This window comes from Tachyglossus aculeatus, chromosome 21 (assembly GCF_015852505.1).
Source record: "Tachyglossus aculeatus isolate mTacAcu1 chromosome 21, mTacAcu1.pri, whole genome shotgun sequence".
Classification (NCBI taxonomy): Eukaryota; Metazoa; Chordata; class Mammalia; order Monotremata; family Tachyglossidae; genus Tachyglossus; species Tachyglossus aculeatus.
In genome coordinates, this window is record NC_052086.1 from 16,739,980 (window position 1) to 16,811,059 (window position 71,080).

Below are 71,080 nucleotides of genomic sequence, written 5' to 3' on the forward strand. Positions count from 1 at the left end.
TGGGCCGGGGGATCTTTGCTTTGGCCTCAGGGTGGGGGGTGTGTGGGGGGGGTTGAGAAGCAGCGTGGCTCAGTGGAAAGAGCACAGGCTTTGGAGTCAGAGGTAATGGGTTCAAATCTCCGCTCTGCCAACTGTCAGCTGTGTGACTTTGGGCAAGTCACTTAACCTCTCTGGGCCTGTTACCTCATCTGTAAAATGGGGATTAAGACTGTGAGCCCCCCGTGGGACAACCTGATCACTTTGTAACCTCCCCAGTGCTTAGAACAGTGCTTGGCACATAGCGCTTAATAAATGCCATTATTAATTGGGCCAGCTGGAAAGGCCTGGGACCACTGCTCCCCCTGAACCCCCTGGTTCAGCTAAAGAGGGATGAGAAATGGGGGACGAACTGGATTTGGAGGCTTCTGCCTTCAGTGGCCTGTGTGGTGGTCACTCAGCCTTGCCACCTTGGCTCCTGCTCCTACTGCCGCTGTCCGGGCCTGAGGGACTCCCCTCCGCAGCTCTGCCCCCACCCTCAGCCTCACCCCTCAGCCATTCCAGGTTTCCGTTCAGCCAGGAAAAAAAGGGAGCCTGCTGCCGTTCCGGGCACAGCACCGCCCAACGTGGACACGGGGACCCTCCAGGTTACTGTATGGCTATTTCTGTCTCCCTTCTCAGCGAGTGATTAACAGAGCCAGGGGAGGGGGCGGGGGGGGGGGGGGAGCAGCTCTCCCCGGGGCAGGGGGAGGAGCCTTGTCGCTGCAAGCATGGTCGGGGGAAAGGAAGGTCTGATTCTCTCCATGGCACTGCCAGGGGGACGTCTGTCTCGCTCTCCCTCTCTGCCCAGGAAGGCGGGTTGGAGGAAGAGGGGTCCGGGCGGTCCCCGCCCCCAAGAGTCCCGAGAGCCCGTGGCCCCAGCCACTTCCCGTCACTCCTCTGTCCCGGGACTGGTGCCGGGCTCTGGGAGGGAGCAGGGGGCACCGCTCTCGGGGCTCTGGACCACGTGGCGGCCACCCAGTTAAAGCAGCGGGTTGGGGGATAGGGTCGGGGGGTGACAGCAGCAGGTCTGAGGCTCGGGAGAGGGAGCTGGCTAAAACCAGCTGCCCTCCATGCCCTCTGCCTGACAACCCCCCCACCCCGCCCCAGGGGTTTCCAGGACAGGGAGGCTTCCACACTGTCCGTGCCAGGCTTCTGAGAGAAGCGGGACCGATGGGCAGCATGACCAGCTGTTGCCTCCTCTGGGTTGGTTGGCACTAGGAGGCGGTGGGGCAGGCCTGGGTGCCAGTCTTTACTGCTGGGTGAGCGTTGGTTCAGCCAGGGTCAGGAAAGGAGACCACCCTGTGGAGGGGAGGTGGGCGGAAGCCCGCTGGCACTGAGGGCCCTGGGAGAGGCATGGAGGCGAGGGAGGAGGAGGCTGGCCTCGCTGGAGTTGGCAGGGCCCGCCCGGCAGCCGCGGGGCCGAGGCCGGAGGCCCCCAGCCGGGCCCAAACAGGCTTCGGCCCCATCCCGGTGCCGGGCCGGGCCCCGGATCGGCCGCTGGCCATTCAGCCCAACCCCTCTGCCCAGCCATGCCGCTCAGCCACTCTGCCCAGCCTACCCCGGCCGAGAGGCTCGAGAGGCTCCAGTTGGTTTCCAGGAGGCCCAGGGTTGCCTGGCCCCTCTGCTCAGGGGGCAAGGTGGGAGCCGTTTCTGCAGACACCGGGGCCCCGGCCGGGTGGGCAGCGCCCCGCTTGGGGCCCAGAAAACTCCAGCTCTAAGGGGACTTAGGGGGTGGAAGCAGGGCCCAGGGGGATATTATTGCTATTTCTCAGAGAGTTTCCGTTCGTCAGGTTGCGGGGGACGAGGTGGGGGCCGTGAGAAACGGCCGTCGGGGGTGTCCGGGGGCCCGGGGGAGGCCAGGGCCCGGGGCCTCAGCTCACCACGGCGGGTTTGAGCAGCACGGAGCCCGGCGGGATGACCACCCAGCCCGGGGGCAGCGCCTCGGGGCTGGACCCGGAACCCATCCCCGTGGAGAGGTCCAGGACGGTCCCGGGGAGCAGGGACAGCCCGTCGGGGCCGGGCCGGGGCCGACCTCCCCGCTCAGTCCTCTCGGCCGAGTCCCCGCGGCCCTCCGGCCCCGAAGTCTTGCCGCCCCCACGGCCCCTCTCGGCCTCGGGCCGGCCGGCGACGAGGGACACCATGGGCAGGCCCAGCCCGCCGGCCCCGAAGGGAGAGGGCAGCAGGGGGTTCTTGGCGAGGTTCAGGGGCCCCCGGTTCAGGGAGAGCACCGGGCTGGGCAGGCCGCTCAGCGCCGCGGCCGCTGCTGCCGCAGCCCCGGAGCCCACCCCGCCACAGGCCAGAGCGCTGAGGTCGAGGGGGGCGGGGGCCAGGGGTAAGGGCAGGGGAGCGCCCAGCCCGGGGAGCCCGGGCCCCCCGAAGAGGGCGGCCGGATTGGGGATGATGAGCTGGGCCCCGCTGACGTAGGGCGCGTCGCCGGGGGGCAGGGGGGGCTTGGGCGGAGGGCGCAGTTTAAGCAGCTCCTGCTGCTCGTGGGACACGAAGTGGCCGTGGGCCTTGATGTGCTTGCGCAGGGAGCTGGGGTCCGTGTAGCGCTTGTGGCAGCCGGGCATCTTGCAGTAGTAGGGCTTGTCCACGTAGTGGGTGCGGGTGTGCTTGAAGCGATCGCTCGAGTTGGAGTAGCGTTTGTTGCAGCCCTCGTAGGGGCAGATGTACGGCTTCTCACCTGTGGGCACCGGGGAGGGCGGGCGGGCTCGGGTTAGGGGCACCGGCTAGCTGCCAAAAGCCGGGGGGATGCTCCCGGGATCCGGGGGACGGGATTAGCGGCACCCCCTGGATCCCCTCTCCCCACCCATCGTACGCACGCACACAACACACACACATACACCTCCTCCCCCCTGGTCGGGGGGAGACTGGGAGGCTCTAAGGCCCAGGCTTGTCTGGAAATACCCTCCCCAACCCCCGCCCCCGGCCACCTCCCCGCCCCGGGGGGATGCCGACCTGTGTGAGAGCGGTTGTGGATTTTGAGGTTCTCGAGCCGAGAGAAGCTTTTGTTGCACGTGGGGCAGCGGTGCGGCTTCTCGTTGGTGTGCGTGCGGATGTGGATCAGCATCTTGTACCTGGGCCCCGGGCGAGAGCAGAGGGCCACGTCGCGGTTTCCGGCCGGCCTCGCCTGCCCTCCCCCCGCACCGCCGCCCTCCCCACCTCCTCCTGGGCCACCGGGGTCGGAGGGACGAGGGCGTGCCACCGGGCATCTCCTCGGCTCCCTGACCCGCCCGGACCCGGGGAGGCCCCGAGGCCCGCCCCACCTGGCGTTGAAGCCTCGTCCGTGGCGGGCACAGCCCTCCCAGTGGCAGCAGTAGCCGGCGTCCTTCTCGGGCTTGACGTGGAAGTCGTTCACGTGATCCACCAGGTCTTGCAGCAGGTCAAAGAGCTGGTTACACTGCGGAACAGCGGAGCCCACTCAGCCCAGCGGGTCCCCCGCCGGCCCAGCCCGGCCCGGCCCGGCCCGGCCCGCCGCCCGCCCGCCTCACCTTGGCCCAGCGGCAGACCAGCTGCTTCTGCAGAGACAGCTCCGGGGAGAGGCGCTTCTCCTTGGGCGGGGTGAGGAAGGAAGAGGAGGGCAGATGCAGGGCACCCCCGGGGTTGAGAGGCAAGAAGAACTGGAAGGAGCTGGGAACTCCGTCGATGTAGCGCAGAGCCTGGAAATCCTGGTGGCAGAGGCAGGGCGGGGTCGGCACCTCCGGACACCGGGCGAAGCCACCCGCTCCACCTGCTCTCCCTGCTCTTGACTGGGCCCAGCCCAAGCTCCCATGCCCCACCAAGTCCCTGGGGGCTGGCCCCTTTACCCCCAGAGACCCTCCTGCCTCTCCCCCCCCGCCACCCTGCCGGTTCCTCCACCGCCTGCCCGCCCGCACCCCTCCCCAGCCCGGGGCCCGGGCTCACGTGGGCAGCGGACAGCGGCAGGTCCCCGTTGCCCTGGCGCTCGGGGGACAGGGAGGTGCTACCCCCAGGCGAGTCCAGCCCTGATGGGGGTGACAGGCTCAGATCCACCAGCGGGGCGGCCGAGAAGCGCCCATCCCCCTTGTCGGGAAACTTTGGGTTCAGCAGGAAGCCTGGGGAGAGGGAAGGAAGGGAGGGAAGGGCGTGAGCAGGGGATGATAGTAATAACCATGGTATCTGTTAAGCGCCCGCTATGTGTCAAACACTGCTTCAAGCGCTGGGGTAGGTACGAACTAATCAGGTTGGACAAAATCCCCGTCCCACGTGGGGCTCAAAAGTCTTAATCCCATTTTACAGATAACTGAGGCCCAGAGAAGTTAAGTGACTCACCCGTGGTCACACAGCAGACAAGTGGCAGAGCCGGGATTAGGACCCAGGTCCTTCCGACTCTCAGGCCCGTGCTCTAACCACTAGACCATACAGCCCACCACCTTCTCTTTCCATGCTAAGGGCCACCCAGCCGCCTGGCCTCCGCCTGGCCTCCCCACAGCTCCGGCAGCCCCTCCCGTCCGCACCCACCCAACGGCCCCCGGCCCCTCGGCCACCTGGCGGGCCAGACACACCTGCCGGCGGGGGACTGGGCGAGGCCGGAGACGGGCCGTTGTCGACTAGGCTGAGGTCGCGGTGCAGGGCCCGATGCCGGGCGACCCCCAGGACCCGCTCACGCTTCTCCCGAGCTGCCCGCAGCTTGGTGATGCTCAGCTTCAGGTCCAGAGGCTCGTCCAGGGAGTGCATGGTGCCAGTGGTCGCGGGGCTGATGCGGGGCAGGCAGGGGAGCTCCCGGGCAGGACCTGCGGGCAGGAGAGGGGAAGCGTTGGGGCTTGACTCCCACCGGCAGTCCTAGGTCAAGAATTCCCGTGCTGTTGGCGCGGGCTGCTTTTTCCATTGCCGGTCTGAGTGTATCTGTGGTGACGTGCTGCCCATCAGGATGGGCCAAAGTGTCTTTTCTGGTCCTCTCCCTGGTCCAGGCACCCGTCCGCTCGTGCTTGACCTCAACCTCTCCACCCCTGAGTGTCCAGAACCCCCAGTTCCTCCAAGTGTCCCGGGGGGACCAAGGCCCGGGGCCAACCTGTCCAGAACCCAGCCCCGAAGCCCCCGGCCTCACAGAGGGAGGGCAAGGATGGACGACTCTGAGCCCCCTCGGCGGCCCACTGGTAAGCTGGGCCCTTGGCCCTCTTCTTTTTCTTTTAAAATGGTATTTGTTAAGCACTTACTATGTGCTGGGCACTGTAATAAGTACTGGGATAGATACAACGTAAACAGGTTGGATGCAGTCCCTATCCCACAAGGGGCTCACAGTCTTAACCCCCACTTTACAGGTGAGGGAACTGAGGCCCAGAGAAGTGAAGTGATTTGCCCAAGATCACACAGCAGGCAAATGGTGAAGCCAAGATTAGAACCCAGGACCTTCTGGCTCTTAGGCCCGGGGTCTAACCACTAGGCCTGGGTGGCCAGAAGAGGAGTCGCTGAGCGAGAGAATCGCTTTTTGGAGGCCACACCACACAGTCCAGCTCCTCCCCCCAGCTCCACCAAACCCCTCCACGCCCCTCCCTCACTTCTGCCAAGGTGGGCAAGTCAGGGCAGGGGATGCAGCTCTCTTTCGCTCTCTCGTCCTTTAACCCCAAGGCTGGCACTGCCCTGGGCATATGTATATATGTTTGTACATATTTATTACTCTAATTATTTATTTATTTATTTATTTATTTTACTTGTACATACCTATTCTGTTTATTTTATTTTGTTAATATGTTTGGTTTTGTTCTCTGTCTCCCCCTTCTAGACTGTGAGCCCACTGTTGGGTAGGGACTGTCTCTATATGTTGCCAACTTGGACTTCCCAAGCGCTTAGTACAGTGCTCTGCACACAGTAAGCGCTCAATAAATACAATTGATTGATTGATTGACTGATTGGGCAGCTCTGGTCAACCCAGCCTGGGGGGAGGCCCTGCAAGACCCCAAGAGTGTGGAGCCAAAGCAGATTCCCAATCCTGCCCTGGTAGAGTTGAACTCTCCATCCTTGGGACCTGGCACTAGCCGAGCAAAGGCCACCCCCCAGTCCCGCCAGTGGTTGAGTCTCGAGGGCCTCACTGCTGCTACTTATTTATTTATTTATTTTACTTGTACATATCTATTCTATTTATTTTATTTTGTTAGTATGTTTGGTTTTGTTCTCTGTCTCCCCCTTTTAGACTGTGAGCCCACTGTTGGGTAGGGACTGTCTCTATATGTTGCCAACTTGGACTTCCCAAGCGCTTAGTACAGTGCTCTGCACACAGTAAGCGCTCAATAAATACGATTGATGATGATGATGATGATGATGCTACCGCCCAGACGGCGGCCAGCTTGGCCCCGAGCCCCGGCATCCGGCAGGAGCTGCGGAAGATTCCCGCCCGGTGAGTGTCGGGATGGAAAGGAGCCCTGCCTCCTTGGCTCCCAGGCCTTTGGGCCTAAGTCCCTGGGGCGCCAGTCAGAACTGACCCTTCAGGAGTTCTCTGAAGCAGCATGGCTCAGTGGCAAGAGCACGGGCTTGGGAGTCAGAGGTCATGGGTTCAAATGCCGGCTCCACCAACTGTCAGCTGTGTGACCTTGGGCAAGTCACTTTTCTGTGTCTCAGTTACCTCATCTGTAAAGTGGGGATTAAGACTGTGAGTCCCATGCGGGACAACCTGATTACCTTGTATCCCCCGGCGCTTAGAACAGTGCTTTGCACATAGTAAGCACTTAACAAGTACCATTATTATTATTATTATCATTACAGGCTCCCTCCCGGCTCCCAGCCCCAGCCCTCACCCCGGAAAAGGTGCTTTGGTTCCATCCAGTCCCTCCCTGAAAGTTTGGGTCGTGGGCCCGCTGGGCTGGGCACAGCCTCTCTGTGCCACCCTAGCTCTGCCCAGGACCAATCAATCAATCAATCAATCGTATTTATTGAGCGCTTACTATGTGCAGAGCACTGTACTAAGCGCTTGGGAAGTACAAATTGGCAACATATCGAGACAGTCCCTACCCAACAGTGGGCTCACAGGCTAAAAGGGGGAGACAGAGAACAAAACCAAACATACTAACAAAATAAAATAAATAGAATAGATATGTACAAGTAAAATAAATAAATAAATAGAGTAATAAATATGTACAAACATATATACATATATACAGGACCACCCAGCCCCACCACCCCAAGGAGTCAGGACCAGGGTGGGATAGGCCAGACCAGGGAGGAGCGGGCATAGCCAGCCAGGACTGGGCAGAACCAGGCACGACCATCATCATCATCATCATCATCAATCGTATTTATTGAGCGCTTACTATGTGCAGAGCACTGTACTAAGCGCTTGGGAAGTACAAATTGGCAACATATCGAGACAGTCCCTACCCAACAGTGGGCTCACAGGCTAAAAGGGGGAGACAGAGAACAAAACCAAACATACTAACAAAATAAAATAAATAGGAATAGAATAGATATGTACAAGTAAAATAAATAAATAAATAGAGTAATAAATATGTACAAACATATATACATATATACAGGACCACCCAGCCCCACCACCCCAAGGAGTCAGGACCAGGGTGGGACAGGCCAGACCAGGGAGGAGCGGGCATAGCCAGCCAGGACTGGGCAGAACCAGGCACGACCAGACAGAACCAGCTAAAACCAGGCGCAGTTAGTTGTATTTTTGGAGCACGTACTGGGTGCACAGCACTGTACTAAGCGCTGGAGGGAGTACAATGTAACCATATAACAGACACATTCTCTGCCCATAACAAGCTTAGAGTCTAGAGGGGGACCCAGTCAGGGCACAGGCTGGACCAGGCAGAGCCCAGGATGGTCCACAGCGGAGCCCGGGGCCCGGCCACTGCTCTCTCAAAGTCAGGCTTTTCGGGCAGATCCAGTCGCCCCTCGGGGCTCCAAGCAGCCACACGGCCACTGAGGGCGAATTCATTCATTCATTCAATCGTATTTATTGAGCGCTTACTGTGTGCAGAGCACTGGACTAAGCGCTTGGGAAGGACAAGTCGGCAACAGATAGAGACGGTCCCTACCCGACAGCGGGCTCACAGTCTAGAAGGGGGAGACAGACAACAAAACAAAACATCTTCACAAAATAAAATAAATAGAAGAAATATGTCCAAATAAAATAGAGTAATAAATACGTACCAACATATATACAGGTGCTGTGGGGAGGGGAAGGAGGTAAGGCGGGGCGGGGGGGGTGGAGGGGGGAGGAGGGGGAGAGGAAGGAGGGGGCTCAGTTGCTGCCAGCTCACCGACCCAGCGCCAAGCGGGCTCATCACAGCTGCCCAGAGCTGCCCCAATGCCAGGCCAATCAATCAATCAATCAATTGTGTTTATTGAGCGCTTACTGTGTGCAGAGCACTGTACTAAGCACTTGGGAAGTACAAGTTGGCAACATATAGAGACAGTCCCTACCCAGCAGTGGGCTCACAGTCTAGAAGGGGGAGACAGAGAACAAAACCAAATATACTAAGAAAATAAAATAAATAGAATAGATATGTACAAGTAAGATTAAATAGAGTAATAAATATGTACAAACATATATACAGGTGCAGTGGGGAAGGGAAGGAGGTAAGATGGGGGGATGGAGAGGGGGATGAGGGGGAGATGAAGGAATGGGCTCAGTGTGGGAAGGCCTCCTGGAGGAGGTGAGCTCTCAGTAGAGCCTTGAAGGGAGGAAGAGAGCTAGCCAGGGGCACCGAGACAAGACTCCCTGGGCCTGTCTGAGTGTCCTGCCACTGCTCTACTAAGCACTGTACTAAGCGCTTCAGAGAGGACAGTATAACAGAGTTGGTAGGCACTCTGTTATAATTGCTAGATAGGTAGATAATTGGTTGACTATAGGTAGATAATTGCTTTCCCCCACTTCAAAGCCTTATTCATTCATTCATTCAGTTGTACCTATTCAGCACTACTGTGTGCAGAGCACTGTACTAAGTGCTTAGGAAAGTACAATATAGCAATAGTGACAATCCCTGTCCAGAAGGCACTTCTCCTCCAAGAAGCCTCCCCTGACTAAGCCTCCTCTCCTCTTCTCCCATTTCCTTTTGCGTCGCCCTGACTTGCTCCCTTTATTCATCCTTCCTCCCAGCCCCACAGCACGTCTGTATCTGCATATATCTGTAATTTATTTATTTATGTATATTATTGTCTGTCTCTCCCTCTTGATTGTGAGCTCATTGTGGGCGGCGAATGTTCTGTTTTTTGTTGTATTGTACTCTCCCAAGCGTTTAGTACAGTGGTTTGTTCTCTGTCTCCCCCTTCTAGACTGTGAGCCCGCTGTTGGGTAGGGACTGTCTCTATGTGTTGCCGACTTGTACTTCCCAAGCGCTTAGTACAGTGCTCTGCACACAGTAAGCGCTCAATAAATACGATTGATTGAGTGATTGGTTTGCACACCGTAAGTGCTCAATAAGACTGAATGAATGAAAAATGAACATGTTCCCTGCGCACGATTCATTCATTCAATCGTATTTATTGAGCGCTTACTGCGTGCAGAGCACTGTACTGAACGCTTGGGAAGTACAAGTTGGCAATATAGAGGACTCTTGTGGCTCCCGGCCCAGCCCCTGTATACCCCAGAGCCCGTCCCCGCCGCACCTTGGGCCCTGCCTGGCTATTCTCCCAGTGTGGTCAGAGGCCAGGGGAGAGGGAAGGGCCACCTAACTGAGTAGCGGGCAACAAGGTGAGGCCTAGCTCCCTGCCTGCCCTGCCCACTCACCTCTAGATTGTACGCTCATACGGGCAGGGAATGTGTCCGCTAATTCTGTTGGATTGTATTCTCCCAAGCGCTTAGTACAGTGTTCTGCACATAGTAAGCGCTCAATAAATACCATTAATTGATTGATTGATTGACTCGGGCACGTGGGACAACTTGATCACATTGTATCCCTCCCAGCGCTTAGAACAGTGCTTTGTACATAGTAAGCGCTTCATTATTATTATTATTTATCACTGGTCCCTCTGAGCTGTTAGGATTTGTATTTCCCGTTCGAACGGGAGGGGAGTGTAATAGATGGCCACCCCTTGGGCTGGGCCCGAGTGGCCTTGTTCCCGTTAGGATGTCCCTTCCCGGGTGGGATTTGGGTCGGGGAAACCTTCCTCCGCCCGGCGCTTCCACGGGCCCCCTTCGCCTCCCTCGGCCCGGGCCCGCCATTCATTCATTCATTCAATCGTACTTCCCTTCCCGGGCCCTTCCCCACAGCACCTGTATATATGTTTGTACATATTTATTACTCTATTTATCTTACTCGTACATATCTATTCTATTTATTTTATTTTGTTAATACGTTTGGTTTTGTTCTCTGTCTCCCCCTTCTAGACTGTGAGCCCACTGCTGGGTAGGGACCGTCTCTAGATGTTGCCACCTTGGACTTCCCAAGCGCTTAGGACAGTGCTCTGCACACAGTAAGCGCTCAATAAATACGATTGATTGATTGATTGAGTGTGCCAGACCCGGGGACGCTGCCAGGGGCCCTGCCTGGCTCAGCTGAGGGCTGGTGTCCACAATGCCCGCGGAGGCCTGGGTGGGGTTGCCCAGCACATGGCCCCGGCCCCCGTCGCCGCGGATGCCACTGCTGCAGGGGAGGAGCCACCTCTGCTGGGAAAGCGGTGACGTCTCTCTGCCCGGAGAAGCAATCCGCTCCCGCAGCCGTGGCCTGGGCACAGTTGCTTAGCAACAGGCCCAAGGGGCCGAACGGAGCCGCAGCCGATGCCAGGTGAGTGACGGGAGTCGGAAAAGCCATCTTAGCTCTCTGTGCGCCGGCCCCAGGACACCTGCCTCCCGCCTCACCCAGCAGCCATCTGCACAGACCCTCCAGGATGTGTGTTCAGACATTGTGTTTACATCAATCAATCAATCAATCGTATTTATTGAGCGCTTACTGTGTGCAGAGCACTGTACTAAGTGCTTGGGAAGTACAAGTTGGCAACATAGACAGTCCCTACCCAACAGTGGGCTCACAGTCTAGTGCTAAGCGCTTAATAATGGCATTTATTAAGCACTTACTGTGTGCAAAGCACTGTTCTAAGCGCTGGGGAGGTTACAAGGTGGTCAGGTTGTCCCAAGGAGGGCACACAGTCTTCATCCCCATTTTACAGATGAGGGAACTGAGGCCCAGAGAAGTTAAGTGACTTCCCCAAAGTCACACAGCTGACAGTTGGTGGAGCTGGGATTTGAACCCATGACCTCCGACTCCAAAGCCCGGGCTCTTCCCACTGAGCCACGCTGCTTCCCAGTGCTCTGCGCGCAGTAAGCACTCAATAAATACGATTGAATGAACTGAATGAATGAACAGAGCTTGGCACATAGTAAGTGCTTAACAGGGGCCAAAATTATTACATTATTATTTTATTCATCTCTTCCCATTGTCACTGCCTCAGGGCCCATGGTATCAAGATTCATTCAATCGTATTTATTGAGCACATACTGTGCGCAAAGCGCTGTACTAAGCGGTTGGGAGAGTACAACAGAACAACAAACAGGCACATTCAGCCCACAACGAGCTGACAGTCTAGAGGAAAGCTTTGTGAGAGGCTGCCCAGGCAAAGGGACACCCAACCCTTCCCCTTTCCCCCGTTTCCCGGGGGCGTCCATACTATGCAGAGAGGCAGCATGGCCTAACGGAAAGAGCACAGAGCTGGGAGGCGCGAGACCTGGGTTCGAATCCCTGCTCCACCGCTTGCCTGCTGTGTTACCTTGGGCAAGCCACTTGTCCGGGTTTCAGTTTCCCATCTGTAAAAATGAGGAGGGACATCGGGTCTTCCTCCCCCTTGGGCTGTGAGACCCTTGTGAGACAGGGCTTATGTCCTACCTGGTTATCTTGTATAATAATGATCAATCAATCGTATTTATTGAGCGCTTACTGTGTGCAGAGCACTGTACTAAGCGCTTGGGAAGTACAAGTTGGTGACATCTATATGATGGCATTTATTAAGCGCTTACTATGTGCAAAGCACTGTTCTAAGCGCGGGTATCTTCCCCAACAGTCAGTTCAGTGCTTGGCACAAAATATCATCATCAATCGTATTTATTGAGCGCTTACTGTGTGCAGAGCACTGTACTAAGCGCTTGGGAAGTACACGTTGGCAACATATAGAGACAGTCCCTACCCAACAGTGGGCTCACAGTCTAAAAGACTAAATATTCACTTAACACATACCACAATTATTACTGGGTGGACACCCATCTAAACACCCGTTGGAAACCACCTGCTCCATGCCCTGGAATTTACGGGCTCCTGTCTGGGGTCATCATCATTATTATCATCATCATCATTATCATGTGTATATGTTTGTACATATTTATTTATTTTACTTGTACATATCTATTTATTTTATTTTGTTAGTATGGTTTTGTTCTCTGTCTCCCCCTTTTAGACTGTGAGCCCACTGTTGGGTAGGGACTGTCTCTACATGTTGTCAATTTGTACTTCCCAAGCGCTTAGTACAGTGCTCTGCACACAGTAAGCGCTCAATAAATACGATTGATGTTGATGATGATGATCATTATCTTTCATTTGGCATTTGTAAAGTGCTTACTGTGTGTCAAGCACCATTGCAAATGCTGGGATAGATACAAGTTAATCTGGTTGGACAGAGTTCCTGCCCACTTGGGGCTCACAGTCTAAGTAGGAGGGGGAAACAGGTATTTCACCCCCATTTTACAGATGAGGAAACCAAGGCACAGAGAAGTTCAGTGCAGACCCTGTGAAGTAGAAGCAGCGTGGCTCAGTGGAAAGAGCACGGGCTTTGGAGTCAGAAGTCACGGGTTCAAATCCCGGCTCCGCCAGTTGTCAGATGTGTGACTTTGGGCAAGTCATCTCTGTGCCTCAGTTCCCTCATCTGTAAAATGGGGATTAAGACTGTGAGCCCCCCCGTGGGGCAACCTGATCACCTTGTAACCTTCCCATAGTGCTTTGCACATAGTAAGTGCTTAATAAATGCCATTATTAGTAGTAGTAGTAGTAGAAGAGGGATCTCCCTGAAGTGAGTGGCCAAAGTGTAGTTTATAGAGACTGTATCTTTTCTTTCCACTGCACATTTCCAAAGCTCTTTGGACCTTACTTGTACATATCTATTCTATTTATTTTATTCTGTTAGTATGTTTGGTTTTGTTCTCTGTCTCCCCCTTTTAGACTGTGAGCCCGTTGTTGGGTAGGGACCGTATCTATATGTTGCCAGCTTGTACTTCCCAAGCGCTTAGTACAGTGCTCTGCACACAGTAAGCACTCAATAAATACGATTGATTGATTGCCCTCCTGTCTCTATATGTTGCCAACTTGTACTTCCCAAGCGCTTAGTACAGTGCTCTGCACACAGTAAGCGCTCAATAAATACGATTGATTGATTGATTGATTGCCCTCCTGTCAATCAGACAACGACGAGGGGCAGTCACAGAGGTCGGAACAGGGATATTAGCCTAGGAGAAATTGGCTCTCCACAAGGGGGGTGCCAGCCTGAGCCATGGGAGCCATGACAAATTCCTTTCCCCATCAGCGTGGTGCAGCCACTTCATTCATTCAGTCGTATTTGTTGAGCGCTTACTGTGTGCAGAGCACTGTACTAAGCGCTTGGGAAGTACAAGTTGGCAACATATACATACAAGTGGGCCAGAGCTCAGCTCCGGGAGCAAACCTCCAGCCACGCTCCCGGCAAGGTATCCAGAGTCCTGCCAGGGCTTCTGCGCATTGAGGAGCGTTAGCAACCGGATCGGTCCCGGATCGGTTCAGCGCTTAGAACAGTGCTCTGCACATAGTAAGCGCTTAATAAATGCCATTTTATATATATATATGAAGAGGGAGAGGGCAGGGCCAATGCTGGTGTGGGGAAAGGACAGGGCAAAGTGGCCTAGTGGAGAGAGCACAAGTCTGGGAGTCAGAAGGACCTGGGTTCCAAGCCCGACTCTGCCGATTGCTTGCTGTGTGACCTTGGGCAAGTCACTTTACTGTCAAGTCAAGCTACTTCGAGTCAAGTCACTGAGCAGTGTGGCTCAATGGAAAGAGAGGGGGATAAAGGATGTTTCCTTCTCTTCTCGGTAAGTTGCCAGGAGGGGAGGAAGGGGACACCCTGGGATGTCCGTCTTGGCAGCCCATAAAAACTGCCTGGGTATCGTCATCGTTGTTATTGCTAACGGGTATTAAGGGCTTACCGTGTGCAGGGTTCTGCACTGAGGGCTTGGGTAATTTCCCTAAAATGAGTTAAGACGCAGTCCTTGCCCCACAAGAGTTGAGAGTTTAATGCGGGGTGGGTAGCTTGAGCCATAGCACTAGAAGAATGTAATCCAATCAACAAGATTAAGACTGCGAGCCCTGTTGAGAAGCAGTGTGGCTCAGTGGAAAGAGCCCGGGCTTGAAAGTCAGAGGTCGTGGGTTCTAATCCCAGCTCCGCCACTTGTCGGCTGTGTGACTTTGGGCAAGTCACTTCACTTCTCTGGGCCTCAGTTCCCTCATCTGTAAAATGGAGATTAAGACTGTGAGCCTCACGTGGGACAACCTTGATTACCTTGTTTCCCCCCCAGTGCTTAGAACAGTGCTTGGCACATAGTAAGCGCTTAACAAATACCAACATTTATTTATGTATTCTCTTTGCCTTGGTTTCCTCAACTGTAAAATGGGGATAACTGTTCTCCCTCCTACTTGGACTGTGAGCCCCATGCTGGACATGGACTGTGTCCGACCTAATTAGCTTAGAACAGTGTTTGACATATTGTAAGCGCTTAACAAATGCCATTCTAAAATCTACACTTTTCTCTCCATCCAAACTGCCACTATGCTGATCTTAGCACTTATATCCTGCCTTGATTACTGTATCCATCTCTTTACTTCTCTCTTCCCCCTTCAAAACCCTACTGAGAGCTCACCTCCTCCAGGAGGCCTTCCTAGACGGAGCCCCCACTTTCCTTTGCTCCTCCTCTCCTCCACATCGCCCCACCCCCTCCCTCTGCCCTACCCCCTTCCCCACCCCAAAGCACTTGTGTACATTTGTACATATTTATTATCCTATTTATTTTATTAATACTATCTATAGATCTATAATTCTCTTTATCTATTTTGATGCTGTTGATGCCTGTCTACTTGTTTTGTTTTGTTGTCTATCTCCCCCTTCTAAACTGTGAGCCCGTTGTTGGGTAGGGATTGTCTCTGTTGCCAAAGTGTACTTTCCAAGCGCTTAGTACAGTAGTGCTCTGCACACAGTAAGCGCTCAATAAATACGATTGAATGAATGAATGAATGAATTTTAAAAAAGAAAAAAGTGGAATCACACTCTCGGCGGGAATCGGCCACATTCATTCATTCAGTCGTATTTATTGAGCGCTTACTGTGTGCAGTGCGCTGTACTAAGCGCTTGGGAAGTACAAGTTGGAAACATATCATTCAATCGTATTTATTGAGCGCTTACTGTGTGCAGAGCGCTGTACGAAGCGCTTGGGAAGTACAAGTTGGCAACATATAGAGATGGTCCCTACCCAACAGCGGGCTCGCAGTCTAGAAGAGGGCAACAGAAAACCAAACACATATTAACAAAATAAAATAAACAGAATAGTAAATACGTACAAGTAAAAGAAATAGAGTAATCAATCTGTACAAACATATATGCAGGTGCTGTGGGGAGGGGAAGGAGGTAAGGCAGGGGGGATGGGGAAGGGGAGGAGGGGGAGAGGAAGGAGGGGGCTCAGTCTGGGAAGGCCTCCTGGAGGAGGTGAGCTCTCAGTAGGGCTTTGAAGGGAGGAAGAGAGCTAGCTTGGTGGGTGTGCGGAGGGAGGGCATTCCAGGCCAGGGGGAGGACGTGGGCCGGGGGTCAACGGATGACAGGTCACTGACAGGAAGGGGCAGCAAGGCACCCCACCCCCCCACCCCTTGGCCCTGCCCCACGCTGACCACTAGCAGAAACAATATCGCTCCTACTGTTGGGTAGCGACCGTCTCTATCTGTTGCCAACTTGTACTTCCCAAGCGCTTAGTCCAGTGCTCTGCACACAGTAAGCGCTCAATAAATACGATTGATTGATTGATTGATTGATTTCTCTCTGTCCTTTCTTTTCCCTGGAAGAGCAAGGCAGGGAGGTGGGAGGGCACGGGTTCCTTGCCCATTACCACCAGGGGGCGCCCGATGCTCGCTGCACTGCTCCATCCGCTGAGAACCATTCATTCATACATACATACATTCATTCATTCATTCAATCGTATTTATTGAGCGCTTACTGTGTGCAGAGCACTGGACTAAGCGCTTGGGAAGTACAAGCTGGCAACGTATAGAGACGGTCCCTACCCAACAGCGGGCTCACAGTCTAGAAGACTGAACCAGCCTGGCTCAGTGGCAACAGCCCGGGCTTGGGACTCAGAGGCCCTGGGTTCGAATCCCACCTGTCAGCTGGGTGACCTTGGGCAAGCCGCTTAACTTCTCTGTGCCTCGGCTACCTCATCTGTAAAATGGGGATGAAGACTGTGAGCCCCACGTGGGACAACCTGATTACCATGTATCGACCAGCGTGGCTCAGTGGAAAAGAGCCCGGGCTTTGAAGTCAGAGGGCGTGGGTTCAAACCCCGGCTCCACCAATTGTCAGCTGTGTGACTTTGGGCAAGCCGCTTAACTTCTCTGTGCCTCGGTTACCTCATCTGTAAAATGGGGATGAAGATTTTGAGCCCCACGTGGGACAACCTGATTACCATGTATCTACCAGCGTGGCTCAGTAGAAAAGAGCCCGGGCTTTGGAGTCAGAGGTCGTGGGTTCGAACCCCGGCTCTGCCAATTGTCAGCTGTGTGACTTTAGACAAGTCACTTCACTTCTCAGCTACCTCATCTGTAAAATGGGGATTAAGACTGTGAGCCCCCCGTGGGACAACCTGATCACCTTGTAACCTCCCCAGCACTTAGAACAGTGCTTTGCACATAGTAATAATAATAATAATGATAGCATTTGTTAAGCGCTTACTATGTGCATTCATTCATTCAATCATATTTATTCATTCATTCAATCGTATTTATTGAGCGCTTACTGTGTGCAGAGCACTGTACTAAGTGCTTGGGAAGTACAAGTTGGGAACATATGGAGACGGTCCCTACCCAACAGCAGGCTTACAGTCTAGAAGGGGGAGACAGAGAACAAAACATATTAACAAAATAAAATAAATAGAATAGTAAATATGTACAAGTAAAATAGAGTAATAAATAATAATAATAATAATAATAATGGTATTTGTTAAGCGCTTACTATGTGCAAAGCACTGTTCTAAGTGCTGGGGAGGTTACAAGGTGATCAGGTTGTCCCACAGGGGGCTCACAGTTTTAATCCCCATTTTACAGATGAGGTAACTAAGGCACAGAGAAGTTGTGACTTAATAATAATAATAATAATAATAATAATGATGGCATTTGTTAAGCCCTCACTATGTGCAACGCACTGTTCTAAGCGCTGGGGGGGCTATAAGGTGATCAGTTTGTCCCACGTGGGGCTCACAGTCTTAATCCCCATTTTACAGATGAGGTAACCGAGGCTCAGAGATCTGTTCAGAAAGCTTCGTCCCTCAGACCCCGCCGCAGTAATAATAATAATAATGGTATTTGTTAAGCGCTTACTATGTGCCAAGCACTGTTCTAAGCGCTGTAAGTGCTTAATAAATGCTATTATTATCATTATTATTATTACCCCAGTGCTTAGAACAGTGCTTGGTACAGAGTAAGTGCTTATTATTATTATTGTTATTATTCATTCAGCCGTATTTATTGAGCACTTACTGTGTGCAGAGCACTGGACTAAGCGCTTGAGAAGTACAAGTTGGTAACATATAGAGACAGTCCCTACCCAACAGCGGGCTCATGGTCTATCCGCTCACTGCCCAGGGGGTGAAGGTCCTGGAGGAGGAAGGGGAGAAGAAAGGGGAGGGGGCTGTCCCCTGAGGGCTCGGCAATGGTGTCCAGGCTTGTGCCCAGGCCTACCTAGACTGTAAGCTCAGTGTGGGCAGGGGCTGTGCCTGTTAGACGGCTACACTGAATCTCCCGGGCCTGGAATGCCCTCCCTCTGCCCATCCGCCAAGCTAGCTCTCTTCCTCCCTTCAAGGCCCTACTGAGAGCTCACCTCCTCCAGGAGGCCTTCCCACACTGAGCCCCTTCCTTCCTCTCCCCCTCGTCCCCCTCTCCATCCCCCCCATCTTACCTCCTTCCCTTCCCCACAGCACCTGTATAGATGCATATACGTTTGTACATATTTAGTACTCTTATTTATTTACTTGTACATATCTATTCTAAGGCCCTACTGAGAGCTCACCTCCTCCAGGAGGCCTTCCCACACTGAGCCCCTTCCTTCCTCTCCCCCTTGTCCCCCTCTCCATCCCCGTCATCTTTCCTCCTTCCCTTCCCCACAGCACCTGTATATATGTATATATGTTTGTACATATTTATTCTTCTATTTATTTTACTTGTACATATCTGTTCTATTTATTTTATTTTGTTAGTATGTTTGGTTTTGTTCTCTGTCTCCCCCTTTTAGACTGTGAGCCCACTGTTGGGTAGGGACTGTCTCTATATGTTGCCAACTTGTACTTCCCAAGTGCTTAGTACAGTGCTCTGCACACAGTAAGCACTCAATAAATCCGATCGATTGATTATTACAGTGCTCTGCACAAAGTAGGCGCTCAATAAATGATCGATTCATTGACTGACTGCAAAACCCTCGACACCCCTCCCCTTCCTTGCCATGGCCCCGCTCCCACAATAGCAGCGTGGGAGTTTAGGGTTGTACCTCAAGAGAGACCATCAGCACAGCCCTGCTGTTGGCAGCAGTGGCTCAGTGGAAAGAGCACAGGCTTTGGAGTCAGAGGTCATGGGTTCAAATCCCGGCTCCGCCAACTGTCAGCTGTGTGACTTTGGGCAAGTCGCTTCACTTCTCTGGGCCTCAGGTACCTCATCTGTAAAATGGGGATTAAGACTGTGAGCCCCCCGTGGGACAACCTGATCACCTTGTAACCTCCCCAGTGCTTAGAATAGTGCTTTGCACATACCATGGGTTCAAATCCCAGCTCCGCCAACTGTCAGCTGTGTGACTTTGGGCAAGTCACTTAACTTCTCTGTGCCTTAGTTACCTCATCTGTAAAATGGGGATGAAAACTGTGAGCCCCCCGTGGGACAACCTGATCACCTTGTAACCTCCCCAGTGCTTAGAATGGTGCTTTGCACATAGTAAGCGCTTAATACATGCCACTATTATTCTTCTAGACTGTGAGCCCACTGTTGGGTAGGAACCGTCTCTACATGTTGCCAACTTGTACTTCCCAAGCGCTTAGTACAGTGCTCTGCACACAGGAAGCGCTCAATAAATACGATTGATTAATTGATTCCCTTCTCCCTCCTCCTCCTGGCCTGAGGGGTCCCCCCATACTCCAGGGGCCCCTTTTAGACTATGAGCCCACTGTTGGGTAGGGACTGTCTCTATATGCTGTCAACTTGTACTTCCCAAGCGCTTAGTACAGTGCTCTGCACACAGTAAGTGCTCAATAAATACGATTGATTGATTGATTGATTGATTGATTTTATCTGAAGGCACAGCAGCGGTTCTTCCGCTCCCGGCCAGGCCAGCCTCTCCCCCAAGGCTGTCCATCCCCTCGCCCCCTCCTACCTCACCTCCCTTCTGTCCTTCTCCAGCCCAGCCCGCACCCTCCGCTCCTCCGCTGCTAACCTCCTCACCGTACCTCGTTCTCGCCTGTCCCGCCGTCGACCCCCGGTCCACGTCCTCCCCTGGGCCTGGAATGCCCTCCCTCTGCCCATCCGCCAAGCTAGCTCTCTTCCTCCCTTCAAGGCCCTACTGAGAGCTCACCTCCTCCAGGAGGCCTTCCCACACTGAGCCCCTTCCTTCCTCTCCCCCTCGTCCCCCTCTCCATCCCCCCATCTTACCTCCTTCCCTTCCCCACACCACCTGTATATATGTCTGTACATATTTATTACTCTATTTATTTATTTTACTTGTACATATCTATTCTATTTATTTTATTTTGTTAGTATGTTTGGTTTTGTTCTCTGTCTCCCCCTTTAAGACTGTGAGTCCACTGTTGGGTAGGGACTGTCTCTATATGTTGCCAACTTGTACTTCCCAAGCGCTTAGTACAGTGCTCTGCACACAGTAAGGGCTCAATAAATACGATTGATTGATTGATTGTGAGCACTGCAAATTCCTCCTTCCTTCAGCAGCCACTTCCTGTGGTCCCACACGCCTTCTGCCTGGCGGTTCAGGAAACTGAGGCACAGGGTGACAACACGGCTCGCCTCTCCCACTAGACCCCTGGATCGAGTGCCTAGGTCCAGCCCCTGCCAACAGCACTTCCCCCAGGCAGATGAAGAGTCCATCTGGCCGGAGCATCTGTTGGATCGACAGGAGTCCGTCCCCTTTTCCCCCCATACTCGGGTCGGTCTGGGGCAGATGGGTCGGGGCTCCCCAGAGGGCAGGAGAGGAGGAGGGGGGACCCAAAGCCGGGCAGCCCTGCCCTCCCCGCCCCCAGCCTCCTCTCTGTGCCACCTGCTTATTTTTAGCCAGTGGCTCTGACTGGGCGACGGCTCCCTGCAGCAGTGGAGCCGCCGACGACAGGGAGACGGGAAGGAGGAGGAAGGAAGTAAATATTTATGCTTATTAAGAATTCAGGAGCCACCAGGCCTGGGAAGGTCTGGTCCCCGCCCCTCGGGGGCCCAGAGTCGGAGATCCTCTCCCAGGCTTTGCAGATGGAGGCGGTGGGGAAACAGAGGCAGGGGAGGAGTGAGCAATCCTCGGCCCTTGCCCCATCCTGGTCTTCGGCCAGGGAGATGCTGCTGCTCAGGGCCCTCGGCGTGGGTGTGTGTGTATGGTGTGCGTGTGTGCTGGGGTGAGGGACGGTCCGAAATCACACAGCCAACCGGGGGGTTTCCCAGGAGCCTCTAGGACCGCCCCACCTGGAGGCACGAGGTGGGTGGACACTGGTCCCCTGCCCCCCGGCTGCCCCAGTGCCCACCTTCCCACGCAAGGCCAAGGCCTCCCTCGGTTTCCAGGCCCGGGGCTTCCTGTGCCAGGGTCCCCCTGGGGCTGGCAGGCCGGGATGGAGGGGGGCCAGGAGGGTGGGGGGTGCTTGGCTAGTTGGAGAGCGTTCTGACCGGCGGGACCCCCCGCTCCTGGGCCTCGGAAGATACTGCGACTGGGCCAAACTGGGGCTGCAGGGGTTGGGGGAGGAGGCGGCTGACCCTTCCAACTGGCACGGTGACCCCAGCCAGACCCCTGAGCCCTAGGAACCCACCCCCCTCTGCCTGCAGACGGTGCTTCCTGGCGCTCGGGAAAGCCGGGGGCTGGGGCCTGGGCCCGGACCCCCTTCCCCTCCCTCCCAATACTGCGGCCCGGCCCGCCGCCGTGACCTCAGGCTGCCCACTCTGGGGACCACGACCCTGCCCCAACTCCTGCCCCTTGCTCCGCCGGGCGGGGACACGGACACACACACTCCACCACCACCACCGCCCACTCCCTGCACTCCAAGACACAAAGTCACACACAGCAACCCTGTGCATGCCGACAGTCCTGCCCACGCCAATGCTGCACTCTGAGACACACACAATCACACACGGCAACATCAAGCTGTTAGTACGGTGCTCTGCACACAGTAAGCGCTCAATCAATACAATTGAAAGAATGAATTGAATGAACCACACACACACACACACACACACACACACACACACACACACACACAATGCTGAGCATGCCAAGACAGTTACACCCACACCAGTAATAATAAGAATGGTATTTGCTAAGCTCTTACTATGTGCCAAGCACTTTTCTAAGCGCTGGGGGAGATACAAGGTCATCAGGTTCCTTCCTCTCCCCTTCGTCCCCCTCTCCATCCCCCCCATCTTACCTCCTTCCCTTCCCCACAGCACCTGTATATATGTATATATGTTTGTACATATTTATTACTCTATTTTACTTGTACATATCTATTCTATTTATTTTATTTTGTTAGTATGTTTGGTTTTGTTCTCTGTCTCCCCCTTTTAGACTGTGAGCCCACTCTTGGGTAGGTACTGTCTCTATATGTTGCCAACTTGTACTTCCCAAGCGCTTAGTACAGTGCTCTGCACACAGTAAGCGCTCAATAAATACGATTGATTGATTGATTGATCAGGTTGTCCCACGTGGGCCTCACAGTCTTCATCCCCATTTGACAGATGAGGCAACTGAGGCGCAGAAAAGTTAAGTGACTTGCCCAAAGACACACAGCTGCCAAGTGACGGAGTAGGGAATAGAACCCACATCCAAGCCCATGCTCTTTCCACTGAGCCACACTGCTGCTCACATTTGAGACACATGGTCACACACAGAAAAACTACACACAGACGCAGGAATTTTGTGCAACATAATGATTGGGGTAGTCGTTAAGCGCTTACTATGTGCTGAGCACTGTTCTAAGCGCTGGGTGGATAAAAGCTAATCAGGGTGGACACAGTCCATGTCCCACATGGGGCTCACGGTCTCAATCCTCATTTTACAGATGAGGTGACTGAGGCCCAGAGAAGTTGAGTGACTTGCCCAAGGTCATGCAGCAGGTAAGTGGCAGAGGCAGGATTAGAACCCAGGTCCTCTGACTCCTGTGCTCTATCCATTAGGCCATGCAGCTTCCCATTATCCCCAAGACAATGCTCACACATTGAGACAGTCACACACAGCAGCAGTAGAGACACACGCAAGGAGATTCGAAATTTAGTAGGGGATTATATATGTATATATGTTTGTACATATTTATTACTCTATTTATTTATTTATGTATTTTATTTGTACATATCTATTCTATTTATTTTATTTTGTTAATATGTTTGGTTTTGTTCTCTGCCTCCCCCTTTTAGACTGTGAGCCCACTGGTGGGTAGGGACTGTCTCGATATGTTGCCAACTTGTACTTCCCAAGCGCTTAGTACAGTGCCCTGCACACAGTAAGCGCTCAATAAATACGATTGATTGATTGATTGATTTCAGAAGGGCTTTGAAGATGGGGAGAACCGTGGAGAAGCAACCTGGCCCACTGGCTAGAGCACGGGCTTAAGAGGCAGAAGAGCCTGGGTTCTAACCCCAGCTCTGCCACTTGTCAGCTGGGTGACCTTGAGCAAGTCATTTCGCCTCTCTGTGCCTCAGTTACCTCATCTGAAAAATGGGGATTGAGACTGAGAGTCCCATATGAGATATGGATTCTGTCCAACCTGATTAGCTTTCATCCATCCCAGTCCTTAGTACGTTGACTGGCACATAGTGAGTTCATTCCCCACAGCACCTGTATATATGTATATATGTTTGTACATATTTATTTGTACAATTATTATTATTATTTATTTGTACAATATTGTACATATTTATTACTCTATTTATTTATTTTACTTGTACATATCTATTCTATTTTATTTTGTTAGTATGTCTGGTTTTGTTCTCTGTCTCCCCCTTTTAGACTGTGAGCCCACTGTTGGGTAGGGACTGTCTCTATATGTTGCCAACTTGGACTTCCCAAGCGCTTAGTACAGTGCTCTGCACACAGTAAGCGCTCAATAAATACAATTGATTGATTGATTCATTCATTCATTCATTCAATCGTATTTATTGAGTGCTTACTGTGTGCAGAGCACTGTACTAAGCGCTTGGGAAGTGCAAGTTGGCAACAGAGACGGTCCCCACCCAACAGCGGGCTCACTGTTGGGTGCTCGATAAATGCCGTTGAAAAGGATACCTGCGGTCTGTGAGACATGGAGGAAAGGGAGTTCTGGGCAGGGGGTGGAAACAAGGAACAGGGAGACAGCTTGAGTCAAACCAAGAGGGCAAGCTCCCCTCCTCAAAAATCTCCAGTGGCTACCAATCAATCTGCACATCAGGCAGAAACTCCTCACCCTGGGCTTCAAGGCTGTCCATCCCCTCGCCCCCTCCTCCCTCACCTCCCTTCTCTCCTTCTCCAGCCCAGCCCGCACCCTCCGCTCCTCTGCCGCTAACCTAGAAGCAGCGCGGCTCAGTGGAAAGAGCCCGGGCTTGGGAGTCAGAGGTCATGGGTTCGAATCCCGGCTCTGCCCATTGTCAGCTGTGTGACCTTGGGCAAGTGACTTCACTTCTCTGAGTCTCAGTTACCTCATCTGTAAAATGAGGAGTAAGATTGTGAGCCCCACATGGGACAACCTGATCACCTTGTATCCCCCCCAGCGCTTAGAACAGTGCTTTGCACATAGTAAGAGCTTAACAAAATGTCATCCTTCAAAGCCCTACTGAGAGCTCACCTCCTCCAGGAGGCCTTCCTAGACTAAGCCCCCGCCTTCCTCTCCCCCTCCCCATCCCCCCCAACCTCCTTCCCCTCCCCACAGCACCTGCATATATGTTTGTACAGATTTATTACTCTATTTATTTTACTTGTACATATTTACTATTCTATTTATTTTATTTTGTTAATATGTTTTGTTGTCTGTCTCCCCCTTCTAGACTGTGAGCCCGTTGTTGGGTAGGGACCGTCTCTATATGTTGCCAACTTGGACTTCCCAAGCGCTTAGTCCAGTGCTCTGCACACAGTAAGCGCTCAATAAATACGATTGAATCCTCCTCACTGGGCCTCGTTCTCGCCTGACCCGCCGTCGACCCCCGGCCCACGTCCTTCCCCTGGCCTGGAATGCCCTCCCTCCGCACATCTGTCAAACTAGCTCTCTTCCTCCCTTCAAAGCCCTACTGAGAGCTCACCTCCTCCAGGAGGCCTTCCCACACTGAGCCCCCTCCTTCCTCTCCCCCTGCATCCCCCCTGCCCTACCTCCTTCCCCTCCCCACAGCACCTGTATATACGTTTGTACAGATTTATTACTCTATTTAATTTACTTGTACATATTTACTATTCTATTTATTTTGTCAATGATGTGCATCTAGCTTTACTTCTATTTATTCTGATGACTTGACACCTGTCCACATGTTTTGTTTTGTTGTCTGTCTCCCCCTTCTAGACCGCGAGCCCGTTATTGGGTAGGGACCGTCTCTATATGTTGACGACTTGTACGTCTCAAGCGCTTAGTACAGTGCTCTGCACACAGTAAGTGCTCAATAAATATGGCTGAATGAATGAATGAGAGTGGATAAGTAGGAGGGAGAGAGAGCCGATACCATATCTTAAAATCAATTATCAAGAGTTTCAGCTTGATGTGGAGAAGAATGGTCCAAAGAATGGCCCACCATGAGAGGTTTTGGAGGCGTGAGGAGAGAGGCTCTTGCAGAGTGATGTTTTAGAAAAATGATCCAGGCCGTGGAGTGAGGCTGGCCTGGAGAGGAGACTGACTGGAGGTAGGGAGGTCAGAGACGGGGACTGTGTCTGATCTGACTGACTTGTATGTACCCCAACGCTTAGAACAGCTCTTCACATATAGTAAATACTTAACAAATACCATTATTATTGTTATAGAAAGGGTCAGATCTTGGAAATGCTAAGGAGGAAGATCTGATGGGATTTAGTGAAAATAATGATGATAATAATAATGATAGTAACTGCGGTTTTTGGTATTAGTTAAGGGCTTACTACGTCCCAAGCATTGTACTAAGCACTGGGGTATACACGAGCTAATCAGGTCCCACATGGGACTCACGTTCTCAATCAATCAATCGTATTTATTGAGCGCTTACTGTATGCAGAGCACTGTACTAAGCGCTTGGGAAGTACAAGTTGGCAACATATAGAGACAGTCCCTACCCAACAGTGGGGCTCACAGTAGGAGGGAGAACAGGAGGGATTGACTATGAGGCTGAAAGAGGGGGGAACTCAAAGATAATGCCAAGGTTATGGGTTTCCCTCTAGATTGTGATAATAATAATAATGATAATGTTGGTATTTGTTAAGCGCTTACTATGTGCATGCTTACTATGTGCCAAGCACTGTTCTAAGCACTGGGCTATATTCAAGGTAATCAGGTTGTCCCATCTGGGGCTCACCGTCTTAATCCCCATTTTACAGATGAGGTCACTGCGGCACAGAGAAGTTAAGAGACTTGCACAAAGTCACACAGCTGACGAGTGGCAGAGCCGGGATTAGAACCCATGACCTCTGTTACAGCTGATGAGGGGCAGAGCCGGGATTAGAAACCACCACCTCTGACTCCCAAGCCCGGGCTCTTTCCACTAAACCACACTTCTTCTCCTGTGGGCAGGAAACATGTCTACCAGCTGTTGTACTGTACTATCCCAACTGTTTAATTCAATGCTCTGCACAGAGCAACCGTTTAATAAATGCTTCTGATTGAATGATTTGAGGGATGTGGAGGGTGATGATGTTGCCAATGACATTGTCAACTGAGATGGGGAAGTTGGATGGAAGAGGGGACTTGGGAGGGAAGAGGAGAAGTTCAGTTCTGCACACTTTGGGATTGAGGGGCCAGCAGGACAAAATAATAATAATTGTTAAATGCTTCCTAGGTGACAGGCACTGTACTAAGCACTGGGATAGGTACAAGAAATTCAGGTTGGACAAAGTCCCTGGCTCACAGTCCTAATCCCCATTTTACAGCGGCACAGAGAAGTGAAGTGACTTGTCCAAGGTCATACAGCAAACAAGTGGTGAAACCAGAATTGGAACCCAGGTCCTTCTGACTCTCAGGCCTGTGCTCTAGCCACTAAGCCATGCTACTTATAATAATAATAATGGCATTTATTAAGCACTTACTATGTGCAAAGCACTGTTCTAAGCGCTGGGGGATACAAGGTAATCAGGTTGTCCCAAGGAGGGCTCACAGTCAATCCCCATTTTACAGATGAGGGAACTGAGGCACAGAGAAGTGAAGTGACCTGCCCAAAGTCACACAGCTGACAGTTGGCAGAGGCGGGATTTGAACCCATGACCACTGACTCCAAAGCCCGGGCTCTTTTCCACTAAGCCACGCTACTTCTCATCTATTTAGAACTGCCCCAGAGGCTGGAGCAGATTGAAGACTGCAGAGGAGAGAGGTCAGGGCTGGTGATGAAGATTTGGAAGTTGACCCCAGAGAGGTGGTCAGTGAAGCTACGGGAGCGGATGAGCTCCCTGAGGGAATGAGCGTGATGCCGGGAGGAGAGAGGACCCAGAACTGAGCCTCGTGAGGTACCCAGTTGGGCAGCGGGAGGCGGGGGAGACGCCACTGTGAGACTGAGAAGGACCGGTCAGAGAGGTAAGGGGAGAATCGGAACAGAGATCCGTGTCAGTTAAGCCACGGCTCCGGAGTGCTTCCAGAAGAAGGGAGCGGTCCGCAGCGTCAGAGGCAGCCAAGAGGTCGAGGAGGGGTACGATGGACGACTGTCCGTTGGATCTGGCAGGAAGGAGGTCACTGGTCATCTTAGAGAGAGCGGCCTCAGTGGTGTGAAGGGGGAAGAAAATGGACAGTAGTCAGGTGTGAGCTGGAGGGAATGGGTGTTCATGACCTGTTTGAGGAGTTTGGGCAGCAACGGGAAGGAGGAGGTGGGGCGACAGCCGGATGGTGCAGTGGGATTGAGAGAAGGTTTTTTAGGATGGGGAGACAAGGGTCTCCCAGACTGAGCCCCTTCCTTCCTCTCCCCCTCGTCCCCCTCTCCATCCCCTCCATCTTACCTCCTTCCCTTCCCCGCAGCACCTGTATATATGTATATATGTTTGTACATATTTATTACTCTATTTATTTATTTATTTATTTATTTTACTTGTACATATCTATTCTATTTATTTTATTTTGTTAGTATGTTTGGTTTTGTTCTCTGTCTTCCCCTTTTAGACTGTGAGCCCACTGTTGGGTAGGGACTGTCTCTATGTGTTGCCAATTTGTACTTCCCAAGTGCTTAGTACAGTGCTCTGCACATAGTAAGCGCTCAATAAATACAATTGATGATGACGATGATGATGATGGTCATCTTAGAGAGAGTGGCCTCAGTGGTGTGAAGGGGGAAGAAAATGGACAGTAGTCAGGTGGTGAGCTGTAGGACAGGAGGTGGAGGGAATGGGTGGACATGACCTGTTTGAGGAGTTTGGGCAGCAACGGGAAGGAGGAGATGGGGCGACAGCTGGATGGTGCAGTAGGATGGGGAGACAAGGGTGTGCTTGAAGAAGCCATTCATTCATTCATTCATTCATTCAATCGCATTTATTATGCACTCACTGTGCGCACAGCACTGTACTAAGGGCTTGGGAAAGTACAACAATAAACAGTGACATTTCCTGCCCACAACGACCTCACAGTCTAGAGGAGGGGAGACAGGCATCAGTACAAATAAATAAAATTACAGATATATTCATTCATTCATTCACTCGTATTTCTTGAGCGCTTACTGTGTGCAGAGCACTGGACTAAGCACTTGGGAAGTACAAGTTTGCAACATATAGAGACGGTCCCTACCCAACAGCGGGCTCACAGTCTGCATAAGTGCTTTGGGGCAGGGGGAGAGTAAAGGGAGCAAGTCAGGGTGATGCAGAAGGGAGGAAGAGACGAAGAGAGCAATTCAAGATGGTTTATGAGAATTGAGAGAGTGAGGCTGGGAGAGTGGGGGTGTGTTCCCGTTGTGACACGAGGGAGTTCAGGCAGACCTAGGTGCTGGAGAGAACTCTAACCTAGAAAGGGAGGCAGCATGGACTAGTGGATAAAGCACGGGCAAGGGAATCAGAATGACCTGGGTTCAAATCCCGGCTCCACCACTTGTGGAGCAAGTCACTTCACTTCTCGGTGCCTCAATTACCTCGTCTGTAAAATGGGGGACTAAGATGCTGAGCCCCGAGTGGGACATGGACTGTGTCTAACCTGATTAGCCGGGTCTGTAGCCTGACAGCCTCAGCACAGAAGCCTGGGCCTATAATCCCCCTCCTTCCCATCCATACATCTCCTCCACAAATAGGCGCAAAGTCCCTTCTCATCCCCTCCAAGGCAGGACTGTCTGCTGCACAGAAACAGCCCCCCCGCCCCCCCAGGGGCAGGGGACCAGAAGCCAGCCAGCAGAGGGTCGTGACCTCTGACTTCCCCCAACTCTTCTCCGAGTTGTTGCCCACTCTTCCCTAAGTGATTCTCCTTAATGCCCCCCAAACCATCCCAAGCCTACAGACCTGAACAGGTGTCCCCTGCCAACCCCCAGGCCTGGGCCCGGGCCCGGGCTCAGGCCCGGGGGGTCTATGGGAGAGAACGGGCACACCGGAGACATCCTGCCCCCTGACTTAGAGAAGAGCAGGAAACGTAGAGCCCATCAGGAGGTATTTCCCAGCCAAGCTGGATGGGAACAGTCACTTCCAGACAGAGGGGCTTTCATCGCAACCCCCACACCTCCCCCCTCCCGCCCGCACCCCCCCACCCCCAACCCAGGCCCCTGGGCCAGCAGCACCAGGGAACTGTGTCAGCTCTGAGGCATACAAGGTGGTCGCGAGCTACCACAGCCGCCTCTCCAGCTGCAAAAGGAACTAATTAGAGAGATGGGGAGCGAGAGGAAGTAGGGGCTTTACAATGGCAGCACGGAAATGGGAGGTGGGGGCGGGAGGGGGATGGCAGGGAGAGGAAGGAGAACATGGAGGAGGTACGCAGGAGGGGTGGGGGGCTGCGCACAGGCGATGAGGAGGAGGAGAAGGGAGAGAAAGCGGGGGAGGGGGAAGAAGGAGGAGGAGGAGGAAACGGCAGCAGCCTTGGGGGCCAAACCAGACCGAACCAGGCAGAGGGGGAAAGGGAAGGAACAGAGGAAGAGAGAAAGAATGAACTTTGGGGCAGCTAATGGGATCATGATGGGGGCAAAGGGGATGCCCAGAAGAGCTGAGGGCTCACTGCCCCTCAACCCCAGAAAAACTCCGCTCCACAGACTACTGCCCCCGCAAGCCAGGAGAATGGCGGTTTGGGTTAGAGGCAGGGGAATGGCTGGGACGGGAAGGGAGCAGCCTCCTCCCCATCTATCTTGCCGTCGGCCCCTCAGGCCCACAGGGCACAGCCAGGGCACCCGGTGGCTCTGAGGGGTCAAGTCGAGGTCACATTGAGGGAACTGGGGGAAGGTCGGGGGGGTGGGACCTCCCCATCCCGGAGAACGAGATGATGGGCGCTGGGGGGCCCGGCCCCTCTGTCCCCTCCCCAGAGGCAGCCTGACTCCCAAGGCGGGCACAATGGAGCCCATTGTTTGCCTTCGGCAGAGACATTTCTACACCCTGGAGGTTCAGCACCACCTCCCAGCCTACGCTGCTCTGCCTGGCTCTGAAAATGAGGCCGCCCAGCTGGCCCAGGTAGGAGGGGGCGGAAGGGGGCGGGAGATGCCTGTGAGGCTGGAGAGGATGGCGAGGATGGCAAGGATGGCGCACCATCTCCGGTCCGGCGGAACCCGGAACCCCGGCGCTGCCAGCTCTCCTCCGCCGCAAGGGGCTAATGTGGCCATTCAGAGGTCATGGGTTCAAATCCCAGCTCCACCGATCGTCAGCTATGTGACCTTGGGCAAGTCACTTCACTGCTCTGTGCCTCAGTCACCTCATCTGTAAAATGGGGATTAAGACCATGAGCCCCATGTGGGACAACCTGATCACCTTGTATCCCCCTCCAGCGCTTAGAACAGTGCTTTGAACATAGTAAGCGCTTAACAAATGCCATCATTATTAATATTATTATTCCTTCTCACCCACCGGATTCACCGGAAAACCGTAAAGCAGAGTCCCCCTCGATTCCGGCGTTTTGCCTCCATCCCCGCCGGCTTCCTCTCCCCTCCACTGGCTTCTGCCTCCTGCCACCTCCTTTTCTCACGGCGGCGGCCATGCCGGGAAAGAACTTGGAACCCAGACTATGGGTCGGGGCTCCCTTGGGAGCAGGGAGTCAGGGGGTCAAAGGTTCAGGGGGTCAGGGAGTAAAGGGGGCCAGCCCAGTTTCAGGCCCACCGCCTGTCTGCCGATGTCGGTCTGAGGAGTTCCGGTCCAACGCACAGGGCCAAAGCTTCCTACCATGGTACTGAGGGGTGGGGAGGCCTATGGAGTTGCTGGGAAGAAAGAGGTCTCTCCGAGGATGCGGGGAGGGGTGGGAGGGAAGAAGACTGAGGAAATGCAATGAGAACAGGAGGAGACAAGAGCAGGGAGGAAGTGGGCAGGAGCAGGAGAAGGTGCTCTATCCCCTTGGGACCCCAGAAAGATTGGGGGGATGGGGGGGATTGTGCCTTGGCCCCTCAATGGGGCATAGGGCCTTGGCCAACATTCCCGCCATGACCAAGTCCACCAGTCTACCCCAGCCTACGCTCTCCCTCCCTGCTAGGCAACACTGAGCTTCACCAGGCATAAAACACCACCTACTGACACTCAAGGAGGGGTTTGCGCATGTGTGTGTGTCTTTGTGTCTATGTGTTTGTGGCTACCTGCCCATATGTACGGGTGTACGCATTAGGGAGATCTGTTAGGGCCCGGGGGCTACAAGCTAGCGACAAATTTGTGAAGACCACTCCCCTCCCCGGATTTCTCTTACTGGCCAAGGCCTTCGAGAATCTTTCTGGGAGAGTCTGGTGCCCTTATGGGGTACGGTGGGGTAGCCTATCAATCAATTAATCGTATTTATCGAGCGCTTATTGCGGGCAGGGCACTGTACTAAGCGCTTAGCAGCTTCTAGGGAGAGCAGACACTGATGAGGCGGCCCAGACTATCAGAAGTAATGGCTTCACAGGAAGCCCTGGTGTGGTTGGCGGAGGAGGACAGGGAGGAGGTCGCCCCTGCTGAGCCGGCAGGGCCTTAAGGCCTGGACAAGGGGACGGAGAGCCTTGCAGCCAGAGTCGGAAGCCCCCAGGCTGGGGTGGCAGAGACCAAGAGGGTTAATGTATCTGCCACAGGGAGGTGGGGGAGGGAAGAGGTATGGGGTAGACAGGATGGGAGGTCCTTTCTACAGCCTCCACTTCCTGTGTGGGTAGAGAATTAGGGGCACAGGGAGTGGGAGGGAGGGTTTTGTCCCTCATACCTTCCTCCCAGCCCATCACCCGAGAAGCAGACGGGGAAGGGGAGAGAAGTTGTGGGTTGGGGGGGGGGTCCTGAGAAGTGACTGGGAGCCAGAGTGGGTGGGGCCACCGGAGGGGCTAGCAGAGGAGGCCTTGCGCTGCTGGAGAGAGGCAGCAGCTCCCAAGCAATCGCTGCCAGAGGCCAGAGGCGGCTGCCAAACCAAACGGGCCCCACAGCCCCGCATTCCTGGGAACAGACTTTCCTCCAGCCCCGGGCAGCAGTGCAGCCAAGAGCTCCACCCTGCCCGGCCCCAAGACAGACCACAGGGGGCACAGCCTGCTGGGGACAGATGTGGGGCAGGCGGGGGCGGGGGGGGGGGGGGGGGGGGGGGGGGCAGGCGCAGCCAGAGGGCAAAGGGTGGGTGGGGGTGGGCTGACCTCTTTCTCCCCCACACCCTCTTGCTCCTTCCCAGGCCTGGGAGCCGATCCCATTCAGCCGCTGTTCCCTATACGTGCCATATGTGCCCATATGGCAGGGCACATACGCTAGCCAGGGCGTCCTGGTCCATCTCAGCCTGCTGCCACCCCAAGGGTTGACCCCAGGTTGGGCCAAACCCCGGTCTGCCCTTCTCCAGCAAAGAGAGAATATTTCCTGCCTCAGAAGGGAGCTGTCTTTCTGCCTGTCGGTCTGACCGCCTGTCCAGGGCTCTGGGCTCCTCCCACAGTGGCTGCTGGAGAAAATGAGGCCATGCGCCCTCCTTCCTGAGACTGCCCTTCTTCTGCCCTGCCCGATCCCGAGGGTCTCCGATCTATCCTGCGCGGAGCTGTCTTCCCTCTCACAACTCTGAAACTCCGCAGGCACCAGTGGAACTCCTACCTGGGCAGCCGTGGGGCGGGAGGAGGGGTGTTTGCGTGCATGTATGTACAGTGGCATGAAGAGTCGCTGGAATCAGTCCTGAAGGCCCCACCCTCTTCTCTCCCTCGTCCAGAAGCAGCGTGGCCTAGCGGAAAGAGTACAGGACTGTGAACTTTAATCTCGGCTCTGCTACCAGCCGGCTGTGTGACCTTGGACAAGTCACTTCTCGGTGCCTTAGGTTTCTTGTTTGTAAAAATAAAGATAGCTGTTCTCCACTGCCCCGGTAGATTGTAAGGCCTCATGTGGGTCACAGACTGTGTCTGATAATAATACTAATAATAATGTTCGTATTTATTAAGCGCTTACTATGTGCAAAGCACTGTTCTAAGCGCTGGGGAGGATACAAGGTGATCAGGTTGTCCCACATGGGGCTCACAGTCTTAATCCCCATTTTACAGATGAGGTAACTGAGGCACAAAGAATAATAATTAATAATAATAATAATGGCATTTATTAAGCGCTTACTATGTGCAAAGCACTGTTCTAAGCACTGGGGAGGATACAAGGTGATCAGGTTGTCCCACATGGGGCTCACAGTCTTAATCCCCATTTTACAGATGAGGTAACTTAGGCACAGAGAATAATAATAATAATGATAATGATGGCATTTATTAAGCGCTTACTATGTGCAAAGCACTGTTCTAAGCGCTGGGGGGAATACAAGGTGATCAGGTTGTCCTACGTGGGGCTCACAGTCTTCATCCCCATTTTACAGATGAGGGAACTGAGGCCCAGAGAAGTTAAGTGACTTGCCCAAAGTCACACTGCTGACAATTGGCGGAGCCGGGATTTGAACCCCTGACCTCTGACTCCAAAGCCCGTGCTCTTTCCACTGAGCCCTGCTGCTTCCTGATTGTAATAATAATGATAAATAATAATAACGGAACTTGTTAAGCGTTTACTATGTGACAAGCATCGTTCTAAGCGCTGGAGTAGATACAAGTTAATCAGGTTGGACACGGTCCCTGTCATTCATTCAATTGCATTTATTGAGCACTTACTGTGTGCAGAGCACTGTACTGAGCGTTTGGGAGAGTACAATACAACAATAAACAGACATATTCCCTGCCCACAAGGAGCATACAGCTCCCAAGTGAGTCCCACTTGGGGCTCACACTCTTAATCCCCATTTTAAAGATGAGGTAACTGAGGCCCAGAGAAGTTAAGTGACTTGCCCAAGGTCACACAGCAGACATGTGACAGAGCTGGGATTAGAACACAGGTTCTTCTGACTCCCAGGACCGTGCTCTATCCAGTAGGCCACTTTGCTTCTCTGGTGTAGTGCATCTACCCCAGTCCTTTGCACATAGTAAGCGCTTAACAAATACGATTATTATTATTATTATTACTTATATGTTATTATTATTATTATTTTCCCTGACCCCTGAACCTTTGGGGGGGAGGGTGGAAATCCGCACAAAAGCAAACCACCCTTTCCTTCTCCGTTTGGCAACAACATGGGCACAGTCTGGGAGCAGGAGAGGTCGGTTCCACCCTGCCTGCAGAGAGGGGGAAGCTATGCCACGTCTGGGGCAGCTGGGGAGGCCGGCCTTGGGAACTAGGGTTTCTAGCTGACTCTCCGCCAGCCTCAAGCCCATGGGCTAGAAGCTTCCTTCATTTCCCCTTCCTCCTTCCCTCCCCCAACCACCTCTAGATCCAGATGCCTCAGCCTGGCTCAGGTCCTTCCCACAGCCTCCAGCCAGGGCAGGTGCTTGGAGGAAATGAGGCTCCGAGGAGAGGAACAGAACGGCCTGGTTCCCCCAGCCTCTTGGGTCCCTGGGGAGTTTTGGGTGGGCTACTTGTACATAGGTGACCAAAGAGGAGCCACCCATCTCCCTACTCACCAGGACCTCTCCCCAGCCCCCTGGGACCTCTCTCTCCCTTCCCAACTTCCCCTTCCTCTGGGACCTCTCTCTCACCACTCATTTCCTCACCCCTACGGGACCTCTCCCCACCCATTCATCTGGGACCTCTCTGTCTTCCTACCAATCTCCCCACTTCTCTGGAACCTCTCTCTCCCTACCCACCTCCCCATCCCTCAAGGACCTCTCCCCAACCATCTCCCCATTCCAACGGGACCTTTCTCTCCATGCCCTCCCCCTACCTCCCCACTCTTCTAGGACGACTTTCTCCCCACCCATCTCCCCATTCCACCCGGACCCCTCTCTCTCCCCACCGATCTTCCCACCCCTCCAATCAATCATATTTATTGAGTGCTGACTGTGTGCAGAGCACTGTACTAAGTTCCTAGGAGAGCATAATAAAAGGGAAGACACATTCCCTTTCCCCAACAAGCTAACAGTCTTGAGGGGGTGGCAGACATTAATATGAATAAATACATTATGTATATGAACATCGGTGCCTTGGGGCTGAGGAAGGGGAGAATAAGTGGTGTAAATCCAAGTATAAGGCCAACATAGAAGGGAGTGGGAGGTGAGGAAATGAGGGCCTAGTTGGGAAAGACTTTTTGGAGATGTGCCATCAATAAGGCTTTGAAGATAGTCTGTCAATCAATCAATCAATCGATTGTATTTAGTGAGTGCTTACTGCACAGAGCATTACACTAAGCACCTGTCTAATATGAAGGGGAAGGGCATTCCAGGCAAAGGCAGGATGCAGACGAGAGGTCAGCAGTGAGATAGAGGAGATTGAGGTACAGTGAGAAGGTTGGAATTAGAGGAACAAAATGTGCAGACTGGGCTGCAACAGGAAATCAGGGAAGTAAGATAGGAGGGGGCAAGGTGATTGCGTGCTTTCAGGCTGATGGAAAGAAGGTCATGTTTGATACGGAGGTGGATGGGCAGCCGCTGGAGGCTCTTGAGGAGTGGGAAACATGGACTGAATGTTTTTGTAAAAAACGAGCTGAGCAGCAGAGTGAAATGTGGACTAGAGTGGGAAGAGACAGGAGGCAGGGAGGTCAGCGAGGAGGCTGTAGTCGGGGCAGTACAGGATAAGTGCTTGGATTTACGTGGTAGCAGTTTGGATGGATGGGGAGCAAAGGGTGCATTTCAGCAATGTTATGAAGGTAGAACTGACAGAATCTGGTGACAGATTGAATATGTGCATTGAATGAGAGGGATGAGTTGAGGATAACACTGAGGTTATGAGTTTATGAGACAGGGAGGCTGGGTGGGAAGATTTCTTTCTCCACCCATCTCCCCACCCCTCTGGGACCAGTCTCTTCCCCTTTCCCTACACAGGCAGGGCCAGGGAATTGAGCATCAGTAGGTTTCTCCTTCAGCCCAAGATGGAGGTGGTTGGAGGAGTGGGCAATACCTTCTATTTAATAATAATAATAATGGCATTTATTAAGCACTTACTATGTGCAAAGCACTGTTCTAAGCACTGGGGATGTTACAAAGTGATCAGGTTGTCCCACGGGGGGCTCACAGTCTTAATCCCCATTTTACAGATGAGGGAACTGAGGCACAGAGAAGTTAAGTGACCTGCCCAAAGTCACACAGCTGACAGTTGGCGGAGCCGGGATTTGAACCCATGACCTCTGACTCCAAAGCCCGGGCTCTTTCCACTGAGCCATGCTGCATTCTATTTGTAGTTCTGGGGTCCACTGCTTGAGAGTGAGTGAGAGAGAGAAAGACAGGCAGAGAAAGTGTGTTTAAAGAGAGGGGATCAAGAAATGGTTAAACAGCGAGAGAACTAGGATGAGGAACTGGGATTATTTCACCCAGAGAAGAGATGGCTGAGAGGAGGGATCTAGGAATGGTCCTCAATTATTGAATCAAAGATGATCAAACAGAGGTTGAGGGCTGCTGCTCCCCCCACCCCGGCCTAGCACAAAACAGGAGAAAGTGAGTTGAAACTGCAGCAAGAGGGCATCAGGACTCATATAAATGAAGAACTTCCTAACAAGGAAGGATACCAAATACTGAAATAGGTGAATGCTCCTACGGCGAAATCACAGATTTCTTTTCTCCTGGTGATGTTTTCAGTAGTAGGAAGACAGCCACCTTTCCAGAAGAGACTGGTGGCCCCCCACATTCTTCTCACTCACCCAACTGTTGTGAAAAACTCTAGACTGTAAACTCATCGTGGGCAGGAATGGTCACTCTTTATTGCTGCATTGTCCTTTCCCGAGCAGCACTTTAGTACAGTGCTGTGCACACAGTAAACGCTTAATAAATGTGATTGAATGAAAGTGGAACGTGGGGGTTAACAAGGAAAATGCCTAGTGGGCTCCAGGCCCAAGAGAATTACTGTTCAGCCACGACAGGCCCTGGAGCACCGTACCCCTCTGGCCCCTTCTTGTCCCATTAATTGTGTGGTTCTTCAATCCTTGGGTTAGAGACAGTAACAATGAGGACGGCAGGGATGATGATGATGATGATGGCATTTATTAAGCGCTTACTACGTGCAAAGCACTGTTCTAAGCGCCGATGAGGGATGAGGTAGGGTGGCCTGGCGGCCACCCCGAGCAACAGGGGAGGGGGATCTGAATGGACCTCTGAAAATCCCTCCCCAAGCCCGGAGGCGGGGGAGAGTCAGGGTGAGGCTCCAGTTTCCTCTCCCCAAGAGGCCTCTCTGCGGACCCTCCCCTCCCCGCTCAGACCTCCAAGCTCAGCTCCAGTCAGAGAGGAACCGCTTCCCTCCCTCCCCCGCAGCCCCGGCCTCCTGGATTCAAGTCCCCTCTGGGGACACAAGCAACAGGAAGGTGGTCAGAGGCAGCAGGCCCCCCAGGCCTGTGGAGCCTGGAGACCCCAAGTCCTAACCTTTACCTTGTTGGCCCCAGCACCACCATTCAGGCTGGGCACTGTCAGCCACTACGCTCTACACTGGGCAACTCTGCCCAAACAGATGGACTGCCCAGGCCCTTGCCCCTGGAGACACCCCCAAACACCTTCCCTCCCAGCCCCCACAGCACTTGTGTACATATCTGTAATTTTATTTATTTATACTAATGTCCCTCTCCCCCTCTAGACTGTAAGCCTGTTGTGGACTCGTGGTGGGCAGGGAACATGTCTGTTTAGCGTTGTACTGTAATAATAATAATTTTGGTATTTGTTAAGCACTTACTATGTGCAAAGCGCTGTTCTAAGCGCTGGGGAGGATATAAGGTGATCAGGTTGTCCCATGTGGGGCTCACAATCTTAATCCCCATTTTACAGGTGAGGTAACTGAGGCCCAGAGAAGTGAAGTGACTTGCCCAAAGTCACACAGCCGACAAGTGGAGGAGCCGGGATTTGAACCCGTGACCTCTGACTCCAAAGCCCGGGCTCTTTCCACTGAGCCACGCTGCTTCTCAACCAAGCCCTAAGTTCCAGCTCTGCACACAATAAGCACTCAATAAATACGACTGAATGAATGAATGGGCAGGGAATGTGTCTGTAGTATTTTTATACTGTACTCTCCCCAGTTCCTAGTATAGTTCTCTGCACACAGTAAGCACTCAATAAATACGACTGAATAATTATAATTCTATTAATTTTTAGTAATAATGTGACTGTCTATCATTCTATTTATTTATAATGATGCTACTGATGCCTGTTTACTCAGTTTGCTGTCTGTCTCCCCTGCTTCTAGACTGTGAGCCTGTTGTGACCAAGGAGTGTCTCTTTTTGTTTTTGTTGCTGAACTGTCCTTCCCAAGCGCTTAGTGCAGTGCTCTGCACACAGTAAGGGCTCAATAAATACGATAGAATGAATGAGTGATAATAATAATAATGATGACATTTGTTGAGCGCTTGCGGTGTGCAGAGCACTGTTCTAGGTGCTGGGGAGGATGCAGGGTGGTAGGGTTGTCCCACGTGGGGCTCAGTCTTTATCCCCATTTTCCAGATGAAGTGACTGAGGCCTGGACAGGTGGGGTGGCTTGCCCAAGGTCACACAGCTGACAATTGGCGGAGTCGGGATTTGAATCCATGATCTCTGACTCCAGGGCCCAGGCTCTTTCCACTGAGCCACGCTGCTTCTCTAATGCCTGTTTTGCCATCTGTCTCCCCCCTTCAAGACTGTGAGCCCACTGTGGGCAGGGAGGGTCTCTCTTTGTTGCTGAATTGTCCTTCCCAAGCGCTTAGTACAGTGCTCTGCACACAGTAAGCGCTCAATAAATACAATTAAATAAATGAAATGAAATGACTGAATGACTGAGGGATTAACTGATCTTCCCAGACAGACAGTGATGTCCAGCCTGGCCTTCTCATGGGGCCTGGAAACTGGAGCCCTAGTTGTTGTTATATTTTACTCTCCCAAGCACTTAGTATAATGTTCTGCACACAGTAAGTGCTCAATAAATATGACTGACTGACTGACGGACTGACCGAAGACTGCACAGCTCCCATCCCAGGGCAGACCCAGCCTGCCCCAGTCGCCGGGGGGATCCTGATGCTCAGAACCCAAAGCCTCCAGGAGCTGGGCAGCGGGGATGGGGGCCGGGCGGGTACAGGTTTTGTGGATTTTGGGGCTGGAGGGGACAACAGCCACAAAACCCCAGGCCCTCCCTGAGAGCCTGCCCTGCAGGGGCAGGGAGGGACAGACAGACCTGGGGGCAAGGATGCCCCCTTCTCCGGGGAGGGAGTTCCCTATGCCAGCCTCCCACTGGTCCATGAGCAGAGAGGGTAGCAGAACAGAGAGGGAGGAAGAGAATCTGTCAATCACACCCCCGGGGAAGGCCCAGGCACCACAGACTGCCCTAGGCCACTGGAAGCCCCAGCTCAAGGTCAAAGCTATCTGTAAAGGCCAAGGATGGTCTGGCTCTAGGGGGGAGGGGGACGTCCCTGGGAAGAGGGGGTGGTCCTCCTGTCTGGGCCTCAGCCTAGCACCTCCTGTCCAGAGTCTGCAGTAGCTTTCTTGCCCGCCTCCCCCGCTGCAACCCCCAGCCTCACTTGTGTCCCGCCCCCACCCCCCCACCTTTGCACAACTATGTCTGGAATTTTCCTCTCTGACTTCTGAGAGGGCGGGGAGGGGAGGAGGAAAGGAAGGAGGGAAGGAGATTGGGAGGGAGAAAGGGAGGGAGAGAGGGAGAGAAGGGCCCAGGGAGGGAGGGAAGAGGGAGAGAAGGGCCCAGGGAGGGAGGGAGGAGGAAGGGAGAAGGGAGGGAGCCCGCCTAGCTCCAAGTGTTTCACCTGGGCTCCTGCCAGAGGGGAGCCCGCCAGGCCCCGGGCTGTCTGTGCCTCTGCAGCTGCGAGGGGAGCCCAGCCAGAAATAGCAGGAGCCCAGAGGAGGGGGAGCGAGAGAAGAGCTGAGAGGCCCAGGGACCATCCCCGGCCGGCGGGCGGCCCGACAGTGAGGGGCCTGTTGCCCAGAGACCATGGGGAGGGGCAAGGACGGCGCTGCGAGGGAATGACCGGACAGACCCACTCCCAGATGGAGACACACACACACCGAGAAGGACAAATACCCAGAGACGGACAGAGAGACGCACACATCAGCGAAGGGCCACTCGGATTGACCCGGGGAGAAAAACAGACCCGACCACAGCACAGAAGGGCAGGAATGGGCAAAAAACTATCTCCCCTTTGGGTCGACTACCAGACAGCCTCCCCAACTGAGCCCTGGGGAGCAGAAGCTCAGGGAGGTTCAATTCATCAATCAATGATACTTACTAAGCATTTAATGCATGCAGAACACTGTACTAAGCGTTCGGGAGAGTTCGGGAGAGTAGGTAGACACGATCCCTGCCCACAAGGGGCTTACAATTAGTGGGGGAGACAATCATTAAGAGAAATCACAAGTAGAGGAAGGAGCAGAGTATGAGGATATAGACATATGTGTTACAGAGGCGGGGCAGGGGTGAGTATTGAAGTGCTTAAAGGGTATAGACCCAAGGGCATAGGTGACACACAGAAGAAAGGGCAGAGTTGGAAGATGAGAACTTAGGAAAGGCTTCCCAGCGCAGATGTGATTTCAGCAGGGCTTTGAGGAGATGTGATTTTAGCAGGGCTTTGAAGATGGACAGATAGGTGGGGCTTTTGTTATGATATTTGTTAAGCACTTACTATATGTCAAACACTGTTCCAAGTACTGGAGTAGATACAAGTTAATTAGGTTGAACACAGTCCCTGTCCCACATGGGGTTCACAGTCAATGTAAGAGTCGTCTGATATGCAGTGGGAGGGAGTTCTGGGCAGGAGAGAGAACCGGAGGGGCTTTCTAGTTGTGAGGCCAGGGTCGGAGAGTCCAGTGGGCAGAGCCCAGCTAGGGTCCCCCTGCTCCTGCACGGCAAGGGACAGGCGGCCTCCTGACAGCCAACCTGGGGGGCGGGGTGGGGAGAGTGGAGCTCAGGAGAAGCAGCCAGGCAGAGCACCCATCCCCGTCTCCCCGCCACCCCCTGGCCCAGATCCTAGGATTTAGGACCCTTGACCCCAAGCTAACCAAGATCCCTCCGAGGGGCTCAGCAGCTGCTTGCGAACTCGGCAAACGAGGGTCTGAGGCAGTATCGCCCTATCCCCTCCCCTGCCTCTCACCTGGAGTACCAATGGCACAGGTCTTGGGAAGTAAAGGTGCCACCCTCCCAGGCAAAGGGGAGAGCCTAGGAGAGGGGTGGGGAAAGAGGGGGAGGGGCTGGACAGAGGGCACCCCACCCCCCATAACCCTGCCTCCACATCACCTCCACAAACGTTCCCTCTGCTCAACAAGGAAATCCACTGGGGCCCTGGGATGAGCACCTCATCCCTCATGCCGGGCCACCCAGGAAGCCTGGACCGGACACCCGGAGGTTCTTGCTTTACCCCGGGCTCCGCACAAGGCTCTGGTGATCTACCCCAGCTCCTCCAATCCGCACCCCCGGGCTCCCTGGCACGTGGTGGAGGCCAGAATGCTGTGGCCATCGGTGCGTGGCGGGAACAGTGCCCTCCTGTCCTTTCCGCCCCAACCCCGAGCTCCAGCTGGCCGCAGCCCCGGCCCTCCTCCCCACAACGGGGCAACGGTGCCGGAAGGACAGAACTAGAAAGGCCTCTGAATTTCTAGGAGGAGATGGCCACCCACAGTCGGCCAGCTGGCCCCACAGAGAGCAGCCAGGGTGCTGAGTCCCCCCATCTCTCAGCACAGAGGAAGCTGGAAGTTTTGAGGGGGAAGGTCCCCTCATCATCAATCGTATTTATTGAGCACTTACTGTGTGCAGAGCACTGTACTAAGCGCTTGGGAAGTCCAAATTGGCAACATATAGAGACAGTCCCTACCCAACAGTGGGCTCACAGTCTAAAAGGGGGAGACAGAGAACAGAACCAAACATACTAACAAAATAAAATAAATAGAATAGATATGTACAAGTAAAATAAATAAATAAATACATAGAGTAATAAATATGCACAAACATATATACATACATACAGGTGCTGTGGGGAAGGGAAGGAGGTAAGATGGGGGGATGGAGAGGGGGACGAGGGGGAGAGGAAGGAAGGGGCTCAGTCTGGGAAGGCCTCCTGGAGGAGGTGAGCTCTCAGTAGGGCCTTGAAGGGAGGAAGAGAGCTAGCTTGGCGGATGGGCAGAGGGAGGGCATTCCAGGCCCCGGTGACAACTGGGACAAGAGCTGGTCTGGAAAAGGCTCTTACCTTTCTGCAGACAATGTCCCTTTAATGCTAGCTCAGCCTCAAGCTGGGCTGGGGGGAGCAGGCTGAGGGAAGCTGGACTAGGGGGAGAAAGGTTGGGGAGAGCTGGGCCATAGGAACCCGGGTTGAAGGAAACTGGACTAGGGCGAGAAAGGCTGCGGGGAGCTGGACGAGGGGGAGAAAGATTTGGGGGAGCTGAACTGTGGAATCAGGGTCGGGGGACTGGACTCGGGGGGAGCCAAGCTGAGGGAAGCTGGAGTGGAGGGAGCAGGGCTGGGGGCAACTGGAAGCCAGGTGAGGCTTGTAAGGTAAAAGGCCGAGTGGGTCTCTATCTGCAGCTGCTGCTACCCACACATCCAGAGGCCCAGCAGTGGGGGCCACCTGGCCCCTGGAGGAGGCTCTGTCCAGAGAGGGGCTCAGTGGCTGGGTCTCCCTATACGGGCCTCCCCACCACGGCCCTCGGGGCCTGCTCTTGGCATGCTTTCACCCTGCCCCTCCTCCCAAAGGGATTCTGACAGGGAGCAGGAAGGCAAAGTGAGCAGCTGGGGGGAGGAGGAAGAGAAGGCGGAGAGGGAAGAGTTCTTCGTGGGTAGCCAAAGAAAGCAAACACCACCAATAGCCAAAACAATGCCCACAACTTGAGGAAGACCAATAGAGCCCAAAAGCAGCTGCTTGGCCCGGGGGAGAGCCCACCCAGCACCATAGTTTGCCGCTCCCCCTTGCCAGGTCTGCCCCTGAGGCTGGCACCTCCAAGCTGCCTCAGTGCCCGCCCTGCCCCACTGCCGCTCCCCCTCCAGGGGCTCCTAAAGCGAGTGCCGGGAAGACCTCGGGGAGGAGCAGCAGAGTGGCAAACCCAGCCTGCGCCCCCTTCTCCCCTTGAGGGGGGACCCCTGGGCCCCGCACCTCCCCGGCAAGGGACAGAAGCCACCTGGCTCCCACTCTCAGCAGGGAGAACCGGCCCCAGCCACTACAGTGGAGACAATTGGCCAAGTTGACTGAGTGGCAGCCTGGAACCCACGATCCCTCGGGACCGCCTCAACCGCAGCCCCTACCCTTATTTCTGCTGGGAGACTGTAAGGTCCATATGGCCGGGGAACGTGTCTGTTAATCCTATTGTACTGTATACTCCCAAGAGCTTAGTACACTGCTCTGCACATAGTAAGCGCTCAATAAATACCATTGTTGATTGATTGAGGGGGGTGGGGATATCCAGATGTGTTTACACACACACACAAAAAAAAAATAAAACACCCTCTCTCTCTGGGGGGCAGGAGATGATGAGCTTGTCCGGATGGGGGAGTGTTTTTTTTCTTAAGGTATTTGTTAAGCGCTTACTATGTGCCAGGTGCTGTACTACAGGCTGGCGTGGATACAAGCTAATTAGATTGGACACACTCCCTGACCTATATGGGGCTCACAGTTTTAATACCCATTTTACCGATGTGGGAACTGAGGCATAGAGAAATGAAGTTAATTTCCCTAGATCACGGAGAAGACAATTGGTGGCGCCGGGATTAGAACCCACATCCTTCTGCCTCCTAGGCCTGGGCTCTATCCACTAGCCTACATTGCTTCTCGGTGGGCTTCCTACTATACCCCACAACCCCAGGAAATGCCTCCGGCTTTGACCCAGCTCTACCTGTTTCAGGGAGGTCATTGACAGTGGTGACAGTGGAAGCCCTGTCACCCACCTCAGAAAACATAGCTGGCCCTAAGGCATTCCTTTTCCTAAGACGACTTCCTCCCTCCGTTAGTGCTGCGCCTGAGCACTTCTCCTATCCGTCCTAACTCCCCTTTGCCCCATCCCCAATCTTTAGCTAGGGAGCAGCAGGCCCCCGGTCTGTAAAACCCCTAGAAACAGGCCCTGGAGGGATCCTGGGGAAGCAGTGAATGGGGAACGGGTGGATGTGAAGTCAGCCAGGGGGAATGGAGCAGGCTTCCCAGCAGAGTTCTCATGCGGGCCTTGGGGAGTCGGGAGCCTGGGCATCCAACCTGGTTTCTGTCCAGGGATGTCTTCCCTGCCAGCTCAGTCACAGTAGCAACAACCACTTCCCCAGGAGCCCATGAAACAGGGAGCCAAGGACTCGTCGCGGCCTCCCTTGGGCGGAGAGGAGACCAGCGGAAGCATCTCAAGATAGGCAGAAGGTTCGCTGCAGGGCAATCATTCAATCAATCAATGGTATTTATTGAGTGCTTACTGTATGCAGAGCACTGTTAATAATAATGATGGCATTTGTTAAGCGCCTACTCTGAGCAAAGCACTGTTCTAAGCGCTGGGGGGGATACAATGTGATCAAGTTGTCCCACGTGGGGCTCACAGTCTTAATCCCCATTTTTACAGATGAGGTAACTGAGGCTCAGAGAAGTTAGGTGACTTGCCCAAGGTCACACAGCAGACTTGTGGTGGAGCTGGGATTCGAGCCCATGACCTCTGACTCCAAAGCCCGTGCTCTTTCCACTGAGCCACGCTGCTTCACTGTTCTAAGCAATGGGGAGAGGTCTACTGGTCTAGACTGTGAGCCCATTGTTGGGGAGGGACTGTCTCTATATGTTGCCAACTTGTACTTACCAAGTGCTTAGTACAGTGCTCTGCACACAGTAAGCGCTCAATAAATACGATTGAATGAATGAATACACCAAAACAGAGTTGGCAGACACGTTCCCTACCCTCAGAGAGTTTACAATCTAGAGGATTGTATGAGTTTCCTCTTGGCACAGCGCTGGGGTGATGGAAGCTTTCTCTCTTGGAATGGAGAAGAGCTCCACTGTCTCCATCGTTTTAATGTCTTCTCTTCCTGCACCATCTCTTTCTCAATTTAATCTCATTTCTCCTCTCCTGGCTGGACGGAGGAACATGGAGGAGACCCATTTCAGAGATGAGGAAACCCAAGAGGGAAAGAGACTCGCACACAGCCTTGAGATGAATTAGAGACTGGATGGGGAGGTAGAAGAGAATGGCACAGGACTCTGGACTCCAGAGACCCAAAAGGCAGCGTGGCCTAGTGGAAAGAACACGGATATGGGAGTCAGAGGACTTGGGTTCAAATCCCAGCTCCACCAATTATTGTCTGTGTGACCTTGGCAAATCACTTCCCTTCTCTGTGCCTCAGTTTCTTCATCTATAAAAAGGGGATTAAATGGTTGTTTTCTCTCCTATTTAGACTGTGAGGTCCGTGAGAGGGCCAAGACTGTGTCCAATCTGCATATACTGTACCTACCCCAGCACTTAGTAAAGTGCTTGACATCTAGGAAGTGCTTAACAATCCTTCTAGGCTGTAAGCTCCTTAATAATAATAATGGCATTTATTAAGCGCTTACTATGTGCAAAGCACTGTTCTAAACTCTGGAAAATGTGGGCAGGGAATATGTCTACCAACTCTATTATACTATACTCTCCCAAGCTCTTAGTACAGCGCTCTGCATATAGTAAGCACTCAATAAATATAATTGATCGATTGATTGATTGATAACAAATACCATCATTATTATTGCAGGGCTCTCGGCAGGGGAGTAGGTGACCCATGGTCTACTGAGCAGCTGCCACGCTCTCTTCCCTCATCCCCACCATAGTCCAGGGCAGAGGAGCATTGGTGTCCCAGCCAGTGGGAGCAGAGGGCCAGGGTGCATTTTAGACAGCAGAGCCTGGGTTCAGCTGTGCCTAGCCAGGGCCCCGTCAGCCCTGCGTGACTGCAGCAGGAGACCGGGGCCGTGGGGAGCATCAGAGCGAGGCTGGGACCCAGCAGGGGATGGCAGGCAGGCAGGCATGGTGAACTCCGGACTCTGCGCTCCACACTGACTCACTCTACCCCCAACCTCCCTGGCCTCACCTCATTACTCCCTCCTGAGCTGTGCTTTCTCTCTCTCTCTATCTATCTATCTATCTTTCCCAACTCAACCCTCCGACCTGACTCACTGCAGTGAGTGCAAGCCAGCAAAGACTTTCAGTAAATCAAAAGCCAAATTATATTTTTATCAATGAATACATTTGTTATATACCGTGAGCCCCTCTATGTTAGCAAAGAGCCTCGCCAACAACTCAAGACACATTCCCCAGCTCACCCTCCTCTTCTGTCCCCTGGAGGCATCCGGGCAGTATAATGAATTCTGTAACATTAATATTCCCTCCACTGGCCTTTGCTGTAGGGCTCTTTGCAAGGTTTTCCCCCTACTGAATGGGCAAGACCCGCTGTTCCTGCGGTTAATCTTGGTGCTGTCTGTTCTCAGCAGGTTTCTGTCAGAGCCAAACTCCTGGAAAGCAATGATAAGGCCTTTCTTCTGATTTCTTCCGACTCATCCCTCCCTGAGCACCTGCCTAGTAGAGTATCAGACACACAGTGGGTGCTCATTAAATAGTAATCAATGACAACGCCTATGATCCAACAGTTCATCTTTTCTCCCTGGGGAGAGAGAAGTTCCCAGAAGCAGGGATGTCTGTGGAAGACCGACCTAAAGATTTTTGGCCAATATCAGCCCAGTTCAGCCTAGCCTTGCCCAGCTCAGCCCTACCCTGCCCAGCCCGAACAGAGCACCAGAACTTGAGGACTCCAGTCCAGCCCAAAACCTTGGGATAGTCAGACCACAAGGGACCAAGTGTGAGGGGTTTCTCTGGCTAAGCATAATTTCCCCCCAAACCCTTGGAGTCCCAGCTGCCACGGGACCAAACTCCGCATGATCACAATCACAGTGCCCTCCGAGGGCCTAGACTGCGGGGCCGGAAGGAAAAGACACAGGCCACCCAAAGTTACCCAGAGCCCGGCCTGAGCCCAACCAAAGGCCAGCCAGAATCAACCCAGAGCCCAGTCTGTGCAAACCCAAGCCCAGCCCGGGCCCGGCCTGAGCCCAAGCAATGCCTGGCCAGAACCAACCCAGAGCCCAGTCCAAGCCCAGTGAGAGCCCACCCAGAACACAGACAGAACCCAACCCGACACCAGCACAATCCCACCCTGGACAGCCCAACCCAAACCCAGCTGGAGCCCAGCTGGAACCCGGTCCTCCTTGTGCAAACCCGGCCAACCCCCGCCAAACCCACAGTGCAAGCCCCTCCACCCAGAAGACACCTGCAGCCATTCCACCGGGCATCGGGGCCTGTTCTGGCCCCTCCAAAAAAGATAGATGATGGTGGGACAGCGGGAGGCCTTCAGGACTTTTAGGACTGCGGTTGGGGCGGCTGTGGCGGCAGTAGCTGGGGTGACCTCTGGACTCTGACCAGCCCTGCCTGCTCTTTTTGTCACAGTGTTCTGTAGCACCCGTGGCTATTTCTTCTAGTTAGTCCTTCTCTTTTTCTCTTTTTCCTGTTTTCCGTCACTTTACCTTTCCTTAAGTGTCTGCTGCCAACCTCCCCTCCTTAGTTTTAGAATGGGATCCCTTGAGGGTCAGGGCCCCGGACTAATTCTCATCCATGTACATTTTCCCAGCACTTTGGCACAGTGTTTTGCACACAGTAAGTAGGCTCTCAATAAATACTATGACAACCTCCACATCACGGCCTGCCTGGACTCAGCATTTTAGTGTCCTGAGACCAGGCAGGGTCCTACATGGCGAGGGATCCCAGGAGAGCAGACACCGGAGGGCCAGTCACCAGAAGTTCAGTCACCGAAAGTCCAGAGCCCAGATGTCCAGTCACCAGAAATCCAGAGGTCCAATCAACGGAGGTCCAGGCGCCAGAGGTTCAGTAGTCAGAGGTCCAAATGCCAGAGGCCCCATAGCTAGAGGACCAGTTAATGGAGATCCAGACACCAGTGACCCAGATGAAAGAAGCTCAGTGGCCAGAGGTCCAGATCCCGAGGCCCGGATGCTGGATGCCAGACACCGGAGGCCAGGCACCAGAGGTAACCCCTTCCCTCCAGGCAGAATACCTCAGCCAGCTGAGGCGATCCCACAATTTCCCTGAACTGCCTGTCTAACCTAACTCATTCTCACTGTAATGTAAAGCTATTTCTGCTGGTTCTGCCCTCTGTGGATACAAAAACTTGGTTACCATAGGCTTCCACATTTGGAATCAGCTCCTAAGTCCCCCTGCAGAAGCCCTGCAGGAGGTCTGTGGCAGGCCCTGGTCGTTATGATGTCCAAACGGGATTGGAAATTAGCTGCATGATCCCAGATTTTCCATTTTATGAAGGCAGGGTAGACATTCCTTGGAATTGCTTTCTTCCTGCCTTTAGATCCCAAGGGGTTGTCTTGAGGGACCAGGAGAAGGAAGGCGTGGCTGGATTGGCTTCTTTGGAGACCGTGGTGGGAACAGCCTGCAGACCCCAGGTTTAGCAGGGTGTCTGTCTGAACAGGCTTTCGCTAAAACAATCCCCAGGCACAGGCACAGTATGCTTTGGGGAGCGGGGTAATACACTCCCCCACTGGCAGCGGTGACAGGGAGTCTGGGACGGAAGCGGATTTTCCAGGGGCCCCAGCGATTTCTCAGTTCTGGCTGTGGCTGAGTCTGTGGTTGCAGCTGGGATTACAGCTCTGCGTCCACTCAAACCCAACAGCAGGGGAGGCCGGAATCCCGGAGCAGAAGGAAGGTGACGGGCCACTTTGCCAGGTACCCGCTGGGCATACAGTGGGCACCGTGTTGGGGACTGACCGATTCCCTGCCTCTTCCGGAATCTGCCACGATGCTCTCCTACCGGACCACCCTCTCACCAGTCCCCATCACCTGCCCAGGGCAGACAGATTCCATTCCTTTGACCGACTCCTGAGTCAACATTCTCAGCACCATCCAATCCCGGCAGCTCCCGGAATTTCCTGGGAACATCTCATTCCAACACTTGGGAGACGGGGATCAGAGCCCCATTGTAGGGACGGAGAAATGGAGACCTGGACCGAGTCAAGGAAGGGATGACCACGAGGTGCAGGTGAGTGACAGCAGAGGGAATGGATTCCTGAATCTCTGGCCCCTTGGCAGTTTGGGGGTGCCTTTCTCTCTCTCTCCCTCTCCCTCTCTCTCTCTCCCTCTCTCTCTTTCCATCCTAATAAAAACTGTAGTATTAGCTAGGCACTTATTATGTGCCGAGCACTGTGTGCTAAGCGATGGGGTAGATACAATACAATCAGCACAGATTCAGCAGGAAGGGGCCCGGAGGGCCTGCAGCAAGTCCTGCATCCAGGAATAGAGGTAAAGGGGGCAGCAGACAGACATAAGGGCAGTCATTTAGTTAGAGGAGATTGAAGGGTAGAGAGTGCTTGAAGAGAAGAGCTGAGAGCCCAGCAGTGGCTAAATGGCTCATGTCAGTGTCCGGAGAAGTGCATCTCTGTGATTCTCCAGGGGACTGGACCAAAGGCCAGTGGTCTCAGAGGGCCCTGGGCCTTCTAAGCCAAATCTTGGCAATCTCAGCCTGCATCCCTGGTGATCAAGGCCATTCTAACGATGAGCGGGACAGGACTTGGGGACTCCAAAACTCTGTCTTGACCCTCTCCTAAGAAACTCAACTCAGGGATCAAAGGCTACCTCTCAATTTGGAAGTTGGGTTGTCCTCCACTGAGACAGGCTACAGGTTCCTGAGCCTCTTCCCCAGATAGTGAGATCTCCTAGGAAAAGGCCCTGCCGCCTGCCCTCTCCCCTTTAGTTAGTATCCGTGGCTCCCTCCTGATTAGCCTGTATTTCTCTTCAAGCTATAATAATAATAATGGCATTTATTAAGTGCTTACTATGTGCAAAGCACTGTTCTAAGCACTGGGGAGGTTACAAGGTGATCAGGTTGTTCCATGGGGAGCTCACAGTATTAATCCCCATTTTACAGACGAGGTAACTGAGGCCCAGAGAAGTTAAGTGATTTACCCAAGGTCACACAGCTGACAATTGGCGGAGCCGGGATTTGAACCCATGACCTCTGACTCCAAAGCTCATGCTCCTTCCACTGATCTTTAGTCTCCCGGGTCCATGGTCTGGCAGGGAGGAAGCCAGGTTGGAGGGAGGCAGGATCAGGGAGTGCTAGTGGGACTAGAGGTAATTGGATCAGCTTGGCATCTTGATCTCAGGGACAGCCAGATTTCTGTGCCCCAGCTTCCTGACTGTCCCCTCACAGGGCTCCCGCCCTCTCAGGGTCAGGGATGGAAGGCCTGAAGGAAGGAGACCACTAATAGTGATAATAATGATGATGTCTACTATGGATCAAGCACTGTGATGAATCCAAGCTCATCAGACTGGACATAGTCCTTGTCCCACAGGGGGGCCATGGACTAAGAGGGACAGCCAGGAATTATTTCATCTCCATTTACAGATGAGGAAACTGAGGTTTCCTCAGTGACTTTCCCAAGGACTCGTCATAGGCAAGTAGTGGAGCTGAGACTAGAAGCCAGGTCTCCTAATCCCCCATACTGGGCTCTTTGCCTTCGGCCACGCTGCCTTTCCACGCCCCCACTACTTTCCTACTTCCTAGGTGCCGGCCCAGCCCATTCCAACCCCTCCACACCCAGGAACTTATCCCCTCAGCCAGACAAGCAGCCTCCCACCCAAAGGAAGGAGGACTGGAAGAAGGGTGGGCCAGACGGGCAGGAGATTCAGGCCTGACTTCCTTCTTCCTCAGGAAGGCTCTGTAGTTTAGCAGTGAGCATAACATCCCCAGACACCTGCTCCTGCCCTGGGAAAGATGCCAAGTCAAAAGAGGCAGGGGCCACGGGGTCTGTTCCTCCTAACTTTGATGCCACCTCTTGGTTTCTGGCCCCTGCCCCCACCCAACCTTCCAGGGGTCACTCCTGCAAAGGTTGCACAAAGATCCTGCCCCTGCCCCTGAGGACTCTCCTATGTTTCAGCTTTCTTCTTTCCCCCCTCTGGGGAGGTGGAGGAGGGGAGGGCTACTCAGCCTCAGCTATTCTCTTTCTTCCCCCCTACACACTCACACACACACACACATTTCCCATCTGGGCAGGGGCCCCATGGAGTTGTGGCTTATTCTGCGACCGCCTCAGGCTACTCTCCCACTCCATTCTGGAAATCCACACACTCCCTGATTACATTAGACTTGTGGTTGACGAAAATTTCATCCAGGAAAGTAAGAAAGACAAAAAGTTCTTCACCCCACGATGCTCAAAACACTGAAGACCGAGTGGGGTGGCCACGTGATCCCGACCCCAGGCAAGGGCCACCATGGGGGTGGCGGGTGGATCTCCGGAAAGGGCTGAAAGAATTAGAGGGTCTTGAGCGATTTGGTGGGAGGAGCGGAGACAACTTTCAATCATTCGGGGCCTGATTATCCAGTACGTGTGGCATATTTGGATCCTTTGTTCTAATCTGTCGTCCTCTCTCTCCCTAGATCCCTGCCCCCCTCCCCACTTCTCCCCAACGCCCCCACACTGCCCATCTTCTAGCCATTTCACTGCTTGGGAGCACTTCCACTAGAGGGTGTGCCGAGGAAGGAAAAGGAGAGAACTCAAACCGATCAATTTTGTTACCAGTTCCTACTTCGGGTATAAACGTTTGGTGGGAGTGGATGTTATAACCGTTTGTTAAAAGGGGGTTTAAATGATCACACTTCATTCTCCCCCTGCTTCCCTGGGACCCATCGATAATCAGTGGACAATCAATGGATGATCGGGAGCCTCGAACCCCTCCCCGATCAATAACCACAATCATCTCCTCTCCCCCGCCCCGAAATCTCGGATGCCGTGGTAAACCAAGATTCAGGGCTTGGACTTCAACTGCCCTGATGCCTGGAAGTTCTGGTGACTCACAGTCTGGCTGTCGCCCCCTTCCTCCCCCTTCCTCTGGGCCCTGCTTACAAAGGGAAGGGGGCAGCAGCAGCTTTTTTCTCCCAGAGAGACAGAGCAGGCAGGGAGGAACCTGGGAGATGCTCCAATGGGAAGACTGGGACAGGTTCATACTCGGGGCAAGGAGCCTGGGCTGGATCGATTTACAGCTGAAGGTCAAAGGGCACAGACATGAGTGTGTGTGTTTGTGTGCATGTGTGCGAGGGAGTGTGTGGTGGGAGGTTGGCACGGAGGTCGCAGGGTCACTACTAACGGCAGCTTGAGAGAGAAGTCCCTGGAGTCAGGGGAAGGAATTGTGCGGAGAAAAGGACTGTGAAACTGGGAGAGAGGAACTGTTGCTTTCCTTCATCAGGGTCGGGGGTCTTCCCGCAGGGGCTGGTGGCCTAGTCCCCTCTGCTGGGGGCCTGGGGTGCTGGGCTTGGAGCAGGGCACAGCTCTGCAGGGAAGTCCTTCTGGAGGGTTTCAGCCTCCTCCCAGCTGGCAGCCTGCAGCTCCCCACCTGGACCCCTGAAAGGGGAGGGAGACAGCTCAGCGGAGGAAGAGGAGGAAGAAGAAGAAGAGGAGGAGAATGAGGAGGAGGAGACGGTAGTGCTGAACTGTAAGAAGCCGGCAGATGGGCAGAGGGAAGCTTGTCTGTCTGAGTCTGCGCTAGGAAGGGTGGAGGGCCGGCGACCTGAGAAACCCCAGTGGGTTGGAAGCAGAGAGGAGAGGGGCCCCGCCAGCTCAGAGATAACCCCTGCTCCCCAGGTGCCGCCCCTCCCCCAGCGAGGGGAGGGGGCTGAGAGCAGCAGCAGGTCAGGATAGAGGGGCTGAGGCCCTTGGGGGGAGGCAGGGGGGAAGCAATCAGCAAAGAGGTCACTGGGGGAAGGGTGTTGCCAGGTTCCCAGGTCCTGCGGAGACCCAGGCTTAACAGCTGCACAGCAGACTGGGACAGGAAGCCGGAGGCATCCGTGTGTGATGGAAGCTAAGGGGGCTGGGAAGAGGAGAGCCCGGGGGGCGGGGGCGGCGGGGAGGTGAGACGGAACTGGCCACCCAGACAATGAAGTCCCGGCCCCTGGCAAAGAAGCATCTAGGTGTCCCCCCCCAAGCTCAGCCTGCTTGATGGTGTTGGGACTCGCTGGGGGAATGGGAGAACGGCCCCTCACCACAGACACCAGAGCAACCCACTGGGCATCTGCGTGAGGGTGGGGATCCCGCCTGGCACCTCCCTAAATCGGAGCTGACGTCTAGCTGTCAGACTCCAGCCCTGCCTCAGGGGCAGATACAGTCCCCCGGGCCTGCTTCCTACCACGCTGTCGGCCGAGTTAAGCCCCACGGAAGGGTCCGGTTGATGGGAAGGGGATGGGGGGGCCGAGGGGGAGCACGGGCCTGTCCCAGCTCGGCCTCAAGCGGCATCTTCTCCCTCCAAACGTCACCCAGAGAACGGACTAGATCCATGCCATTCTCGGCCGGTTTCCCCTGGAAGACGCCGCCCTCCCGGTGCTCTGACGCTTGAAATCGGGCACAGGGGACACCCCAGCCCAGCCCGGGCTGGGCAGCGGGCCAGGGGCTGCAGGTGCCGGCCCCCTGGAGAAGTGGGGAGCACGGGGGTCGTCTCCTTCAGGGCCCACCTGCACCCCACCTCCGGGGACCCAACAAAAGAACGCTCTCCCTGAGCCCCAGAGGCTCCCTGCCCCTCCCCACCAAACCCATCCCCTGCTTCTTCCCACCAGGCCCGAGGACCCTTTTCTCCCTTTCTAATAATAACGGCGTTTATTAAGCGCTTACTATGTGCAAAGCACTGTTCTAAGCGCTCGGCCTACTGGTTCCCCAACTGACCACCGGCCCCTCAATCCACCGGTCGTGATTATTGAGCTCCTCCTTTGCTCGGAGCCCTGGCGCAGTTACCCTCGGGCAGTGCCCCCTCTCCTGAACCCCGGGACCAGGCCCCCACGACTGGGAGTGCCCGGGGTCCTCGGGAGGCGATGCCCACCCATCCGATGGGCATGTACGGGGGAGACCCGCCCCCTCCTTGCCCCAAAACACCATTCCTGGGGGGCTCCCTAGAAGGGAGGGAGGAGGCTCCCCCTTCTAGTCTGGGAGCCCGTGGTTGGGTAGGGACCGTCTCTATCTGATGCCCATTTGTCCTCTCCCCAGCGCTTAGTCCAGTGCTCTGCACACAGTCGGCGCTCGATAAATACGATCGAATGAGAATGAAGGTCCGGCGGTCCGGGGAGGGGCTGCCTCGGGATCCAGCCGGCTTCCTGCCTCGGGGTTGAGCGGGACCCCCCACCCTCCGGTCCCCAAATTGAGCCCCCTCCCACGAAGTGGGGGAGGGGAGGGGTAACTTCCCCGCTGAAGTTTTCCGGTTCACCGGAGCTGGTGGGGGGGGGGGGGGGTCATTCATGCATTCATTCAATCGTATTTATTGAGCGCTGACTGTGTGCAGAGCACTGGACTAAGCGCTTGGGAAGTCCAAGTTGGCAACATATAGAGACGGTCCCTACCCAACAGCGGGCTCACGGTCTAGAAGGGGGAGGCGGACAATAAAACAAAACATATAAACCAAATAAATATGTACAAGTAAAATAGAGTAATAAATTCATTCATCCATCCATCCATCCATTCAATCGTATTTATTGAGCGCGGACTGTGTGCAGAGCACTGGACTAAGCGCTTGGGAAGTCCAAGTTGGCAACATATAGAGACCGTCCCTACCCAACAGCGGGCTCACAGTCTAGAAGGGGGAGACGCACAATAAAACAAAACATATAAAGCAAATAAATACGTATAAGTCAAATAGAGTGATAAATTCATTCACCCATCCATTCATTCAATCGTATTTATTGAGCGCTGACTGTGTGCAGAGCACTGGACTAAGCGCATATAGATCGCGTCATTCATTCATTCATTCAATCACATTGACTGAGCGCCTACTGTGTGCAGAGCGCTGGACTAGGCGCTTGGGAAGTCCAAGTTGGCAACATCTAGGGACGGTCCCTACCCAACAGCGGGCCCACAGTCTGGAAGGGGGAGACAAAACAAATTAACCGAATGAAATAAATAGGTACACGTAAAATAGAGTAATAAATACGTACATACAGGTGCTGTGTGGGGGGGGAGTCAGTGTGGGAAGGCCTCCTGGAGGAGGTGAGCTCTCGGTAGGGATTTGAAGGGAGGTGGGGGGGAGGAGGAGGAGGAGGAGGGCAGGGGCTGCGACTTACCTGGGGTCGGGGTCCTGGGGGCTGCGGGCACCGGGGGCTCGGAAGGCTCTGTCTCCCGGAGACAAGCCACATCTGCAGCTGAGGACGGGGAGGGGGGCAGCGGCCGAGCCGCACGGGGATGGCTTCGGGAGGGAGACACAGACGGTCCTCGCTGAGCACCCCTCTCCCTGGGCCCGGGGGTCGGGAGGGAGGGAGGGATGGGGGAGGGGGTCCTTTTCTCTCCCCGAGGAGGGGACGGGAACGGGAGAGGGGCCCGGAGGCTCCCGCCTGCTCGGGGAGAGGGAGGGGGAGGAGGGGGAGGAGGAGGAGGAGGAGGAGCTGATTGATGGCCGCCCTGCGGAGCTGTCGAAAAAGGACCGGCTCCCATCGGGTTGTGCCCCATCCCGGGCACGGCCGGGCCTAGGCCCCGCCCCCGCCCGGGGGACGCGCCCCCTACAGGCCGCCCCCGGCATTGGGGACACGCCCCCTACAGGCCGGACCGGGCCCCGCCCCCTGCTGGACGGCAGCGCTAGGACAGCCCCGGCCCCGGTCATTCATTCATTCAGTCATTCATTCATTCAATCGTATTTATTGAGCGCTTACCGTGTGCAGAGCGCTGGGCTAAGCGCTTGGGAAGTCCAAGTTGTTAACACAGAGAGACGGTCCCTACCCAACGGCGGGCTCACGGTCTAGAAGGGGGAGACGGAGAACAAAACATGTTAACAAAATAAAATAATTAGAATAAACATGTACAGATAAAATCAATCAATAAATAGAGTAATAATCCCCGCCCAAAATCACACAGCTGACAAGTGGCGGGGCCGGAATTAGAACCCATGACCTCTGGCTCCCAAGCCCGTACTCCTTCCGCTGAGCCACGCTGCTTCTTACAATCATCATCATCAATCGTATTTATTGAGCGCTCACTATGTGCAGAGCGCTGGACTACGCGCTTGGGAAGTCCAAGTTGGCAACACGTAGAGGCGGTCCCTACCCAACAGCGGGCTCACGGTCTAGAAGGGGGAGACGGAGAACAAAACATGTTAACAAAATAAAATAATTAGAATAAACACGTACAGATAAAATCAATCAATAAATAGAGTGATAATCCCCGCCCAAAGTCACACAGCGGACAAGTGGCGGGGCCGGAATTAGAACCCATGACCTGTGGCTCCCAAGCCCGTACTCTATCCGCTGAGCCACGCTGCTTCTTACAATCATCATCATCAATCGTATTTATTGAGCGCTCACTATGTGCAGAGCGCTGGACTACGCGCTTGGGAAGTCCAAGTTGGCAACACGTAGAGGCGGTCCCTACCCAACGGCGGGCTCACGGTCTAGAAGGGGGAGACGGAGAACAAAACAAAACATGTTAACAAAATAAAATAATTAGAATAAACACGTACAGATAAAATCAATCAATAAATAGAGTAATAATCCCCGCCCAAAGTCACACAGCTGACAAGTGGCGGGGCCGGAATTAGAACCCATGACCTCTGGCTCCCAAGCCCGTACTCTTTCCACTGAGCCACGCTGCTTCTTACAGTGTTAGTGATTTGCCCAAGGTCACAGAACAAGGAAGTGGCAGAACCAGGATTAGAACCCAGGCCCTTTGACTCCTGGGCCCATGCTCTTTCCATGAAGCCAAACTGCTAGGATCATCATCATCATCATCATCAATCGTATTTATTGAGCGCTTACTATGTGCAGAGCACTGTACTAAGTGCTTGGGAAATACAAATTGGCAACATATAGAGACAGTCCCTACCCAACAGTGGGCTCATTCAGTACATATCTATTCTATTTAATAATAATAATAATAATGGCATTTATTAAGCGCTTACTATGTGCAAAGCACTGTTCTAAGCGCTGGGGAGGTTACAAGGCGATCAGCTTGTCCCACGGGGGCTCAAGTTGTGCCACGCTGCTTCTCTATTTGATGATGATGGCATTTGTTAAGCGCTTACTCTGTGCAAAGCGCTGTTCTAAGCACTGTGGAGGACACAAGGTGATCAGGTTGTCCCACGTGGGGCTCACAGTCTTCACCCCCATTTGACAGATGAGGGAACTGAGGCCTGGAGAAGTGAAGTGACTTGCCCAGAGTCACCCGGCTGGCAAGTGGCGGAGCCGGGATTTGAACCCATGAACTCTGACTCCAAAGCCTGTGCTCTTTCCACTGAGCCACGCTGCTTCTCTGAATGTCTTCTCTAAATATCTATTCTATTTATTTTATTTTGTTAGTATGTTTGGTTTTGTTCTCTGTCTCCCCCTTTTAGACTGTGAGCCCACTGTTGGGTAGGGACTGTCTATCATCATCATCAATCGTATTTATTGAGCGCTTACTGTGTGCAGAGCACTGTACTAGGCGCTTGGGAAGTACAAATTGGCAACATATAGAGACAGTCCCTACCCAACAGTGGGCTCACAGTCTCTATATGTTGCCAACTTGGACTTCCCAAGCGCTTAGTACAGTGCTCTGCACATAGTAAGCACTCAATAAATACGATTGATTGATTCATTCAGTCATTCAGTCATTCAGTCATTCAATCATTCGTTCATTCATTCAATCGTATTGATTGAGCGCTTACTGTGTGCACAGCACCGGACTAAGCGCTTGGGAAGGACAAGTCGGCAACATAGAGAGACGGTCATTCATTCATTCAACCGTATTGATGGAGCACCTGCTGGGTGCGGAGCGCCAGACTGAGCGCTTGGGAAGGACAAATCAATCAATCAATCAATCGTATTTATTGAGCGCTTAACTGTGTGCAGAGCACTGTACTAATCAATCAATCAATCGTATTTATTGAGCGCTTACTATGTGCAGAGCACTGTACTAAGCGCTTGGGAAGTACAAATTGGCATCACATAGAGACAGTCCCTACCCAACAGTGGGCTCACAGTCTAAAAGGGGGAGACAGAGAACAGAACCAAACATACCAACAAAATAAAATAAGTAGGATAGAAATGTACAAGTAAAATAAATAAATAAATAGAGTAATAAATATGTACAACCATATATACATATATACAGGTGCTGTGGGGAAGGGAAGGAGGTAAGATGGGGGGATGGAGAGGAAGGAAGGGGCTCAGTGTGGGAAGGCCTCCTGGAGGAGGTGAGCTCTCAGCAGGGCCTTGAAGGGAGGAAGAGAGCTAGCTTGGCGGATGGGCAGAGGGAGGGCATTCCAGGCCCGGGGGATGACGTGGGCCGGGGGTCGATGGTGGGACAGGCGAGAGCGAGGTACAGTGAGGAGATTAGTGGTGGAGGAGCGGAGGGTGCGGGCTGGGCAGTAGAAGGAGAGAAGGGAGGTGAGGTAGGAGGGGGCGAGGGGATGGATGGACAGCCTTGAAGCCCAGGGTGAGGAGTTTCTGCCTGATGCGCAGATTGATCGGTAGCCATTGGAGGTTTTTGAGGAGGGGAGTAATATGTCCAGAGCGTTTCTGGACAAAGATACTAAGATACTAAGATACAAAGATACTAAGCGCTTGGGAAGTACAAGTTGGCAACATATCATCATCAATCGTATTTATTGAGTGCTTACTGTGTGCAGAGCACTGGCCTAAGCGCTTGGGAAGTCCAAGTTGGCAACATATAGAGACGGTCCCTACCCAACAGTGGGCTCACAGTCTAAAAGTCGGCAACATCTAGGGACAGTCATTCATTCAATCGTATTGATGGAGCACCTACTGTGTGCAGAGCGCTGGACCAAGCGCTTGGGAAGGACAAGTTGGCAACATTCATTCATTCAATCGTATTTATTGAGCGCTTACTGCGTGCAGAGCACTGGACTTAGCACTTGATATATGGAGACGGTCATTCATTCATTCATTCAATCGTATTGATTGAGCGTCTACTGTGTGCAGAGCGCTGGACTAAGCGCTTGGGAAGGACAAGTCGGCAACATATAGAGACGGTCATTCATTCATTCATTCAATCGCATTGATTGAGCGCCTACTGTGTGCAGAGCGCTGGACTAAGCTCTTGGGAAGGACAAGTTGGCAACATCTAGAGATGGTCATTCATTCATTCAATGGTATTTATTGAGCGCTTACTGTGTGCAGAGCACTGGACTAAGCACTTAGGAAGGACAAGTTGGCAACATATAGAGAGGGTCATTCATTCATTCATTCAATCATATTGATTGAGCGCTTACTGTGTGCAGAGCACTGGACTAAGTGCTTGGGAAGGACAAGTCGGCAGCATATAGAGACGGTCCCTACCCGACAGCGGGCTCACAGTCTAGAAGGGGGGGAGACAGACAACAAAACAAAACGTACAAACATATAGCACTTAGAACAGTGCTTTGCACATAGTAAGCGCTTAACAAATGCCATTATTATTATATACATATATACGGGTGCTATGGGGAGGGGAAGGAGGTAAGGCGGGGGGGAAGGAGGGGGAGAGGAAGGAGGGGGCTCAGTGTGGGAAGGCCTCCTGGAGGAGGTGAGCTCTCAGTAGGGCTTTGAAGGGAGGAAGAGAGCTAGCTTGGCGGATGTGCGGAGGGACGGCATTCCAGGCCAGGGCGAGGACGTGGGCCAGGGGTCGACGTGGGCCAGGGGTCGACGGTGGGACAGGAGAGAACGAGGCATAGTGAGGAGAACGAGGCACAGTGAGGATTCAATTCATTCATTCAATCGTATTTATTGAGAGCTTACTGTGTGCAGAGCACTAGACTAAGCGCTTTTTTTAATGGCATTTATTAAGCGCTTACTATGTGCAAGGCACTGTTCTAAGTGCTGGGGAGATTAGAAGGTGATCAGGTTGTCCCACGGGGGGCTCACAGTCTTCATCCCCATTTTACAGATGAGGGAACTGAGGCCCAGAGAAGTGAAGTGACTTGCCCAAAGTCACACAGATGACAAGTGGCGGAGCTGGGATTTGAACCCATGACCTTGGGAAGCAGCGTGGCTCAATGGAAAGAGCGCCGGCTTCGGAGTCAGAGGTCAGGGCTTCAAATCCCAGCTCTGCCAATTGTCAGCTGTGAGACTTTGGGCAAGTCACTTAAGTCAAGGCCCTACTGAGAGCTCACCTCCTCCAGGAGGCCTTCCCAGACTGAGCCCCCTCCTTCCATTCCCCCTCCTCCCCCTCTCCATCCCCCCACCTTACCTCCTTCCCTTCCCCACAGCACCTGTATATATGTATGTATGTTTGTATGTATGTATTACTCTATTTATTTATTTTACTTGTACATATTTATTCTATTTATTTTATTCTGTTAATATGTTTTATTTTGTTGTCTGTCTCCCCCTTCTAGACTGTGAGCCCGCTGTTGGGTAGGGACCGTCTCCATATGTTGCCAACAACTTGTACTTCCCAAGCGCTTAGTACAGTGCTCTGCACACAGTAGGCGCTCAATAAATATGATTGATTGATTGATTGATATTAACAAAATAAAATAAATAGAATAGATATGTACAAGTAAAATAAATAGAGTAATAAATACATACAAACATATATACATATATACAGGTGCTGTGGGGAAGGGAAGGAGGTAAGACGGGGTATGGAGGGGGGAGGGGGGGAGAGGAAGGAGGGGGCTCAGTCTGGGAATAATAATAATAATAATAATGGCATTTATTAAGCGCTGACTATGTGCAAAGCACTGTTCTAAGCACTGGGAGCCTACAAGGTGATCAGGTTGTCCCACGGGGGGCTCACAATCTTAATCCCCATTTTACAGATGAGGCAACTGAGGCACAGAGAAGTTAAGTGACTTGCCCAAAGTCACACAGCTGGCAAGTGGCGGAGCTGGGATTTGAACCCATGACCTCTGACGCCAAACCCCATACACTTTCCACCGAGCCACACTGCTTCGTAGGGCCTTGAAGGAGGAAGAGAGCTAGCTTGGCAGATGTGGGGAATCAATCAATCAATCAATCGTATTTATTGAGCGCTTACTGTGTGCAGAGCACTGTACTAAGCGCTTAATAATAATGGTATTTGTTAAGCACTTACTATGTGCAAAGCACTGTTCTAAGCGCTGGGGAGGTGACACGGTAATCAGGTTGTCCCACGGGGGGGCTCACAGTTTTAATCCCCATTTTACAGATGAGGGAACTGAGGCCCAGAGAAGTTAAGTGACCTGCCCAAAGTCACACAGCTGACAGTTGGCGGAGCCGGGATTTGAACCCATGACCTTTGCCTCCAGAGCCCGGGATCTTTCCACTGAGCCAGGCTGCTTCTCCAAGCAGTGCTTTGCACATAGTAAGCGCTTAATAAATGCCACCATTATCATTATCATTATTAAAGTCCAAGTTGGCAACATTTAGAGACGGTCCCTACCCGACAGCAGGCTCACAGTCTAGAAGGGGGAGACAGGCAACAAAACGAAACGTATTAACAAAATAAAATAAGTAGAATAAGTATGTACAAGTAAAGTAAGTAGAGTAATAAATATATACAAACATATATACATATATACCGGTCCCTCGGAGCGCTGGGCATGCCAGGGTCCGGGCGGGGGGCACGGAGAGCAGGGCCCGGGGCCCATAGGGCGGGTGGGTGGGCGAGCAGGGGAGGGGAAGCCCAGGGGAGGGGGCGGAGGCAGGGCTACCAGGAGGCCGCCCTGGGCAGCAGGGAGCCGGCTGGCGCCGGCGGCTGCCTGTCTGGGGCTGGGGTCGGCTGGGGCCACGTGGAGGGGGAGAGAGAGAGAGAGGAGAGGGCTGCCCGCAAGGAGGTGGGGGTCCCCGCGACCTCCCCGGAGCCCAGGAGCCTCCCCTAAATTCGCATTTCTGCGACCCCAATGCCGAGGAAAAGCAGCCGAAAGCCCCCGACCCCGCCGACCACCCGCCGGGTCACCTTGAGCCGAGAAGAAAGGCGGCTCTTGACGCCCTCACCCGGGACCTCAGTTTCCCCCCCCCACCCAGCGTGTGGCAGGGCCGGGTGGTGTCAGGCCCCAGAAAGGGATCAGATTAAATGTCTTCTCCTTACTTCCCATTTGTCCTTGGGAAACCTTTGGGCTTTCTTCCTGCTTGGGAAAGTCAAAAAGCCTTCTAACTTACCCCTCCCACCCCCCTCCCCCCCACACATACACGCACACACACCCCATAAAGCAACAACAGATGGGCCTGAATTGGCCACGGGGCAGGGGCACATTGCCTAAAGCCTGGGGAGGGGGGTCTGAATCTCTCCCAGAAAAACACAGATCCTCCTCCACCATCCCCCGGCTTCTTCCTCCCCCCACCCCGGATAGCTGCCAGGCTCCTTCTGTTTGCCCCTCAGGCCGGCCCAGGCGACACCCCTGCCCACCTGGTTCTCCTCAGATTTGGGGTGGCAGGACCACCACACCCTAAGTCCTCAGCGAACCAGACAGGGCTTGCGCTCCACCACAAGAATGATCGTTATTGATGTTGTCATTCCCAGTACTACTACTAATAAGCAAATATAGTGTTATTTGTGACAAGTGCTAGGCATGGAACATATTAAAAAATTAGTCATTGTCCCCCCTCTCCCCCCCCAAAAAAACCCCTTCGTGTCCTTGATGCCAGGAGAATGGAGACTCCACAGTCTGGGGATTAGGAGGTTAGTGTGCCAAGGAGTTTAAATCTGGGGTGCTACCAGCTTCTAAGGCTGCCATTCGCATCTGAATGAGAATTCTTTGCTGGGGCTCTAATCTCCCCAGGTCCCTAAGTGACTCCCCTGGAGTAAGTAATTTAGGGAAGCCCAATCACGCAAGGGAAGACTAGAGGACCATTCAGTTCATTCCCAAACTCTGCAGAATACTATATGGTGGGGCCTTCACAGACATAGAAGAGACTGTAGTCTGTAAATTCCTCCTATAAAGTCCTTGTGGGAAGGGATCTCATCTACCAACTCTGTCGTACTGTATTTTCCCAAAGGCTTAATACAGGGCTCTGCACACAGTAACAATATTTGGCATTTAAGCACTTAGTATGCACCAAGCACCCTACTAAGAGCTGGGGTGGGATACAAGATAATCAGATTGGACACAGTTCCTGTCCCACATGGGGCTCACGGTCTAAATAGGAGAGAGTAGGATTTAATCACCATTTTACAGATGAGGAAACTGGGGCACAGTGAAGTTAAGTGGCCCAAGATCACACAGCAGACAAGTGGTGGAGCTGGGATTAGAACCCAGGTCCTCTGGGATAGATACCATTGACTGAATGAATGATTGATTGATTGAGAGAAAGGTCTAAACAGCGGAGGGGAAAGAAAAACCACCAGGGAAATATACTCTGCTGCTTCCCCTGTATATAACTGTAATATACTTTAATGTCTGCCTCTCCCCAGGAAGCTCTTTGAGGACTGGGATCATGTCTGCCAACTCTATTGATTTGTACTCTCCCAAGTGCTCAGTGTAGTGCTCTACACACAATAAGCGCTCAATAAATATCATTGATTAATTGATTTAGTGCATTACACTCGCAGGGTCCCAAATGATGTAGAGGCCTGAGAGGGTCGATGTGTCATTCATCTTCAGTACCTTCACTCCCAGGGAGTGGCAAGTAGGCAGGAGATCAGGCTGGGCCAGTTCCTTCTTGGGCCCGAGGCGGCAAAGAGTGCTATATAAGAAATAAACCACAAAGGAAGACATGGTTCACAGCAGGAATGGGCATAGGGACCCAGGGGACTTGAGACCAGGGGCGTGAATGGAAAAGGCAAGTATCTTGGCTGTACCTCTCTCTGGGAGCTTGTCTAGGACTCCACCCTCTTTAGCCCAAGGCCTCCCACAGAATGGCCTGGCAACCTTCCTGGTCTCTTCTCGGGGAGATCCCAAAGCATTTTGGCATCCCGTGGCGCTTGCTACCCTTCCCATTCTGCAGATGAGGAAATGAGCACGGAGAAGTTGAATCCCTTGAGGAAAATGTTTCGGTTATATTTAGAAGTAGAATCAATTAAGAATCTATTAAACACCCACTGTGTGGCGAGCCCATTACAAGGCACTGGGGGATTTACACATGTTGGAAGATATGTCCCCTGCCCTCAAGTAGTTGACAGTCCAAGGAGAAAGATAACACATGCAGAAGGGACAAGCAATGTAGAGTTTTATTTATATTAATGATGGTGTCCCCCTCAGGCCTGAGAGCCCTACTGAGAGCTCACCTCCTCCAGGAGGCCTTCCCAGACTGAGCCCCTTCCTTCCTCTCCCCCTCGTCCCCCTCTCCATCCCCCCATCTTACCTCCTTCCCTTCCCCACAGCACATGTATATATGTATATATACTTATACATATTTATTACTCTATTTATTTTACTTGTACATATCTATTCTATTTATTTTATTTTGTTAGTATGTTTGGTTTTGTTCTCTGTCTCCCCCTTTTAGACTGTGAGCCCACTGTTGGGTAGGGACTGTCTCTATATGTTGCCAACTTGTACTTCCCAAGCGCTTAGTACAGTGCTCTGCACACAGTAAGCACTCAATAAATACGATTGATTGATTGATTGACTGTAAGTTCCCTGTAAGACACAGGGAACGTGTCTACCAACTCTATTGCATTATACTCTCCCAACCATTTAGTATAGCATGCCCTTCACGCAATAAGCACTTAATAAATACCACTGATTGATTGGCTGGTTGACAAAAATAGACTCCAGGAGCCCTAACTCCCAGAGCAATGTTTTATCCACTAGGCTACAAATGTATTTAGCACTTAGAACAGTGCCAGCGCTTAGAACAGTGTTTGGCGCATAGTAAGCGCTTAACAAATACCATTATTAATATTATTATCTTTAGCACTGCAAGGAGTGGCAAGGATCATGATTAGACATACTGGAGAACAATCCAGCGGATTGTAAACGCTTTCAGAACCCTTGCCCCCAAGGAGTTAACAATCTTTTCTTCTATTATATCATATTTAATTTTCATGTACTTTGTTTTTCTCTCTCAAGCACCTAGTAGAGAAGCAGCATGGCTCAGTGGAAAGAGCACGAGCTTTGGAGTCAGAGGCCATGGGTTCAAATCCCGGCTCCGCTACTTGTCAGCTGTGTGACTTTGGGCAAGTCACTTAACTTCTCTGGGCCTTAGTTCCCTCATCTGTACAATGAGGATTAAGACTGTGAGCCCCACGTGGGACAACCTGATTACCTTGTATCTACCCCAGTGCTTAGAACAGTGCTTGGCACATAGTAAGCGCTTAACAAATACCAACATTATTAGTAGTAGTAGTAGTACTTCTTAATATAGTACTCTACCCACAGTAAGCAGTCAACAAGAGTTAATGATTGATTGATTGATGGAGGAAGAACGAAAATGTCATTTGCCTCAACCTTGGATAGGGGCGTATTCACTTTTATGTGTGGGGCTTGCCTTAATCCAGCACAGTGAGTGTGCTTGATAACTGTTAGGGAATTATAGTATTGCCATTCAAAATGCACGTCACTTACCAAACAAGAAAGATGGATAAAACATAAATGGAAAAACAGAAAATTAACCATTAGAAGTGATGGATCCATGGTAGAGATGAATGTGTGACGTATGACAGTATGTGAAATTTGTGCTAGAGAGCCTTCAAATTTCAGTTTCCAAAGGAAAGGGAATGTGTTGGGAGTTCACTTTCAGCACGTTGTGGGCATTTAACAAGCATTATAAACAACAAGCATGAGGCATATTTGCTCCTTAATGAATCCTAAGAGTATAAATCCTCATCTCCATAACCAAAAATCACTGCTTCCATAACGAGACTGATGTGTGTTGGTGTCATCCTCGACTCCGCTTTCTCGTTCGCCCCACACATCCAATCCATCACCAAAACCTGCCGGTCTCACCTCCACAACATCGCCAAGATCTGCCCTTTCCTCTCCATCCAAACCGCTACCTTGCTGGTTCAATCTCTCATCCTACCCCGACTGGATTACTGCATCAGCCTCCTCTCTGATCTCCCATCCTCCTGACTCTTCCCACTTCAGTCTATATTTCGCTCTGCTGCCCAGATCATCTCTGTGCAGAAACGTTCTAGGCATGTTACTCCCCTCCTCAAAAATCTCCAGTGGCTGCCTGTCAACCTACGAATCAAGCAAAAACTCCTCACTCTCGACTTTGAGGCTGTCCATCACCTCGTCCCCTCCTACCTCACCTCCCTTCTCTCCTTCTCCAGCCCAGCCCGCACCCTCCGCTCCTCCGCCGCTAGCCTCCTCACTGTACCTCGTTCTCGCCTGTCCCGCCGTCGACCCCGGCCCACGCCCTTCCCCTGGCCTGAAATGTCCTCCCTCCACGCATCCGCCAAGCTAGCTCTCTTCCTCCCTTCAAAGCCCTACTGAGAACTCACCTCCTCCAGGAGGCCTTCCCAGATTGAGCCCCCCTTTTCCTCTCCTCCTCCCCATGCCCTGCCCTACCTCCTTCCCCTCCCCACAGCACTTGTATATATATTTGTACAGATTATTCTATTTATTTTACATGTACATATTTACTATTCTATTTATTTTGTTAATGATGTGCATATAGCTTTAATTCTATTTGTTCTGACGTCTTTTACACCTGTCTACATGTTTTGTTTTGTTGTCTGTCTCCCCCTTCTAGACTGTGAGCCCTTTGTTGGGTAGGGACCGTCTCTATATGTTGCCGACTTGTACTTCCCAAGAGCTTAGTACAGTGCTCTGCATAAAGTAAGCACTCAATAAATACGATTGAATGAATGAATGAATGAATGAATGAATGAATGAATGAATGTTGGCTGCACTGGACCATTTTATTTGTCTTCCAACAAGAAGTCAATCAATCAATCAATCGTATTTATTGAGCACTTACTGTGTGCAGAGCACTGTACTAAGCGCTTGGGAAGTACAAGTTGGCAACATATAGAGACAGTCCCTACCCAACAGTGGGCTCACAGTCTAGAAGGGGGAGACAGAGAACAAAACAAAACATATTAACAAAATAAAATAAATAGAATAGATATGTACAAGTAAAATAAATAAATAGAGTAATAAATATGTACAAACATATATATGTATATACAGATGCTGTGGGGAAGGGAAGGAGGTAAGTTGGGGAGGAATGGAGAGGGGAAGGAGGGGGAGAGGAAAGAGGGGGCTCAGTCTGGGAAGGCCTCCTGGAGGAGGTGAGCTCTCAGTAGGGCCTTGAAGTGCCCGAGGACACTGCCTCTGGCAGTTGCAAACATGATGGAATAAAAATGCAAAAAACACAAGTGTGGCAGTACTAGGATGGAAAGCTTGCTCAAAGGAAGCTCAAAAATCTGAGGGTGGTCAGAGAACCAAATATTGACAATGGCTACTTCTTGTTTACATATATACCTTTTAGATCAGATCATATTTTTTAAAGATTATGGGTACCGAGCTTTTAGGATTGACTGATTCCCTCACCTCAAACAGACAAATCTAAATGTTTCTAGTTGAATGGGCAGAAAATCTGTCCTGTTAGGAAAGGGCATGGTGCAGAGCTCGGGGCTATGGATCAGAAGGTTACCATCTGACTCAGTTTCCCCACCTCTAATATTCCTAGTTGGTAATCTCTGACACTCAATAAATGGAGTACTCAATAAAGTGCTGAGCATCGACAGTGTTATCCATTACTTAGGCACTATAATTTAAGAAGGAAGCTCGTGGATTAGAATTGGATTATGTTATTTTATTATGGTGGATTATGTTGCCAACTTGTACTTCCCAAGCGCTTAGTACAGTGCTCTGCACACAGTAAGAGCTCAATAAATACGATTGAATGAATGAATGAATTAGAAGCCCAAGTTATTTCCTTTTCCCTTTACCAATCGATGAAGCATCCAGGGGGGCCTGAAGAGGCATCAGTTGCTCAATAGGAGTTGAAATTTATGATTAGGCCGCCTTTAGGAGGTCATTCTATGAGCTTTCCTCTGACCAGCTGATATGGGAAATTTAAATATGATTGACTTAGGATGACTGGAGTAGACGAGGAAGAACTATAAAAGGCCTCGAAGGAGCTTGTAAACTGTACTGTTGCAGGTTGTCTGAGGATCGGGACCTTAGCCGGTGGAGCTGCACCCTGAGTGTGTGCGTATGGGAAGTCTAATCGGGATAAACTGAGAACAGGGCGACCTGTTAACCTCGTGCTTCCTGGCCACTTTTCTGTGGTACTTGAAACCTTTTTCTGGACAAGCCTTTGTGTATCCACTGCAGGGAGGCACAAAGTGGGTGTGGTGTTTATTCTGGGAACCGGTGCAATCCACACACTGTACCAGTGAGGACTTCAGGTCAGGGCAGTCTGTAAGGACTGAGGATTCCTCTGGGGCTGCAGCTGGAATTTATGACCTCTCCACCTGCCAAGAGAATTGGCCCAAGGCATGGGTGTGCCAGAGGGCACTGGCTCTTCCCGGAGTGCCAGCCTATAAAACACACTGGATCCCTGCCCTACTTTGGAGGACACCTGATCCTATTTAGTTTTACAGCAGAGGGGCTCAGGTTCTCCTTCCAGGAGGAGTTGAGGTACACGGTCAGGGTGGGGCGGGGGGGATCGGGATGGATGGAAGAGAGGGATCAGGATGGACGGAAGAGAGGGGGAAGGACAGAAGGGAAGTCGCTGCTCTTCTCTGCTGTTCAGAATAATAATAATAATAATAATGGCATTTATTAAGCGTTGACTATGTGCAAAGCACTGTTCTAAGAGCTGGGTGTTCTGTACTAAGCACTGTTCTAAGTGCGTTCTAAAAGCACTGTTCTTTTAGACTGTGAGCCCACTGTTGGGTAGGGACTGTCTCTATATGTTGCCAACTTGTACTTCCCAAGTGCTTAGTACAGTGCTCTGCACACAGTAAGCGCTCAATAAATATGATTGATTGATTGATTGGGGAGGTTACAAGGTGGTGAGGTTGTCTCATGGGGGGCTCACAGTCTTAATCTCTATTTTACAGATGAGGTAACTGAGGCCCAGAGAAGTGAAGTGTCTTGCCCATAGTCACACAGCTGACAATTGGCAGAGCAGGGATTTGACCCATGACCTCTGACTCCAAATCTCATCCCCTTTTCCACTGAGCCACGCCGCTTCTTGAGAAGAGAAGAGAGGGGCCCTGAATTTGTGCTATGGGCTGCAAAGGGCAGTGGCTTCTCCCACCATCTTCTCCAGGGGTCCCGAGGTCACTGACCCCAGAGGGCCGTGAGGAGGCCACTTCGCACCTGTGTCCCCCGTATAAACCTGGGCCTTTTTCGTGACATTCAGGGCTTTTTCCTGTGGCAAGTGATGGAGGAAAATCCTGTCTCCTACCCCCTCACACACAAAGGCGAGAGGCTCGACGCAGTCCTGCGGTCGCTTTCCAGTGAGCGCCCGTTACTGGCTCGAAAATAAGAGCTGCCCCTTCACACGGCTTCCATTTTCTGTTAGAATGGCGAGCTCCCTCCCTTCCTTCCTCTCCCCCTCGTCCCCCATCTTCCCTCCTTCCCTTCCCCACAGCACCTGTATATATGTATATATGTTTGTACAGATTTAGTACTCTATTTTATTTTGTTAGTATGTTTGGTTTTGTTCTCTGTCTCCCCCTTCTAGACTGTGAGCCCGCTGTTGGGTAGGGGCTGTCTCTGTGTGTTGCCGACTTGTACTTCCCAAGCGCTTAGTATAGTGCTCTGGACACGGTAAGCGCTCGATAAATGTGATTGACTGATTGATTGATTGACCCCCAAGCCCCTTCCCCTGGGGAGGGGGCGGCCCCAGCTGGCCCTTCACCCCAGGCCGGGGGAGGAGGCCGACATTTCTGAGATGTGACCAAGTGGAAACTCCCTCCCGGAGGCGGAAGCCGGGGGCGCCCCTCCGGCCCGGAGCTCCGAGCTCCGTCCCCGCCCTGGGGATTTGGTGAGGGAGAAGGAGGAGGAGGAGGCGGCGGCGGCCATGAGGGAGGGAAAGAGGGGGAAGGGCAGGCTGCAGCTGCTCCTCGCCTCGCCCCTCCTCTGTCCCCTCAGGCCTCACAGTCGTCGTTAATTACCCGCCTTTTCTCCCCCCCCTCGGCCCCCCCCGCCGGAACGATCGCTCCCCGCCCGCCGATTGGCTGCGGCCCGGCCCGCTCATGAATATTCATGAGGTGGGCGCGCGCGCGGAGGGAGCGGAAGGGCGGGGCCGCGCAGCGCCATCTCGGGGAGGGGGCCGGCGCTGCGCTTCCCCCCCACCGCCTGGGCGTTCATTCATTCATTCATTCATTCATTCATTCATTCAATCGTATTTAGTGAGCGCTCACTGTGTGCAGACAGCGCTCAATCAGTACGATTGAATGAATGAATGAATGCAGAGCACTGGACTAAGCTCTTGGGAAGGACAAGTTGGCAACATACAGGGACGGTCATTCTTTCAGTTGTATTTATTGAGCGCTTACTGGGTGCAGAGCACTGGACTAAGCGCTTGGGAAGGACAAGGTGGCAACATCTAGAGACAGTCATTCATTCAATCATATTGATTCATCATCATCAATCGTATTGATTGAGCGCCTACTGTGTGCAGAGCACTGGACTAAGCGCTTGGGAAGGACAAGTTGGCAACATCTAGAGACAGTCATTCATTCAATCGTATTGATTGAGCACCTACTGTGTGCAGAGCACTGGGCTAAGCGCTTGGGAAGTACAAGTTGGCAACATCTAGAGACAGTCATTCATTCATTCAATCGTATTGATTGAGCACCTACTGTGTGCAGAGCACTGGACTAGGCTCTTGGGAAGGACAAGTTGGCAACACATAGAGACGGTCATTCATTCATTCATTCAATCGTATTGATTGAGCACCTACTGTGTGCAGAGCACTGGGCTAAGCACTTGGGAAGTACAAGTTGGCAACATCTAGAGGCAGTCATTCATTCATTCATTCAATCGTATTGATTGAGCACCTACTGTGTGCACAGCACTGGACTAAGCGCTTGGGAAGGACAAGTTGGCAACATCTAGAGACAGTCATTCATTCAATCATATTGATTGAGCACCTACTGTGTGCAGAGCACTGGACTAAGCGCTTGGGAAGTACAAGTTGGCAACATCTAGAGACATTCATTCATTCATTCATTCAATCGTAT

The 71,080-nt window shown here is 52.8% G+C and overlaps 1 protein-coding gene across 2 annotated transcripts; it reads right to left on the reverse strand.

Annotated features, from left to right (window-relative positions):
• Positions 1-701: 701 nt before the first annotated feature.
• GLIS2 (GLIS family zinc finger 2) lies at positions 702-55,288 on the reverse strand. Of its 2 annotated transcripts, none has more exons than XM_038763602.1 (7): positions 55,162-55,288; positions 4,542-4,769; positions 3,922-4,091; positions 3,510-3,686; positions 3,285-3,418; positions 2,977-3,095; positions 702-2,701 (listed from the first exon to the last, which is right to left on the reverse strand). In XM_038763602.1, the coding sequence occupies exons 2-7, from the start codon at positions 4,711-4,713 to the stop codon at positions 1,890-1,892; spliced, it is 1,584 nt and encodes a 527-aa protein (XP_038619530.1). In that variant the 5' UTR covers positions 4,714-4,769; positions 55,162-55,288; the 3' UTR covers positions 702-1,889. The 2 variants fall into 2 exon arrangements, with proteins under 2 accessions (XP_038619530.1, XP_038619531.1); XM_038763603.1 differs by lacking the exon at positions 55,162-55,288 and adding an exon at positions 18,727-18,746.
• Positions 55,289-71,080: the final 15,792 nt, after the last annotated feature.

Coding starts and splice junctions, on each gene's coding strand:
- GLIS2 (XM_038763602.1), bottom strand. CDS start 4,713: ATGCACTCCCTGGACGAGCCTCTGGACCTGAAGCTGAGCATCACCAAG. Junction 4,092..4,541: donor GCCCAGTCCCCCGCCGGCAG/GTGTGTCTGGCC, acceptor CCCTCTCCCCAG/GCTTCCTGCTGAACCCAAAG. Junction 3,687..3,921: donor TGCCGCTGTCCGCTGCCCAC/GTGAGCCCGGGC, acceptor CTCTGCCACCAG/GATTTCCAGGCTCTGCGCTA.